General features: G+C 33.1%; 2 protein-coding genes across 11 annotated transcripts; both read right to left on the reverse strand.

Annotated features, from left to right (window-relative positions):
• Positions 1–14,237: 14,237 nt before the first annotated feature.
• LOC133703885 (ribonuclease 3-like protein 2) lies at positions 14,238–19,053 on the reverse strand. 4 transcript variants are annotated; one of them, XR_009843955.1, is made up of 6 exons: positions 18,569–19,053; positions 18,321–18,479; positions 17,844–18,223; positions 16,074–16,297; positions 15,261–15,342; positions 14,238–14,970 (listed from the first exon to the last, which is right to left on the reverse strand). XR_009843955.1 is itself a non-coding variant. In XM_062128609.1 (5 exons), the coding sequence occupies exons 1-4, from the start codon at positions 18,878–18,880 to the stop codon at positions 16,123–16,125; spliced, it is 1,026 nt and encodes a 341-aa protein (XP_061984593.1). In that variant the 5' UTR covers positions 18,881–19,053; the 3' UTR covers positions 14,238–14,970; positions 16,074–16,122. The 4 variants fall into 4 exon arrangements, 2 of the variants coding, with proteins under 2 accessions (XP_061984593.1, XP_061984592.1); XR_009843954.1 differs by having other exon boundaries at positions 15,261–15,352; XM_062128609.1 differs by lacking the exon at positions 15,261–15,342.
• Positions 19,054–23,035: 3,982 nt separating this feature from the next.
• Positions 23,036–37,072, reverse strand: LOC133703883 (uncharacterized). Of its 7 annotated transcripts, none has more exons than XM_062128605.1 (11): positions 36,772–37,069; positions 35,851–35,922; positions 35,126–35,215; positions 34,066–34,108; positions 33,764–33,870; positions 33,338–33,433; positions 32,065–32,136; positions 24,418–24,608; positions 24,211–24,280; positions 23,933–23,999; positions 23,036–23,475 (listed from the first exon to the last, which is right to left on the reverse strand). In XM_062128605.1, exons 1-10 carry the CDS (start codon positions 36,949–36,951, stop codon positions 23,958–23,960), a joined length of 963 nt encoding a protein of 320 aa, XP_061984589.1. In that variant the 5' UTR covers positions 36,952–37,069; the 3' UTR covers positions 23,036–23,475; positions 23,933–23,957. The 7 variants fall into 7 exon arrangements, 6 of the variants coding, with proteins under 6 accessions (XP_061984589.1, XP_061984588.1, XP_061984587.1 ...); XR_009843953.1 differs by having other exon boundaries at positions 23,401–23,475; positions 24,369–24,608; positions 36,772–37,072; XM_062128604.1 differs by lacking the exon at positions 23,933–23,999 and having other exon boundaries at positions 35,851–35,919; positions 36,772–37,066.
• Between the last annotated feature and the right edge of the window lie 35,017 nt (positions 37,073–72,089).

Below are 72,089 nucleotides of genomic sequence, written 5' to 3' on the forward strand. Positions count from 1 at the left end.
CTAGAAGAAATCTTGAGGAAACATTGCATGCATTTATGGAAAAGCAAGAGGCAATTAACACTCAACTTGCTCAAAGCATGACAGATTTTAAAGATACTCTTGCAAAATTGACATCTGCTCTCAGTTTCCAAGAGAAAGGTAAGTTTCCATCTCAACCACAACAAAATCCCAAAGGGCAATACAATGCGAATGCAAGTAGTTCGGGAAGCCAACACATGAATCACGTAAAATCAGTCATCACTCTTCGCAGTGGTAAGGTTATTGAAAAACCCATTCTTGAACCTTGTGAGAATGATGATAAATCAATCTCTGAGGGGTAAGGAAGGGGTTGAATCTGATCATTGCAAAGAAAAGACTGATTCTCCGCCAGCACTTCCATTTCCTCATGCCATGACCAAACAAAGGAAAGTCAATCACAACTCTGAAATCTTTGAAACTTTCAAACAGGTAAGGATCAATATACCTTTGTTGGATGCTATTAAACAGGTTCCTTCTTATGCTAAATTTTTGAAAGATCTGTGCACTGTGAAGAGAAAATTGAATGTGAAAAAGAAAGCCTTTTTAGCCGAACAAGTAAGTGCCATTCTTCAGAACAATAATGCTTTGAAATATAAAGACCCTGGTTGTCCTACAATTTCTTGCTTTATTGGAGAACATAAAATTGAAAAAGCCTTACTTGATCTTGGAGCTAGTGTGAATTTACTTCCATATTCAATTTTTCAAAGTCTCAATCTAGGTGAGTTAAAACCAACTTCTGTGACTCTTTTACTTGCCGATAGATCTGTAAAAGTGCCTAGAGAAATAGTTGAAGATGTGTTACTACAAGTCGATAAATTCATTTATCATGTGCATTTTATTGTCTTGGATACACAACCTGTTGAAACATGTAATTGATTTCCTGTTATTTTAGGGCGCCCATTTCTTGCAACTTGTAATGCATTGATTAATTGTAGGAATGGACTGATGAAGCTATCTTTTGGAAACATGACATTGGAGATGAATATTTTCAACATTTGCAAGCAACATGGGGATGATAATGATTTACAGGAAGTGGACTTTACTGAAAAATTAGTTCATGATCAATTTCAAACCACTTCCAGTGAAATTGAGATTGATGAATCTGACGATTTGCAAATGGTCTATTTTCAGGAAGAATCAAAGGCAAGTAATTGGAGACCACAAATTGAGGAATTGCCGCCATGATCAATTGAGCCAATACCTTCAAGTGTTCAACCACCAAAACCTGATTTGAAGCCGTTACCCCTCAATCTCAAATACTCATTTTTAGGAGAAAATGAAACTTTTCCGGTAATAATCTCTTCCAAACTTAATGCACAGCAAGAAGGTAAGTTATTACAAACTCTGAAAATGCACAAAAATGCATTAGGATGGACCATAGCTGACATAAAAGGAATTAGTCCTTTGATTTGCACTCACAGGATTTATTTGGAAGAAAATGTTAAACCCTCTAGAGAAATGCAACAAAGGCTTAATCCTAATATGAAAGAAGTAGTGAAAAATGAAGTCATTAAGCTTCTAGATAATGGAATCATTTATCCTATTTCTGACAGCAAATGGGTAAGTCCTACTCAAGTGGTACCTAAGAAGTCTAGAGTCACTGTGATAACAAATGAAAAAAATGAGTTAATTCCAACTAGGACTATTACTGGTGGGCGCATGTGCATTGATTATAGGAAACTTAATTCAATGACTAGAAAAGATCATTTTCCTTTACCTTTCATGGATCAAATTCTAGAAAGAGTTGCAGGTCATGAATTTTATTGTTTCCTAGATGGCTATTCAGGCTACAACCAAATTGAAATTGCATTAGAAGATCAAGAGAAAACTACTTTCACATGTCCATTTGGTACCTTTGCATATCGAAGAATGCCTTTCGGATTATGTAATGCACCAGCCACGTTTCAAAGATGCATGCTTAGTATATTCAGTGATATGGTTGAACGTTTTCTTGAGATTTTTATGGATGATTTTTCTGTTTTTGGTGATTCATTTGATGATTGTTTGACTAACTTATAAAAGGTTTTGAGCAGGTGTGAAGAGAAGAATCTTGTACTGAATTGGGAAAAATGTCACTTTATGGTAACAGACGGCATTGTACTTGGTCACATTGTTTCATCAAAAGAAATTGAGATTGACAAATCTAAAATCAAGTTAATTGCTAACTTGCCAACACCAAAATCTATTAAAGATGTTAGATCATTCTTAGGACATGCTGGTTTTTATAGAAGGTTCATTAAAGATTTTAGTGTGATATCTAAGCCCTTGAGTAGCCTTCTAACAAAGGATAATATTTTTGAATAGACTGAACATTGTGAAGAAGCCTTTGTTAAACTTAAAAACCTGCTTACTTCTGCTCCTGTCATTCAACCTCCTGATTGGTCATTACCTTTTGAAATAATGTGTGACGCTAGTGACTATGCCGTGGGTGCTGTCTTGGGACAAAGAAAAGATAAGAAACCCTATGTGATTTACTATGCAAGTAAAACTTTGAATAGTGCTCAAATGAATTACACCACCACTGAAAAAGAATTACTTGCAGTAGTATTTGCATGTGAAAAATTCAAGTCTTATCTTGTTGGCTCACCTGTTGTTGTTTTTAGTGATCATGCAGCATTGAAATATCTTCTTTCTAAGAAAGATTCTAAGGCTAGATTGGTTCGGTGGATTTTGTTACTTCAAGAATTTGATATCACAATCAAAGACAAGAAAGGCACCGAAAATGTTGTCGCCGATCATTTGTCAAGATTGACAACAAATTCAAAATCTGACATCACACCAATCGATGACTACTTTCCTGATGAATCTTTATTTTCTATCTCTGCGATGCCTTGGTTTGCTAATATTGTTAATTTTCTTGTTTCAGGACAATTGTCAGCTCATTGGAGTACCCAAGACAAAAGAAAGTTCTTAAACGAAGTAAAGAACTTTTATTGGGATGACCCTTATTTATTCAAATATTGTCCTGATCAAATATTTTGAAGATGCATTCCTGACAATGAGGTAAGTAGTGTCATTAAATTTTGTCATTCTGAGGCATGTGGGGGCCATTTCTCATCAAGAAAGACAACTGCAAAAATCTTACAATGTGAATTTTACTGGCCCACCATGTTCAAGGACTCACATGCATTCTGTAAGATTTGTGAAAATTGTCAAAAGCTGGGATCTATTTCAAAACGTCACATGATGCCTTTAAATCATATTCTTGTCATTGAGATCTTTGACTGTTGGGGTATAGATTTCATAGGTCCATTTCCTTCATCATTTTGTTTTGTGTACATATTAGTCGCAGTAGATTATGTTTCAAAATGGATAGAGGCAATTCCAAGTCGAAACAATGATCACAAAACAGTGATAAAATTCTTGAAAGAAAATATTTTGAGTCGATTTGGAATCCCTCAAGCCATGATAAATGATGATGGAACACATTTCTGCAACAAGCCATTTGAGTCTTTAATGAAGAAATATGGAATCACTCACAAAGTTGCCACCCCTTATCACCCTCAGACTAGTGGATAGGTAGAGCTTGCTAATAGGGAGATCAAACAAATCTTGGAGAAAATAGTGAACCCTAATAGGAAAGACTGGTCTTTAAGACTTAATGATGCACTTTGGGCTTATCGAACTGCTTATAAAACATCATTAGGTATGTCACCTTATAGACTAGTCTATGGAAAACCTTGTCACTTGCCTGTGGAACTTGAACATAAAGCTTATTGGGCTATTAAAGCTTTTAATTCAAACCTTGCTGATGCTGGTCAACTGCGAAAATTACAAATAAATGAGCTTGAGGAAATAAGAAATGATGCATATGAAAATTCAAGAATTCATAAAGCAAGAATCAAAGAGTTGCATGATAAGAAAATATTGAGAAAAACATTCAATGTTGGTCAAAAAGTCTTGCTTTATAATTCTCGACTCCATTTATTTCCTGGAAAACTAAGATCAAGATGGAGTGGTCCTTTCATTGTGAAACATGTGTATCCATATGGGGCCTGTGATATCGAGAATCCAAAGAATGGTAATGTTTTCAAGGTAAATGAACATCGTTTGAAAGTCTACTTTGATAATTTTTCAGTTGAAAATGACTCTATTGAATTGAGTGATCCTGTATATAAAGATTGATTCATTTTCTCACATTGTTTTGTGTTTCATTTTGCTAGTTTCTCTCACCCCGGTCAAAAGGCGGATAACGATACTCCGTGACTTAAGTCGGTTCTTTCAGTTTCCCATAATAACTGATATCTGTATATATTTGTGCAATTCTTTGCTCTTTCTCCCTTCTTTGACTCTATTCTCCAATTCTCATTTGAAAATGGACACCACTCTTGAAAAATTGAAAAAGTATTTTCCCGCTCTGCCTCAGAATGCGATTACAAAAATTTACCGTGCTAGGTGTGCAAGATTGAAGTTGTTAATGGATCATGGAATTCCTGAAGATATTCGCTGGCTGATTGAAGCAAAGGTCCGATTATTAGGTGAGTCCTCCAATTCTTTCATTTCACACATGCCTGGAACAGGTAAGCACTTTTGCAAAGAAACGTCGTGCAAAACGACTGAAAGTCTCACAAATATGCTAGATGGACTTGCAATGCAACATGTCGTTCTTTAGGAATGGTATCTATAAACCGTGAAGATAAAATACAATTCATTAAGGATGGCCTGAGTAAGGGGTCTTTAGATAATCTTTTGTTGACCCTTGAGACGCATCCTAGTGAAGATGTGCATCGTGCAATTCATGATTTATGGCTCCATTTTCATAAAGAACATGATAGACTTAGTCTTGGGAATCTGACTAAAAAAGACCCTGTTTGCCAGTTTTTAAGAAAACTGGATGGGAAGCCTATCCCCGACCCATAGAGGGCGTTTAAGCCATTCTTGGACGTAAAACCAAGGGAAGATGTGAGCCACAATCACAACTACCTGTACATACACATGCTTTTTCAAAATAAATAAATAAATAAATAAAGAGAGAGAGAGTGTGTGAGACTCCAGCTGGCCTACATATAGGTGGTATGATTGCATCTTCAATTTCTCATCTATAAAATCTTCTCTTCCTTCCCCTCATTTCTACTCATCCCTTACATTAGACAGATATAGAAGTGTGTCGCAATGGCAGGTTCCTCAAGTTATCACATAAAAAATATTTGTGTTTTCGGTGGATCCAGTCCTGGAAAGGAAATAGTTTTTTTAGAAGCAGCAAATCATCTTGGCCAGGTACTAGCTGAGAGAAAGATTCATTTAGTGTATGGGGGACGCAGCCTTGGGTTAATGGGGGGTGTGGCAATAGTTGCATTTTTAGGAGGTAGTCAAGTTTTAGGGGTCGTCCCCGAAGCTTTAACAAAAGGGGACATCATTGGAAGAACAATTGGAGAGGAACTACAAGTCTCCACAATGTTTGATCGAATGAATACAATGTTTAACCATGTTGATGCCTTCATTGCCTTACCAGGTGGTCTGGGCACATTGAAAGAGATCTTTCATATTTCCTCTTGGGCCCAACTTCACATTCACCATAAACCTATAGGTTTGCTCAATGTTAATGGTTTTTATGATACTTTGTTGTCTTTTCTTGATCAAGCTGTGGAACAGGAATTTCTAACATCTTCGGCACGACAAATCATAATCTCTGCTGCTACTGCTGAATAATTGATCGACAAACTACAATCTTTCACCCCTGTAATTGATCCTTCCATGAGTCGCATCAATTGGTCAACTACAGAAAGCCGTAAAAAGCTTAGATTGGATTTGAGCCTTCGTTTGTGAATCCTTGTGTCTTTTGGTTTTATTTCTAGCATAGTATTTTGTTTTGTTATTTCTTATATTTGTTTAAGTGTGTTTCAGGTTTGTCAGTGTTCGTTGTTTCAGGTGATGTCTTCTATACTCTATTTTTCTACCTTAGGACATTGAGGACAATGTCTTGTTTTGGTTGGGGGGAGAGGGTAGTAGTAATTAAAAAAAATAAAAAAAAACTAACCAACTAACTGTTTTTATTTTTAAAAACCATTTGGCAAAACTGTTATTACTAGGATGGCAGAGTAAGGGGGAATGACTCTTGAGACGCGTCTTAGTAAACATTTTCTAATGGTTATTTGCAATATTCATAACAAGGCCTATTAGAATACTTCTTGAAATATTCAGGTTTACAAACTCTCGCATTGTTATCACTTAATTCTGCTCATATACTCATTTAACAAGTATTCTTAAACCTTCATTTTCACACACACACTTTAACATATGATTGTGGGTTGCACATTGAATTATTACATTATTTATGTTCTTTTGTTAAAGGTAACAATTAAGGGATAGGGATAGTCTATAATTTGCAAAAAAAAAAAACAAAAAAAAAACAAAAAAAGAAAAAAAGAAAAAAAGAAAAAAGAAAATGATGATAATAAAAACGTAGATAAGTTTGTTTCGTAGCCTCCCTAACCTAAGCAATTAAGCCTGAATGGGTGTTTTAACACCTAATACCCTAAAGTCAACTGACTTGGGAGCTATTGGCCCAAAGCTTGTTACATGGGTTAAGGAGAAAAGCTTAAGGGAATCAAACATTGCACTATCTACGTATCAGTATCTGCAACCCGAGTTACTAAGCTCGTAGGGGTGTCTCAACACCTAATGCTCTAAGATCAACTGGTTTGGGAGTCATTAGCCGAAAGCTCGTTACATGGGTTAAAGATGCATTGTGTTTTAAGTTATATGTATAGATATTAAAAAAAAAAGAGTAAAATAAAATAAAATAATCCCAACCCAAGAAAGTTAACCTTAAACATTAGAACAAAATATTGTTTTCTTCTAATAAAAGCCCCATCATCTATGTTTCATACATTGAGCACATAACAAGGAAGGTTTATTAATATTTTGTTTAAGAGATATTGAGCAGATATATAAAATTTAATGAGAGTTTGTTTATCTGGATAGATTAAAGGAAGTTGAATGATGAATGCCTTGCTTTGTGGAATTTGCAAATTGTTTTTCTATTTTAACGCTTTAATTACTAGGGACTAGTAATAAGCTGGTTGGGGGGTGTGATTAGTACTTAAAAGTGCATTTTTATCAAGGTTTTCTATCATCATTTTGCACTTGAAGTATCAATAACTCCTTAACTAAAGCATGTTTTATAATAACATATCTAATTATATAAGATACCTTTAATTTATGGTAAATGTTCATCTTAAATGCAGGCTTATCACATAAATGAAAGAATTGATTGATGAGTTGAAGTACTGAAATTGAAAGGACAAAGAGATGGCCAAACTTAGAAAAGAGATGCTGGTGCAGTCCAAACTGGCACACTGTTCGGTAATTGGGTCATATCTGGAGCTGTAGATCTTGGATTTAGGTCCATTTTATATGGATGGAAAGATAAGACGTAGGTCTACAACTTTCATGTGGAGCCCAAGATTTAACAAGGCCGTTTTCAAGTCCAAATTGTAGCAACAACGAAGAAGTCCGAATCTGTCCTGCAGCCCAGACACTGTTCAGTGTTCAGCCCATATCTCAAGTTCTAGAAGTCCAAATGATCTCCAACTTTTACCCTGGAAAGATGAGACAATTTCCTAGAACTTTCATGATTTAAGTTTGTTCAAATTATGACTTCATCAATGACGTTTTTGGCAGACAAGAAGATAAGAATTGTCACCAAGTCAAGATGTGGCCACCCACTCATCAATTAGTCAACAAATCAATAGTTCCGAATTTTGGCATATAAAAGGAGGCATTTGCCATGTATTTAGGCATCTTGATTTCCAGATCAAGATCATGCTCTTGCTTTCTCTCTTTATATTTTGTAATGCTTAAGTTTTGCTTATATTAATCTCTTGCTTATGCTTTTCATTTCCTTTCCTTGTTTATTTATGTTTCTTTCTTTCATCATGTCTAGCTAAGTTAATTATGTCAAGGTGAAAAGGTTACACTAATGGTGTAAGGATAAGTATAATATAAACTCAACATGGACTTTAATGTTGGATACTAACATGCTTTATATTTGTTATCTAATTCACTTTTAATACTTTGCTTGTTAAATGGTTAATCTAGATTTATGTTGTATAACACTTGGTACAACAAATACTTGGCACTTTCATAGCCCATACTGTATGGTATAACCGACACATGAGCTATGAAAGGAACTTGATTTGTTGTTAACATAAGTTATAATCATGAATGCCTGAAAACATTTACAAGTATTAGCATTATTCGAATAAGATAGCTAATGTAATCATGTTATCAATTTATGATCTGATTGGAACCCCCTTGTGTGTGGTTTCCAATTGAATAATAAGGGTTTATACTATACTTGTTTGAAATACCATTAGTGGATCCTCTAACCTTGACATTTGTTGTTATCATTGTTTAATCCTTACGTTAATCTTTCATCTCAAAGTTCTCATCAACTTCTTCCTCTTCTTCTTCACTATTATTATTATCACTATTATTATTATTATTATTATTATTATTACTATTGTTGTATTATTATTGTTGCTTATAATTTATACAAGTAACCTCCCTATGGTTCGACCCCGGTCTTGCCGGGTTATTTATTACTTCGACACTCCTGCACTTAGGAAAAGACATCAATCTTTTGGTCGTGTCATTAATCATATTAAAATCCTTATTAACATCCTAAACTATTTTAAGATCAATTAAATAAAATTCTTTGGTTTCAAAAACTCTCTTTTATTTTAGAAAAAACCCCTTTTTAAAAATGGTAGCCAACATTGTTACTGCCTACTAACAGTGCAGGGGGCTACCCCTCGCGCTACGTAATCACCAATGCGAGGCCACTTGATACAAACCAAGTTAGGTCTGAATTTTATATTAAAATGTCTACTAGCTAGTTTTACGAGATCAGACATATCTCTCACAAAATACATCAAATTGAGATGAAATTTCTTAGAGAGTTATTATACACATGGAACTATATTTTAGTAAAATTCTAGGTCAATTGGAGTTTAGGAATATATTATTTAAATTGATCAAAGTTGCTATTACTATTTTAACAGATTCATTGATAAAGTTTTTGTTCTTGGCTATTTTCAGCTCAATCAGTCCAAACCTATAATGGGTTAATTTTGGACAGCAAATGAAGATTAAATAAGGCTTATTTAGGCCCTAATTTCCTTAGGCTACAAATGTTCATAATGTAGCTTGGATTCATTGAAGAATTAGAATCCTTTCTTTTCTAGGATATGTGTGGTGGTTAGGGGCTCTATAAATACTAAAGCATGTGCGTATAAACTCATAGGAATATGCTCACAAGTAATCATTCATTTTAAGGAAGAAAAACTAAATATAAACTCATAGAAATATCATTGTAAAGAGATTTGTTTGTATCCATAAATGAAGATTAGAAATTTAACATTGTTATTTCATAATTAAGTGCAATACGTTTAATCCTAAATTTATGCATATTATACCTACTCTATGATAACAATAGTGAAATAAGATGAGGGGACTACTCTTGACGTGAATGAGATAACCTTGAAAAATGCATCAAATCATTATGCTTAATTGAACAACTATAACTAATGACTATTATTTATCAAAGAATTTTGTATTAATGACATTCTTTTTTATACTTCTAGTTGATTCTTTATAATCAACATGTTGGGATTTTTCATCCAATAACTTTAGTTTATTGGTTCAAAATGATCATGGGGTTGAGTTTTCTATCAATTTTATTTTAGCTTTCTCAGGTTGTTTCTATCTTGTTTGTGTGTTCAAGGGTTCTTACCCTCTAGGCCCGTATCATACAACTATCACGTGATTTTTTCCACAGACACATATGATCTCTCTATATAAAATCATCATGTTAGTTAGTTCAATATACTTGTCATCTAACACGCACCTATATATTAGTTTTAGGTATCAATAATTGCTTTCTTTTACAAATGAAAGAGCATATATATATGTATTCACTCTTAACAGCACTAATTAATGTCATGTCTTACTAGAGCATTGATAAAAAATAATTATTAATAAACTTTGATGTAAAACGAGTCTCATAATTATAACTAATTTATAAAAAAAATTTGTCAAGTATTTTTTTTTCAAAAAATTTATATTTACTCTAGATTTATTAATTAAACATAAATGAATATTAAAAATAAAAAGAATTTTTATTAATAACAAATATGTTTGTATATGAACACGTGTAACCAATTAATTAATTATAGGAGGGTATATACACTAATATTTACAACTTTAACAAGACTTTGCAACTCTCTAGAATCAAATGGGAGATTCTTTTCCTTCACTTATAAAGAGCGCTTGATGTTCTATTCAAGTCCTTTGATAGATTTTTTTTATATAAATTGTCTCAATAATTTATTGTATCTTCTTTTTATATATATATATATATATATATATATATATATATATATATATATATTCCCTTTATGTAATGAATGGGTTTGTATCATTACTACCTATTTACATGGTATTTGCTTAGGTAATGGTTTTTCTTACAATTACTTTTCTATGTTCACCACTCCTTTAATAAATGATGTGGGATTAGAGCTCAAATACAACCCATAATTTTAAAAGATTTTCATTCAATTTGTTTGTTTTCCAAATAGATGGTACATATTTGTTTCAATAATTTCTCATTAATTTTCTTTAACATGGGCTTTCACAATTATACTTTGAATCAAAAAAGCATTACCAAAGTAAACTTTATGAACTTGGGATGGTCTCTTCCATATTGATGACCAATTTTCAAGTCATTTGTCTCTCACTTCTTAGAACCTCTCTAATCAAGTTTTTAAGCTAGAAATGTCTTGCTTGGACTCTTTTGTTATATGCTAGTGATATTTATTGTTTTTACATTGATATTTGAGTAAGGGATTCAACTCTACAATGATCTATATTTCTAGTTCATTCATCATGGCCTCCCAAGATTCCACTCCAATAAATTGGTTATAATAATCCATCCTTAAAGACCTTACATTAATCTTACAAGATAGCACTACATCATGACCATAAATTAGTGCATAAATGGTGGTTCAAGTTGCTCTCTTAGGTGAATTTCTCATAAAGCATCAATGAATAATAAGTTGATCCTTTTTCTATAGATTTAACTTATGATTCTTGTTTGTGCATTTTGTTTATCTATTTGCTTGGGCATAGTAAGTTGTGGAGTTCACAAGTGTAAAATATTTTTTTCTATAAATTTTAGCATTTTTCTCGGATTGAAAATGGTAGCTTGGTATGTAGTTATGGTTTTAGGGGTTTTTAACCTATTATTATATCATGTCTATGAACTCAATAGCTTGAAAATGTATAACTAGTTTTAGTGGCCTTTTTACTTTTACCCATTTGGTTAAATAATTTGATATTAACAAACATGTTGTTTGCTTGAATGAAGAAATATTTCTTCAATTATATCCCTTTTTAAACCTTCAAAGATCAAGGATTTATTACTAAGTGTAACTCTCCATGTGATACTCTAGGCAAATATTCGTATTTTTGACATGGTTTGCAACCTTTGTCTAAAACTTCTTATTATTGCCTCTTTTTTTCTTTGCCATTGAAATTCCTTTCTCCTTATTAATCCCAACATTTTGGTTGTTGCAAGGTGGGAGCATCATAAATATCCTAGTATAGACTTATATAATCGTTTTTATGGCCTCGTTAGCTACACGTCTCATCAAATATCTAGATTTATCTTTTTAGAATAATTTTCAATTCAATAATAAGGTTTTATAATTCGTTGTCTTCAATTATCTTCACCCAAAGATCTTAGCAAATTAGTCATTGGAATGTAATTTGTTTCATAAGTTGAATTCTCCAACTTACAAGCTACCTCCTTAGACGAAGTTGTTAGGTATTTATACTTTGAGGCCAATTAAGCTAATTCATTCGCAACATGATTTTCTTGTCTATAAACATGTCTCATTACTACATCATCAAACCTTTGCAGTAATAGCTCTATTAACTATACCATCTTCTTGATCTTTCATGTTTTTTCCAATCAGGATATGAAAAATAGTATTCATACATATGGTAACTTACATGTTGTTTTTTAAATTAATGAGCATCATTATCCATTAGAATTTGTCAATCACACTTGCAAACTCAAAGAAAATTTAAACTAATAAAATTTTTTATTTAAAACTTGAAAAAAAAACACTTAATGAAGAAAACAAATTCTCAATTCCAACTAACAATTTGGAAAAATTTGGAAAAATCAAGTCCCATTTAAACTCGAAATTAATATATATATATATATATATATATATATATATATATATATATATTTGGGTTTCAATTCTTTTAATATTAATTTCTTTAATTCACTTTCTGTGAATTTCTTAATTTAATAAATCTTTAGATTTTGGAGTTAAAATATGTGCATTTAATTATGTTTAACTTATGGTTGTCAAATCTTTTTTTTTTTCAGTCAGAATAATCGGTATACATCGTACTATGTTTTTTTAAAAAAAACTAGAATGAAACAAGTTTTATCTTACTCAACATCTCGAATCATTTTGGATTTCTTATTTAAATTTTAACTGAGATATCCTGGATTTATTTTATCAGTTTCGTTCTAGATAGAATTTTTGACGATTCTTCTTTTTTAAACGTGATAAGTTTGTTCATGTTTTAACTTTGGATTGACATCAACATTAAATCCAGACATTTGTTTCTATTTCTATCATGAATTTCTATATCAAACGAGGCTTGTCACTGTAAGATTTGTCAGGGATTCATCAAGTTTTAACATTCTAGTTCTCATATCTGGATCATATGATGGGAACAGATTCTTGACAAGAATCCCAAGAGTTTCTCTTTACATCGCAAGTTCCATAATAATAGTGATAACATCTTGTCCAATTCAAACCAGACAAGATCTTTCAATATCACCTGCTTGTTGGACACCTTTTTCACCATTCAGTGCCATTATAGAGATAACTTTTGTGTGACATGGTTTATATATTAAAAGATGGAAGATGTGCAAATTTCTTTTAAGCATGCTTTATCACAAAACCATGCATGATGCATGTATGGCATGCATTTTCTACCTCCTACCTAATCTCCTTTCTCATCTCGTCCATCCATAACAAAGGAATAAAATTGGTCTTCATGCAGGTTCTTGTGCAGGAATATATTATGATGGGCAGGATTTACCGACCCAACATTGTCTAAACCTTTCATAGCTACTTTGCAAAAATATTATTTTCATTAACATTGGTATTATTTTTTAAAAAATAAATTTATAACTAATATATATATATATATATGGTTTATATTCATATTATTTTCTTTCATGTTTGTGAGAATTTGAGCATTACAAAGAATGTTATAGATCCCTCTAGCCTTGATAACATTAACTTATTAAATGAGTAGATTTGCGAAGAATCAAACTTTTTTGATGGATATAAATTAAGTTGGAGGAATATTGAAACACATTTATCTACTTTTGACTTTTAATGATAAAGATATTCATTTTGATGACAAGGATAAACTTAGTGGAAATAATCATTTATTGAAAAATCCTGTTGATGAGTTTCTCTACATGCCATCACTAGATCAAAATCTTTATTTTTATGTTAATAATAGAGATAATGTTTGATTTATGCTTTTTTTTGTATTAAAACCTTTTGCTTTCTCAATATTTTAGCATTTTGATTGTGTTAGGTTACTTCAAGTTGAAATTCTTTTTAGTCATAACTCTTAACTGTTTTTAAATGTTTTAAATTTTAAAATTATGTTTAGATATTTGATAGTGTTTGTATTATATAATTTAAAATTAATTTATCTTTATATTTGAATTGGAATCATATATTTTAAATTATACACACCTTACTGAATCCTGAAATAAAATATTGAAAAGCTCCATAACTGAAATTTATTGTTTGAATAAAAAAAAACAAAACATCAACTAGAACAGAATTCACATCAGTAATTGATTTGGAAGGAGTGAACCCATTATATAATATTAAAGTTGAAATTTATGGATGCAATTGCTGAAGAGCAATATTAATAACAGCAGGCGGGGTATTTTTATAGTTAACCCTTGTTTATTTTCTAAGAACTCAAGTTTCATCCAAATGGATAGAGTTATTCCAGTGTAGACGACCCTGCAGTGATTCTCTTCGGGCGGCTTCACAATAAACCTATTCCATGAAACTAGTAAGGTTATAGTCTCTTCGTTCCTCACGTGCCAGCATTTTCAATCTCATCTGCAGTTTCTCAACTATGACTACAAGGCTCGGTGGGCTAAAAAAATACAACAGGACTCAACCACCTGCAATTTGTCATCACAAACTAAAAGATTTGGTGGATTAGCAAATACAACATGATCGATCAAATTTGTCTAGTTGACTTGACGTCCTATATCCTAAAGCTGATGGAAGTGTTCATTGTTTAATTTCTAGGGGCTGGCTGTGTAGGGCTTAGGTACAATAATGTTAATCTAGCAATTAACAAGTTCAACACAACTGATATTCCATAAGCATTTTCTTAGATGATCATATAACTCAAGACTAAAACCGTTTCAGCTACAGAAAAACCTTTGTTGATCCTTTGCAAATCAAGGTGGTCTTGAAATTGAAATGTTGTCACTGTCGCACAATAACTGGAAATTCTAGTTTTTCATCAAGACGACTCTGATTTGCAGAGTTGCTCAATTCTGGCAGTACTGTTGTCGTTGGAGCTCATCATGCACCTGGCCTTACGAATGAGATACTGGGCTAGAATGGGCATCGGCAAACAAATTCAGTGATCCAGCAAGAAAGATTGGCGTAAAACATAATTAAGAATACAAAATTGAACCAGTGAAGAGTTATCTCTTAAATCAGTATACTGCTATGCTGCCAGGCTGTGTACATTGATTGTCAGATTCTGAAGATTTATGCGAGGATGTTAAGAGAGACCCTTGTTGAAACAATGGAACTTATTCGACACTTGACTCCTTTAAATTGAAAGTAGCTTGAATGCCTATCCTCTCTGGATTAACAATTGAGACAGAAAAGAACATGGAAAGTAAATTGTATCAAGCAGCAGTAAAATGCATACTGAACAAGGGCATGCAAATTCCATGGTAGTATTTTCTTTCGAAAAAAAGGCATCATCCATTTGAAACTGGAGACTTCTTTAAAAAGGGGGGAAAATATCAGTTGGCCAAAACAGGCACTGGAACTATACACAACGGGAATAAAAATAGCAATCACACATAATGCTTTAGAAAGCTCTCATGGGCCAAAATAGTTGATTATATCATAGTTATCAAATTTGACCTAAAGGATTTGCCCGGGTCGCCCAATTCATAAGTCGATCGAGTTTTGCCGGGTTGTTGTACTTGCTGATCTTTTATTTTACCTGAATCGGTCTAGCCACCAAATCAATTTACCAGTCCGATCCAGGTTTAATAACTATGGATTATATTGTCATTGCAAAGAAAGCTAGATATTGTTTTGAATCAACACATGTCAAGTTTAAAGATCTCAACCTCAACTGTAGAATTTGGACTTCAGTACTTTGTTGCACTGTTATCCAGCATTGGACCACAACCAAAGCACCGAGTTCATTGTATTTCGAGAAGCTTCATGGATATGGGTACTATCATTCTTATAGCGTGTTTCTTAATAGTTGGAGCTACATGTGATTGGATTTTTAGGCAACCAAGGTTTGGTACTACTTACATCCATCTAGGTCAGAATAAAAAGTGAGAATTGCACTTTTTTACCAACCTTGTGGCTAATCCTTTGAGAGCAGGGATGCTGGAATTCAAATGTCACATATCTAACTAGTGTTTTTTTTTTTTTCTCCTCAGTACGTATGGGGTAGAAAATACTTTAAACTTGCTTAACAAAGATAATTTTACAATGGAACCCCACACCCAGGTCCATGCTAAATGAAAATCACCTAGAATGGTGCACCTAACATCACACACTAATCCTGCAGGGAGGTTTGTACGAAAAAGCTATATGCAAAGATCCAGGTAATTCTTGCAACACTATCGGATGATAGTTTAGAACAATACAGCCTTGAGACAAGAAAAGTTTACATGGTCCAAGCATTTGATATTAAGCTGGGGAATAGGAGCCTACCAGGCATAACATCCCATGTAGCAGATTTGAGTGAAACAAATGAACAGAATCACAGATAATCAGTGTCCTGTAAAGCACGGATCATTGATGAAGCAGCGGAATTTTCTGCATCCTTTACTCTCGTTCTTTCATCTCCCGTCACATATAGAATACCATCTACCGTTGCAATTTGAACTGAGCATACAAACTTCTTCTCATGTGGAGGACCCATATCATTCTCAATGCTACATGTTCGAGAAATAAAAATAAGCATTATTAGAAGCTGTTAGATTGGCAAGAGTAAATAGTTCGTGAGACAACAAGCAAAGCATTGAAAATTATACATCCATGGTAGATGGAAAGTGTAGGTTGATCTACCAAGAAGTAAATTCTCATTCCCTAACAAAACATAACAAGTTAAACACAGCAATCATCCCTACAAATTATCTCACTCTCTGGTCTCTGTATCCTTTGAGGTTAGAAATCTTTTTTAAAGGGTGCTTCTTATTGTTTGTTAGACTTTTATCCACCCTCATGTTTTCCTAGGATATAACAAGTAAATTTTCCAAGAAATAAGTTTCAAAGAAAAATGGAACACCTAAACAGAATTTTCATAGGTTGATATGTGGTACAAAGGGATTAATTTCTGAGCATCTCACCAAAAACATTCCCTCAAGTGCAGCTAAGCCGTATTAGTTCAAGATTAATGCTGGGTTCAGTTGTCAGTTTACACAGTATGTTAATTTAAAACCATCATCAAAGACAGTCCTTGTTAATCTAGATCAACATAAAAGATCACAGTTGTGCAAAAAATCCAGCAAACAATTCGACATGCTCCCCCTTAACAGTTCATAACAAATCATAGGACATTTTAAACAGCACCACAACCCTGCACACAAGATCGCTTAATGATCTGATAAAATGACTGATAGCTGATCTAATCAAATTAAAAAACAAGTTTTCTCATTTCCATGATCATTAAATACAACTGTTATGTCATATCAACAGAAATCATTTGGAATTAGGGCAAGTTATCAACAAGGGAAACCATGTCACTGGAATGAGAGAAAAAAATCCATAAAAGCACCAGGTACTTGTTTGCACTTTAATATTCCTTTTAACTCAGCATAATGAGGCTTTATTTTACTCCAACATGATGCATCAATCATTTCCAAAGTTATGCTGTTGTTTTCTCCGTCCACCTCAAAGCTAAGACCTACTTCTTTTTTTCCATGACCGTATACCAATATCTCATCTAACAAAAGGCACAAGGTACAGGCAATTTCTGTAGAAATTATTAAGGTGAAGAGTGCGCAAATCATGTCCCAGAATAAAATAAAGCACTCAGTATTTAATTAAACAGCTTATAAAACTTCCTCACTTGACTCTGTCTTATCAAGCCTCAAACCGCCTCTTGAATTTAGTTAAACAACAAAATTCTAATAGGTTAAACATGTTTTTACCTTGCCATTTTACTCTGCTGCATACCTTCTAAAACAAAATTGAAGTTCCTTGATAGACTGGTAGGACTAGCTTAAAGGTGGGAAAGAGAACATCAAGAAGCAATTAATAGCAAACTAATGGTCAGTCCCAGCAAAACGATAGGTAAAATGCACCCTATGAAAGGTAAGAAATTAATGATGGGAACACATATGATAAAATAGAACTGAAGAACATACACTGTGACTTGAGCATGTACTCATGTTAAGTACATATTCTCCACGGAATTCACTAGGAGGGTTGACTAAAGAAGTAAATTTTGAAACCGAACACGTAAGGTGAAAAACATACTTGTAATTTGGTTTGGGCCATTTTTTCTTGCCGCAAAGTTCATGTAACTTCTGTTTGGCTCCTTCAATCTCGAAAGAAGACCCATCAAAAATATCAAGAAGAGAAACATTATTTAGATTAGTAGGGAATGAATTTGATAGTTTGAGCAAGGCCCCCTTGGCGGCATTAAGCTTTGCAATTTCTTTTTGCTCAGACGAACTGGAAGCGATAAATTGTCCATCTACATAGACACTGGCAATACTTTTGGCCTCATTTTTCCAATGTTTAATATCAACATTCCTTCCTTGCTTTTGACACCGCTCAAACAACATAGTCACCGGTTGTGGTTGCTGCTGCAAGTCTTCGAGGGTAACTATTGGCTCCAAAATACCCCTAAATATCTTTTTTTTTTTTTTGTTAACAAGAAGAAGATTAATGAATGCAGCAATAGATTACATAAAAGAAAAGGAAAGGAAACGAAAGAGGCAAGAAAGAGACCACCCAAAATGTTTGAAGATCAAAATCGACATCAACATAAACAGCAGCAGCAACAGACTCCACAATATCAGCAAGAATCTTCGGTGCCTTTATTGACCCGCCATATACTAAAGCATCATCATCATCTTCTCCACTCACAGCATCACTAAATTCCTTAACCTGAATTTTTCAATCAAAAATTGATTACTCCTACTCCTACTCCTACTCCTACTGGCTAATTATAATTATTGGTGCTTAATTTTACCTACCTTATCATCAAGAGCAGTGGCATTGTGTCTAACAAACCTGTAAAGACCATGCTTAATGGCCACACGCGCCAGTTTCTCAGTACTAATATTAGCAGCACGCAAAAGAGACAAATGACCAGGATCCAGCTGAGGGTAAGCCAAATACACATAATTACTCAGCGCAAGACCCAGCGCCGCGTCCCCTAAGAACTCCATCCGCTGGTAAGAAGCTGAGTCTGTGTAGGAGGAGTGCGTTAATGCTTCCTCTAGAAGCCGTTTGTTTTTGAATTTGTAGTTTAGGATTTTTTCCACTGCAAATACCGATGCCTCCATCTCTCCCTTTGATTCGCTCAGTTGTTGAGCACCAAGTAATCCACGCGATCGTCGGTAACCGTTTGGGTCTCCAATTCTCTACAATGCTCCCGCTCCCGCTCCCTTCATCTTCCAACCAACTCTGGTCTCTCTCTACTGTGTCTTTCTTCTTTAAAAAAAACAAAAAAAAAAGAGTCGTTTTCTTTTCTCTACTTTAGATTAAAAAAAAAAACAATTTTTTTAAATTACAACTTAGTCCCTTCCTAATCCTACTACTATGTGCTTAATTAAGTAACAAACTAATAATCTAATAAATATAATTCTGTAAAAGAAATAGTGCGGGAGGTTTGTCTTTTACATTAACTATTAATTAACAACTATAAATTAAAATTGCGGGAGGTTTTACTACATCTCCTTTCCGCAAATACTATTTATTAAAATAATATTTTATTATTTTTATTTTTATTTTTAATAGTAAACTTGTATTTTTATTGAGTTAAGATAATCTCTACCATGGGTTTAATAAGTTAATTTAATTTAGCAAGTTTACTTGGATAATTCAAAATAGAAATTATTTTTTTTTCAATCTCATCATTTAATATTGGGTTGATTAGAAATTAAATTTCATGACTTATTTTGTTTACTTTCTATTATGTTATTTCAGTCCTATAACTCGAGAATAGTGCTTAAAAAATTAACCTGAGTAAACTCGGGTTGTTTTTTGTCTTATTTTTAATTGAGTTTTTTTTTCAATTTTATTTTTTAATGTTAGGTTAGTTGAAAATTAAGCTTCATAATCTGTTTAGATTTATTTTATATAAGGATATTTTGGTCTCATGATCAAGGTCGTTGGTTTTGACATTTTAACCACTATTAAATCAGTTTGTTTTTTATATATTTTTTCTAAGAGATCATCTCTGTCTCATGACTCGGGTCATGGATTCTTCGACATTGAATTTTCTTTTTATTGGGTCGTTCTCATCTATCTCATGATCCAAGTTGCAAGTTAGGCGGATTAACTCAATTGACTTAATTTTTATTAATTGATTTTTTTTTCCAATATGATTATTTAATATTATGCTTCATTGAAAATTAGGTTTCATGATTTATTTTGTTTTCTTTTTATTGTTTTATCTCGGTTTCATGACTTGAGAATAATGCTTAATGGGTTAACCCGGGTTATTCTAACTCATTTATTTGTATTATTTTTTTAAATAAATTTTTTACAAATTTCATCATTCAATATTAGGTCTGACAGCAGCAATTGAGAATTGAGCTTCATAATTTATTCCGATTTGCTCTTTATATGGTTATCTTAGTTTCATGACTAAAGTCATAGACTTGGTAGGTTAACCCGGGTTAAATTAAGTCATTTTTTTTATTTTATTTCTATGAGATTATATTGGTATGATAACCCAGGTTATGAGTTTGATGGATTAACTTTGTCTTTTTTATGCTCTTTTTTAATTAATTTGTTTTTCATAAGGTTATCTAGGTTTTATAAACAAGGATGCAAATTTAACTAGTTAACTTGTATTGCTTTATTATGTTCTTTTTAAATTGATTTTTTTTAATTTTATCCTTAAATAATTAATCATTTTAATCATTTTAAACCATACATTCCTTTTCTTTTTTAATAAATTACTCTTGAGCCATTCTAGAACCATCTAGAAGTTCGAAAATGTTATAAAAAAAACCCTTTTTTTACCCAAAATACAGATAAAGTTCATGGGAATGACTAAACAATATCACGAAAAATTTGAATGCAAAAGTAGAATTTTGTCTTTAGACTGTCCATGTAATTTTTTTAATTTCTCATGGAAGGTTTTATAATTTATCCATGTTTTTTTTTATCTAGATTTATATTTTTGACTTTATGTTATGAATTTTTTAGGGATGTTATCTAATGAAATTTGAAAAACACTTTATCGAATTTGAGCTTTATTGACGAAAGATATTTCTTTTTACATGCAAAAAACCCCTTTGATACCAAGACTAATTTAGGGTTTTTAAGTAGTGATTTTGTAAAGATAGTAAGCAGAGAGAGTAAGATATTTTTTTTATTTGTATAGAGAATTATCATTTTTTCATGTTAAAACTTGGCATTTTATATCTGAAAAAATATGAAAAAAAATCTAGAATGTGGCAACCTATTTCTCTGTTATTTCTCTATAAAGAGTTATAATAGGCTTGTAACTTGTAATAATAAAAAGAAATTAAGAGGAGAGGGAGGGAGGGAGGGAGGAGGGACAAAAGGGAAGGGGAGAGAGAACTTGGTTCGATCAAGGTCAATTGAGTTCACTCCATTTAATTTTTTATTTTTATCAATTGTCCTCAAAGTAAATTTTTAAACGAAGTGTTGTTAGAAAATTGTTTTATCAGAAAACCCTTTGCAGTAGGGGGAACAAATAATGATGATATACACAAGGGATAGTGTGAATTTACAAGGAAGAACAAACTTTTTTGGGCCAATATTTGTACTTTTATCCTCTGTTTTTTAATTTCTTTTTCTTTAAGAAATTCCAAGAAATTAGTCATTGGTTTAGGGAAAAAAGACACAGTTAAAAAAAAATTGAACAACAACGAACAATTTTTTATGGGTGTGAAAAGCGGCATTCTTTATATATATATATATATATATATATATATTATTTGTATAATGACGGTCTCGAGGGAATAAATTTTTTGGTTTTGTGTGGGTGCCACATAAGCCTTAATTGAATAATGGCATGTAAACTATAAAAGAAAATGCATAATTAAGTTATGAAAAGGTGTTGTCTCAATTATGCAATGGGTTTGCCTAGGGATTTTTAGATTCCAAATTATCAGTGGGCTATATAATAAGCGTTACTGATGAGTGGAAGCAAAAAAAATAATAGCGTGACTTGATGCAGGCAATCTTGCTCAGTTACACCACCAATATAACCCATTGAATCTAACTCTGTTCCACTCCCCTGGTAATAGGATACGTCGAAGCAACCCTTTCTATTTTTGGGTTAACTTTGCAAGAGCTTTCATTTGACAAGAGAAACAGAAGGTACATCAAATCAAGGTGGGCTGAAGCCACTGCATTCATGGTTCATCAAGTTCATCACTAATAGTTTTAGCTAGACAAGCTAAACAATGAGCAACTTTGCGGTTAGACCGGCGGATATAGGCAGCACAGAAGCTCTGAAACTTGGCTGAGAAGTTAAGGGTGTCATCTGGAACCAGTTCAAGGTAGTTAGTTGTCCGAACAACGTCACTGGAAGTTCCTAGATCAGGGAGAGGCAGTCTGTTTCAAGAACAATATTGTGCAAGTCCAGGGACCAGGCACTAACCCATAGAGCCCTACAAAAGCTTCACCCATTTCACTCTATTGGAGTTTATAATATGTTTACGGTTGTTCAACATAATCTGGCCCTCTAAAAATTACGGGAGACAGCTCCAAACTCCATAAATATTGGCATGAAAGCTATGTCTATGGTGATATTGTACCAATCCTCACGTGGGGGAAACCAGTGAGAGATGTCGGTGTTGTGTTGAGCGAGACGAACTAGTCAGGGCCTGCTTGTATGCTGACAAGGTGGAGTTAGCTATCTTAATAATGCTTCTAGCAGGACTTCTGGTTTTGAAAGTAAAGAGTGCTCCTGGCATACCATAGAGCCCATAGCATAGCCCTTTTTCTGCTCCATCTCCATCACAACTGAAAAAAAAATAAAAGGAAACCTGAATCACTACCTGATGTTGTTCATGTGATATTGAAAGGTCCCACTGGCGCGAAATCTTTTCTTCCAAACCTTGTTAGCAACCTGGCAATCATGCAAAATATGCATTGTAGTTTTCTCAGTATTGATTGCATGTACCACAGCAATAATCAGTATAGGTCCCAAATATGCTGACAGTTGCGGGAGTCGTGATCTCTGTTTGTGCTGGATTCTTCCGTCTTCTTTCTATCCCATGCCACATGATAAAACACCCCCAACTGTGAAAGAACCAGATTTTGTACGCTGTCTGGTGGGGCAACGACAACTTGATCAGATTGCTCAGAACCGATAAAAAAAAAAATGGAAGGGATAAAATTAAATTGGACAGGTCAAGGAATGAACTTGGTGTTCATTGAGAATGGGAAAAAACAAAGTTCCAATAAACCAAAAGCCACAAAAAAAAAAAAAAAAAGTGCAGCAAATAGCGGAATTGATGTTAAGGAGTAAAGACTAGTAAATATGTAAAAATTAATTTATGCTGTACCTTCCGAGTCCAAATGCCAACCGGCAAGTGACCCTAAACATGAACAGCTGGAGCTGTGAGTTTTCTTTTCATTATACATGAACAAATACCAGCTATATGATCGCAACTAAAATTGGCATAGCAACAAGTCAGCAACTAGAATAGCTTTTTTGTTTTCCAACGCATCCTCTTCTGGGTGTTAATTACAGCTACCAGAAATGCTCTCACATCAAAAAGGAGTATAGTAGGTCTTGAAGTGATGCAACAACTGACCGAACCAAAAGAAAATTGCGGTTTTAGTTCACCAGCATATGATCAAATCCTCCCCCAGCCTGAAGTCCTGGAACCCGATTCCCTCCGACATTGTGAAGCAACTGTTGCAGCCATCGCCTTGTTGTTGGATCTTCCTAGATAAATTACAATTTACAAAGAACATGAAATTAGGTGTCCACTGAAGAAAGAAGGGGGATGGGGGAGGGTTTGATATACTTGATTTGAAAATTATTCCAACGAAAAATATGAACCTATACATCATTTGAAACTCCAAATATTAATATTGCCGACACAATAAAATATTGTGGCATGGAAAACAAATAAATTTGATATCCTACGCAGCTATCAAATTTTTCACATAAACACGTGTTGCAGTTAGCAATGTCAGTGAACCATGTACTTGGTTAATCATTGTGTCATAATTATAATCCCCATCTCAAGCCACACTAGCTTAAGACTTAAACTAGCGATCTGCCACGTTTTCCACTAAAACAACTCATGTTATGATTAAACATAGAATATATGCCACGTTCAACTTTATCTACAGAACAATCAAACTCATGCAATTCAATCCAACAGCCCATCACTCACATAGCAAACTACAGGGGTGATATTTCTATCGATGGGTTACTATTGCCAATGCCTGCAGAAACAAAAACTGCATAATCAATGCAGAAGTAGAATCTCAATCAGTGTTGGCAATAATTAAGCAACACTACAGAAGTTTGCTTGACTGCTAGTTAGGAATTTCAAACCATATATAGGCCTTACAGTACTTGTCTCAGTCAAGATTCACTAGCTAAAAATCACCATCCTCCCAATGAGTCCTGAGGCAATAGACTATGAACAATTGCTTAAGCTTTACTTACACGAAGGCAGCTACTGAAGGTAGCATCTCTCAGCATGTCTGGCAGGCAACTTCGTAATGCATGACAAGCCCTGAATTCCAAAAGTGAAAAAAAATAAAATGAAAATATGAAGTCAACAAATGACAAATCATAAAAAATTCAATGCAAGAAGAAAGTACAAAGCCAGGTAGCTGCTTGGAGCCATTGCTTATTTGGAAGTGTAAAAACCTTGGATTATCTGAAAGGCGAAGATAACATCGGATGATATGTTTTAATAACCGTGACGAGGGTTGTTCAGCAAGTGCTGAAACCATGTTCCCCAAAACCCGGCCCACTGCAAAAAACCGTTCTGCTGTGGTGCAAATGTAATCCAGGCCCACATCATCTAATAAAATCTTTTGAACTATAAATGTGGCAACCTGCCAACAGAAAAGGAAAAATGCTTGCTGAGCAATAAATATGACTATTTATCTTATCACATGTATGGGTGACAAGCCATTGTTATTTGAGAACAGAGGAGACAACTCTATTGTATAGTAGCTAACAGTCACATGCCAAAATGATAATTACAAGTCCGTAATCTGTTTTTAAACATAGCATCTCATAGATATTTCAGGTCCATTACATTTCAACAAAAAATCATATGATTTACCCAAGTGTACACATAATTGGTTGGAAAGTTAGAGCACAGATTGAAACTTTGAAGAAGATATATATTAGCAACCTCAGAATTCTAGCAAGCAGCTGCGTAGCAACCAAAAGAATCAAGTGGAGCAACAAAAACGGTGGCAGGCAGGCATTTCTGAGCTGGCATCAAGAAATCAGAATAGATAAAACCCATTTTAACATTTTGATATGTGAAAAATAGTAAGCAAAATTTAGGTAAGGCTATCTTTCTTGAAATCTAGGTTGTTAAAAGCATATTATACAGGTATGTGATATCTTTTGCTGCCATTGGTCTTGAAAACAAGCCATTGAACCTTATCAAGACTAAGGTTGTATTTGATTAGTGTCCCAAAACACAAGGGATAAATTTAAAAGTGACATAAACATTTTGGCTGGAGAGACACAAACATGTGACAATTTTAGAGTGAATTTTTGTCATTTCAAATCAAAATAAGAAGTACAAGGGAACATGTCCTCTCTATCTCGAAATATTAATTTATTTTATTTGAGCAAGTTATCATGCGCTGCCTAAAAATTAACATTGATTTCATTATTTGAGCAAGAAAGTGCTAATAAAGAAGTTGAATTAACTCTACACTTAAATTAACTTGGAATTCTTTTTTCTACATAATAACTCTAATCTAAAACATAATATTTTTAATACATTGAACAAGGACATTTTCCAGAGTGGTGAACAAGTTGTTTTTTAAGAAAATTGAATAAATCCATTATCACCAAGTGATGCGATCCTAACTTTAACACTAACAGATCCATTTGGTCCAATCACAAGACTTAGAGCAAAGAGGTTGAAGAGGTTGAAGAAGACAGTTAATAAATTTCTTCAAAATACATGGGCTAAGGTGAATTTCAAGAGGATATTAAAAATTGAAGAACATATCTGTATTAATTTGGTTCATGTTCAAGAAGGGCTTGCAAGGGAACATCCATACATTACAGAAAGATTGGAATAAAAAAAATTCAAATCTGTTAGTTTTGACCTTTCACTACTGTTTTGGCCATAAATAAAGCTGCAAAAAGAATTTTGAACTGATTCCTAATGCATTGGAAAGTAGGCATCCACAACTTTCTAGTGATTTATGATAGACCTTTTAATTCGTTAAGACGAGGGAGAACTATTCATTTGAAGTTGAGCTTCGATTTTGCCAGCAGATTACGAAATTCGACTTTGGTCTTGTTCTAATTAGTTGGGCTATTATTTATTTATCTTTTAGTTTAGTTTATTATAGGTCTTGTGGCATTTTAAAGTTTATTTGGGTACGTTTTATTTTATTATTTTAGTTATTTTGAGCTTTTAATGTGTTAAGTTCTATTTATCATGTTTAGATCAACTAAATCAAATTAGAATTAGCTTTCTAATATATAAATCAATTGTTAACATTATTTTTGAAGTGTATGAAATTTTCTCTAAAGTTACCGCATATTGTGTGCTTTGTTTCTCTGTGTGGTTAGGAGGTTCTCATACTAAATTCTTGATTGAACTTGCAAATTCTTCAAATGATTGATCAACTTCATTGTGATTTATACTTCTCGTTCGCGACTTGTTATAGGCGTAGAGTGAGGGTGATCAATTGTATATAATTTTGGTTCTTCAAAGCAAGGTTCTTATTGGGTCAAATTACAAACTTTTCTTCAAACTTCAAATTAACAATCTAAGAGACAATTCCACATCAATTTGGTATTAGAGCATGGCTAATTTCAGGTTATATCTCTTTAATTTTCATTGTTACAGGTAATTATGGGTTTCTTTCAAATCTTGCTATATCTAGGGTTTTCTTTAAATCTTGTCATATCTAGGGTTTGCTTTCTTATTTTTCTTGGTTGTTCTTCTTTCTAAGGTTTCAGCTAATACAAAATTTTTTTTGGTTTTGATAGGAAAAGGCCTTGAAAATACAAAACAACCAATTGTGTTCATCTTTATGACTTGAGTAATCCCACACACACACACACACACATATAAAGAATAAAGGAAGAATCAAAATCACAATCTTGAAATGATTCTTGGAGAAGAAATTCAGAAATTTTGGATTTTGCATCAACTAGGATTTAGCCAAAACTTGTCTTGAAAATTCTTGGTGATCTTAATTAATTCCATGCAAATTTGGGTAGAATAGAATTATCTTGCATCAATTTCTTTAGTTTCTTGATTTCTCGCATCATTTTTTTTTTAATTTTCTTGAATTTCATAGTTTTCATTGTTTCTTAATAATAATTCTTTTGTTTTTATTTCATGTCTTCATTTTCATCATTATATTCGCACAAATTTACATTGCTACTCATATGCTTGTCCTCAAGTTTTATTTTGAAAAGTTTGAATAATTGTTGATTCTTGAGTTTTTAAATATAAATGAAATCATTGCGCATAGTTTGGTTAATTGTTTGATAAGTTGCTAAATTACTTTTAAGAAACAAAATACAAGAATAGTAGTAAAAGGTGTAGCGAGACTATTAAAGTAAAAAACCGAATAAATTGTGAAACGCGAGTGAATTTTATTGTGAGATTACACACATGAGGTTTGTGCGAGGAAACATTTTTGCTACTAACCTTTATTTCAATGTCTTTGAAGTGTTGAAAACAAAAATAAAAAGTAAACTATGGAGGAAAGACAAAATAGAATGAAAGCTATTATGGAGGGCATTAATGAGCAAATTTGATGAAATGATTAATGGACAAGGCATTCTTAGTCGTAAGGTTTAGGAAGTTGAAATGTCTACCATTACGACTATAATGAATGATGTTACAAGTGGAAGGTGTAATGAAGAAAGAAAAATAGAAACTTAGGAGGAGATGAAAACAATCATGAGGAAAATGTTTGTATCTACTCACTATTATAGAGAGATCTATAATAAAATGCAAACCTTATCACAAGTTTCTAGAAGTGTGGATGAGTACTTTTAAAGAGATGAAAGTAGTTATGACTAGAGCTAATACACTTGGCTATAAAAGTTGAAAAACAACTGAGAAAAATAGAACAAAACCTGGTGGAAATTAGAGTTACTCTTCGGGTTGGAAGTTGAATTTTAGAAGAGAGAGTAATACATAGATGAAACCAATAACTGCACCTAAAATAGCCGAGAACCTTCCTTTGTTAGGAAGCAAGTTACGACTTTGGATTAAAAAGAAAAAAATATTGCTCAATCGAAGCATAAGCAAGAGATTAGGTGTTTTCGATGTTAAGAGCTTGGACATTATACACATGAATGTCCAAATAATAGAATTATGGTTATATGAGATGATGGTGAGCTGAAATCAGCTAGTGAGGAACATTTGAAGGGGATGTCAAAGCTTGATGATTGTAGTGATGTGGAGTATGTTGTGCAAGGAGAGTCATTGGTTATAAGATCTTTGAGTGTTCAAGTTTATGAAGAGGATGTAGAGCAACATAGGTAGAATATCTTTCATACTAGGTGCTACATTGATAATAAAATATGTAGTATGATAATTAATAACGGTAGTTGTACTAATGTTGCTAGCCCAACTTTAATTAGAAAGTTGAACCTAAATACATATAAATATGCTAAGTCATATAAGCTTCAGTGGTTGAATGAATATGGAGAAGTTAGGGCGACTAAGCAGGTTTTGGCTTCATTCATAGTAGGAAAGTTTAAGAATGAGATTGTATGTGGTGTTGTTTCTATGAATGCTGCACACTTATTGTTGGGGAGACCTTGACAATTTAATAGGAAGATCATGCATGATGGATTCAGAAATAGGTATACTGTGGAGAAATATGGAAAGATTTACACACTTGCTTCATTGTCATCAAGGCAAGTGTACGTGGATCAATTAAAGTTTAAGAAAGCTTAGGAAGCTGAACAAGAATTTATAAACAATAATGGTGAGGATGTGTGAGGCCAAGTGGAAATAAGATGAGTTATAAGTGTGAAACAATTGAGGAGAGAGTTTCAGCCATTAGAAATAGGTTTGAAGATTTTGGCCACAAAAAAAGAAAACATATGGAAGGCCAAGAGTGGAGAGAAGAAAATAATGGTGAGAAAAGTGTCTAGAAAAATTAGGGAAACACCTTAATTTATATACGGAATTTGAGGATATCTTTTCTTAAGAGATCCCTAGTTGTTTGTCACCAATTCAAGGGATTGAACATCAAATTGATTTTGTGCCATCAGCATCAATTCCAAACCGGCTAGCCTATAGAAATAATCCCGATGAGACTAAGGAGCTTTAAAGTCAAGTAGAAGAGTTGATGTTGAAATGGTACATTTGAGAAAGTATGTGTTCTTGTGCAGTTCCAGTCTTACTTGTGCCTAAAAAAACAATACTTGACGTAAGTACATTGATTGTAGAGCCATTAACAACATTATTGTAAAGTATAGATATCATATCCCTTAGATTAGATAATATGCTTGATAAGTAACATGGTTCTTCTGTGTTTTTTAAAATTGATTTGAAAAATAGTTATCATCAAATTAGAATGAAAGAATGAGATGCATGGAAGACAACATTCAAAACTAAATATGGATTGTATGAAAGGATAGTGATGCCTTTTGGTTTGATTAATGCCCCTAGTACATTCGTGTACATTCATGAGGTTATTGAATCATGTGTTGAGATCTTTCATTGGAGATTTGTTGCCTATTTTGATGATATCTTGATTTATATCTTTCATTTAAGACAAGTTCTTCGAATATTTAGAACGACATGCCAGGTGGATTGAGTTCATTGAGATGTTCTCATATGTCATCAAGTATAAGCAAGGTAAGGAAAACATCGTTGCGGATTCATTGTCTTGAAGGTAAGTTGTGAAAGAATTATACATGGATGACGATGACTTTGGTCAAGTGTATGGACAATGTGAACATTCGATCTTTGATAAGTATTTTAAGCATGATGAATTTTTGTTTAAACATAAGAGATTGTGTGAGTCTAAATGTTTGCAGAAGCTTCTAAGGACGGTTTAATAGGACATTTGGGGTAGCTATAACTTTGTATATGATACATGAGCATTTTTACTAGCCTAACAAGAAAATAAAAGTTCAAAGAATGTGTGATAGATGCATAGCATGTAAACAAATCACATCTAAAGGCATTCCTCAATGTTTGTATACACCTTTACCAATACCCAATAAACCAAGGGTACATGTCAGGATTTTGTTTTAAGGTTACCTAGATCTAAAAAAGATAGAGATTCAATATTTATTGTAAATAGGTTTTATAAGATAGCAACAATTCATATCATTCCATAAAGCCGATTATACAACAAATATAGCGAATCTTTTCTTTAGAAAAAGAGTTTGGTTACATTGTGTTTCAAGCAATATTGTGTCTAATAGAGATGTTAAATTTCCAAGCTACTTTTAAAAGTTTTGTAAGGTAAGTTAAGAACTAAATTGTTATTTTTTACTATTTGTCATCCACAGACAAAAGGCCAAACAGGTAAAAACAACTTTAACTCAATTGTTGAAAACTATTATCCAAAAGAATCTTAAAAATTAAGAAAATTGTGTCATTTAATGAGTTTGCATATAATAAGAGTGCATTCTACAACAAAAAATTTTCCTTTTGAAATTGTGTATGGTTTTAATCATTTAACTCCATTCGATTTATTGTCTTAAACTGTTGATGAAAAAGTTAGTTTTGATGAGAATAGAAAAGCACAGGTTGTCAAAGATTTGCATACAAAGGTACAACAACATATTGAAAAATTAAATGACAATATGCATTAAAAGCCAATAAGAGAAGGAAAAAAGGTGATTTGAGTGCATATGAGAAAAAATAGATTTCTTGCTTAAAAGAGATTTAAGTTGATGCCGAGAGGAGACGAGACCATTCCAAATCATTGAGAAGATCAATGATAACACCTACAAAGTGAAATTATTAGGTGAATGAAGGTATTAGTGCTATATTTAATGTTTCTGACCTTTCTTTATTTGATGTAGATGTTGATTTGAGAGCAAATCCTCACTTCAACACTAAGGGATTCCATGGGGTCCACTCACAAGACTTGGAGCAAAGAAGTTCAAGAAGGCAATTAATAAACTTCTTCAAGATACATGGTCTAAAATGGACTTCGAGAGGATATCAAAGAATGAAGAATAAGTCTTGAATAATTTGATTCACGTTCAAGAAGGGCTTATAAAGGATCATCCAGATATTACAAAAAGATTGAAATAAAAAAAAAATTAAATTTGTCAGTTTTGACCTTTCGCTACTGTTTTGACCATAAAAGGAGCTACAGAAAGAATTTTGATGCGATTCCAGATGCATTGGAAAGTAAACAACCACAACTTTCAATGATATATGGTTGAGTTTTTAATTGGTCAAGACAAAGGAGGATCATTTGTTTGAATTTGGGCTTCGATTCTGCTAGTAAATCCAACAAATTACAAATGAATGTTCAAAGAATATATGATAAATGCATAGCATGTAAACAAACCAAGTTTAAAGTCATTCCTCAATGTTTGTATACATCTTTACCAGTATATAAGAAACCTTGGATTGATATATAAAGGATTTTGTTTTATGGCAGAGATTCAATATTTGTTGTTGTGGATAGTTTTTCTAAGATAGCACATTTCATATTATTTCATAAAATTGATGATGCTATAACGAATCTTTTCTTTAAAAATATTTTGGTTATATTGTGTTTCAAGGAGTATTGTGTCTGATAAAGATGTTAAATTTCTAAGCTACTTTTGAAAAGTTCTGTGGGGTAAGTTAGAAACTATATTGTTATTTTTTACTACTTATCATCCATAAATAGAAGGCCAAACATAGATGCTAAATACAACTTTAACTCAATTGTTAAAAACTATTATCCAAAAAAATCTTAAAAATTAAGAACATTGTTTGTCATTTAATGAGTTTGCATATAATAGGAGTGCTTTCTACAATAAAGTTTTCTCCTTCTAAGATTGTGTATGATTTTAATCATTTAACTCCATTGGATTTATTGTCTTAAACTGTTAATGAAAAAGTTAATTTTGATGAGAATAGAAAAGGCACAAGTTGTCAAATATTTGCATACCAAAGTACAACATATTGAAAAGACAAGAACAAAATGCATTTAAAGCCAATAAGAAAACAAAAAAAAGATGGTATTTAAACCAGGAAATTGATGTCGGGAGGAGACAGACAGACTATTCCAAATCATTGAGAAGATCAATGATAATGTTGAAAAAATAAAATTACCAGGTGAATATGGTGTTAGTGTTACATTTAATGTATCTGACCTTTTTTGTTTGATGTAGGTAATGATTCAAGGGAGAATCCTTTCGAGGAGAGAGGAAATGATGCGATCCTAACTTCAACACCAAGAAATCCATTAGAGATTCCATTGGGTTCAGTCACAAGCCTTAAAGCAAAGAAGATCAAGGAGGCAATTAATAAACTTCTTCAAGATACATGAGCTATGATGGACTTCAAAAGGATATCAAAGGTTGAAGAACAAATCTTGATTATTTTGATTCACGTTCAAGAAGGGTTTGTAGGGGAGCATCCAGACATTATAGAAAGATTGAAATAAAAAAATTCAAATCTATTAGTTTTTTGACCTTTCACTACTAATTTGACCATAAATGAAAAAAGAATTTTGATACGATTCTAGATGCATTGGTAAGCAGACTTCCACAACTTTCTAGTGATATATTTATTTGTTTAAAGTTGAGCTTTGATTCTATTAGCACATTACAAAATTTATCTTTGATTTTGTTTTAATTAGTTTCAATATTATTTATTTATCTTTTAGTTTATTTTAGAGCCTGTGGAATTTAAAAGTTTATTTTGGTCAAGTTTTATATTATTATTTTAGTTATTTTGGGTTTTTAAAGTGTCAAGTTCTATTTATCATGTTTGGATCCATTAAGTCAAATTAGAGTTAGTTTTCTACTATATAAACCAATTATTAGCATTATTTTTCAGTTTATGAAATTTTCTCTAAAGTAACCGCATATTGTATGTTTCTTTTCTCTGTGTGGTTGATGGATTCTCAAACTAACTTCTTCATTGAACTTGCAAACTCTTCAAAGAATTGATCATCTTCATTGTGATTTATACTTCTTATTTGCGTCTTTTTAAAGGTTCTGTAAAGTTCTAAGATGTGATGGTGATTAATTGCATATAACTTTGGTTCTCTAAGACAAGGTTCTGTAAAGTTACAAACTTTTCTTTCAAATCTCAATTTAGCAATCTAAAGGACAATTCTGCATCTCTATGCATTTAGACAATCAACATCATTGTGATTTATACTTCTTGTTTGCGTCTTTTTAAAGGCGTAAGGTGATGGTGATTAATTGCATATGACTTTGGTTCTCTAAGACAAGGTTCTTGTAGGGTAAAGTTACAAACTTTTCTTCAAATCTCAATTTAGATTTAAAGGACAATTCTGCATCACCATGCATTTAGACAAAAAAAAATAACCAAACAAGGCATAAATAGTGAAAATAAACATAATCAACATAAGTTTATTTGAAAAAAGTGGAAGGATGTACAATAACAACACTCAACTGTTTTTGATAATTCACTTCCCATCTCCATAGTACGCAGACATAGCGGAATAATCTCAGTAGAAAGAAGGAAACTAATAACTTCTGTGTCATCAACCTGGTAACCAATAAAAAAAATTAAGATCAAAATTTCAAACTAATTGAGAACAAAAGCAACAAAAATATAAGCTACAAATGTAGAGATCAACATAATCTAATACTCTTTTGTTTATATAAATATTGATATGCTTGTGCCAAGTAATAAGGCAATGAGGATAAATGTAAAGATCAACACATTCATATATCATTATCTTTATGAGAAACAAGTATATTGTTCTATGAAGCTATGATGGTTAAGTACAAAAAGGTTTAGACATTGCACTATTAAATGATAAAGAATATAAAGATCATGAAGTTGAGGAATAGAATATCAGAAAGGTTGAAGTACCTTCACTAGGGCACCAATGACACCTAAACTAGTGAGCCTTAGGTACTCGAAAGGCCTTGATTTGCTAGTTGTATTTAGGAAAGGGTAGAGATATAAAGGTATATGAGCTGCAAAGGGCAAAAAAGAAATGGTCAAGTAGAAGAATACATACAACAAGTTAATCAACTTGTATCATATCCACAAGGATAGCAAAAAAATTATTCTTCCCATGAAACAAAATTCAAGCCATATGATCCAACCAACAATAATAAAGTTTCCTCTCAAGTGCTACTCAAGTGAGCAAACAAGAACGAGAACATTACCATTGAGAAACAACATCCTTGTGTCAGGATGTGAAGCTACACACTGTAAGAAAATAAAAAAAAAGATTATGAACATCATAAATAACTTCAAGCCTGAAACAAAATAAAAAGAACTGTAAAAGTACAGAGACAGAGAATATCTATGCTCACTCTTCAACATTGCATAAGTTAGGCAAGCAAAATGAAACAAGCAACATGTTGTGAAATTAGACATAAAAAGAAAAAACGAATTATCAAATTGTCTTTTCATTACACTAGCACTTCTTTTCTTATTTGTTTTTTTTTCTTTTGAATTTTCTTTTTCCTCATATACTATCAGTAAATGCTTTAGTTCTTTTGGAAAGCACTACATTAAATAAAACTCCAAAATAATTTAAGTATTTAACCTATTATAGAAACGTGTTGAAAAATAATTTCCTTTCTACCTTATAATAGATGCATTGAAATATAAATGCCTACAGAAAAAAGTGGGCGCTGCTGAGTTCTTAATAATCATAATACTTTATTCGTATAAATGACAAAATGAATTCTATTTTATGAATTACATTCTTCTGATATTTTAAATATTTCAAAAAATTCCATTACACTTTTTTTCTAGGTGGTGCTTGTAAAAAAGTAACTTCATTGATTGATTCAGAATATTTTTTCCTCGATAGTAACTTCATCTCCCCTGTGCTCAAAGAAGTCAGCAAGTAGGCAATAAACCCACCATAATCACCATCATAGATAGCCACATGGGAAATTGATTTTTAACTCTTGAATTATGCATCAACAATGTTTCCCTAACTAATAAAGGTAAGATTTGTACAAGAACCCAGAATATGAAGCCTTTGATCATTGATCCATTGAACTTTTGAGCATGTAATGCTTCACTCGAGTACCTAGAAGTGTTTCAGCATCTTAAATCATAATTTCTCTAAATGGAAAATATATGACAATCCATGCATAATAAATTTCCAATGAAGGGAAAGAAGCAAAGTTGAAATTATTAATGAAAAAATTAAAGTAGAAAATAAACATAACAATAACCAGAGGAACAACAAAAACAAAATATTTTGACCTGAAGAAGTGCTAGAGCATTGCAAACTCGATTTGATTGTGCAGGACTCAAGTTAGGTGGTGATAAAACTGGGTATATTGAAACGATCTCCTGCAAATAAGGAAAACTCAAAAATCAAGGAAACAACATACATCTACTTTGAGAGTTGAAAATTTTCACACTTATCTACAATCTCTGGAAAGCTAAAAGGCATGTAGAGGACATGAGAACTACACAACACCAGTGGTGTTTATTTTGCTTATTAAGCTCCAACCAAAATCATGAAAAAATCATGCAAAGCAGTCACATATGTTCGGTTGACAAGTTGGAATAAAAAGGGCTCCAAAATAAACACACAATAAATATTAACTCAAACATGAACGGTATGAAAGAAACATCATCAATTCAGCCCAGTTTAAAAAGATCATAGAGAAGTAACAGGCATATCCCTTTTGTCCTTAGAGTACAAAACATTTTAATTCCCTCACTCATGTCCTCAATATGATCTATGTTTATTTCTTTTTATGTTAGCATAATGCATTAGGATCAAGGGAAACTAGTACAAGCTTTTCTATATATATATATATATATATAGAGAGAGAGAGAGAGAGAGAGAGGTTATAAAGGAAATTCTACAAGATAAAATATATCACAACACAACATGGATGACTTCATGCTAACATGAGCAAGAGGGGGGATAATTTAACAAGGAACTGATATTAAAGTATCAACTTCAAATGGCATACCTGTAACAATGCAGCAATTGTACCAAAAGAATTCCACAACAATGGTGCCAAATCTTGAAATAATTCTCTCTTCTAAAAATAAAAACAAAAACAAGTTTATTAGGCATACCTGAATGAGTGCAGCAATAGTACCAAAAGAATTCCACACGAAAGGAGCCAAATCTTGAAATAAATCCTTGTTCTAAAAAATGAAAGCAAAGGTAGACACTGGTTTATGATGGCAGAAAATGAATGTTCAACAGCTAAATGGCACAACCACTTAAAAGGAAAAACATTGGCAAGGTCCACATATAACAAGTTGATTACATGCAGCTATTGCACATGAAACCATGTCCAGCTGTGCATGCGTGCATGTATCTCTTCTTGTTTAAGCATATACAGAGAACTGATTTACAATGAAAATGAAATGGTTTCTCCCCCTCACATGTATGCAGCCAGACAAGGTAAAGATTCCTTTGCATGCAAAATCGAAGAAGCGTTTTGACAACCAATTTAAAACTTTAATGGCCTCCGATTTAAAACGAAAAATACATCGTGTTTAAGTATACAATGTTTTATTGCAAGAAAAGTTTGAATATGCCTTGAATTCTAAGTTTCACTAGTTCAGGGCAGCCTTTTTCTTCCTCAACTGCACAAAATGGAGCAGAACCCACAAATCATGGGTGGTGCCCAGCAGGTGGTGGATCTGTTTTAAGCCAATAATCATACATTTCCTTCCCATTCAACTGTCTATCGTAATTTATTAAAGCTGTCTTACAAAACAATAATTCTCACGAAATTATCTATTCTTTTTCTTGTAAACAACAAATAAAATAAAATATAGCGAGAGACCGCTCATTATTATTAGGGTTTCAACCAAAACCCCTAATTTCTCAATTCTCAATTTCTTTTATAAAAAGTAATTGATAATTTTTTCGTTACCTTAGAGAGCTCAAGAAGGGCGTTTTCACGAAGATCAGGATTGCTTAGGTCAAGAACCAGGTGCTCTGCTGATGCCATCTTCCGGTCTTTGTTGGCGGGAGCTCCAGCGGCGGCGGGATTAGACGCGCTTGGTCCTCCGAAAGGTGTGTTCATCGACAGAGATTGAGGAAGGTTTGCCATTAAATTGTTTATCAAATTAAAATTTTCATGTGTATTTCTTTCTTGATTTTATAATTTGCAGGAGGTGATTTCAGTATTTTAGAGACTGTTAGCGAACACGTGCTTCGCATGCGCGTGGGAGTTTCTATTACCTATATTTATATTTCCATTTCCATTTCACTTCACCCTAGGTCCAGTGGGTTTGTGGCGGTGTGAGCTCCCTCGGCAATTTGGAATTTTGAAAAGTTTATTAGATCAAATCTAAAATTTAAGTGACCTTTTGTAACAAAATAATATTCTAATTTTTTGAAGTAAAAAATGAGATTTTCTGCTTAAATATAATTTTTTTCTCTGTAAAACAAGAAAATATTTTTTTAATGGTTTGGAAAACACTTCATATTGTTTTAATACAAGTTTTTTTTATTGTTCTTTAAATGAATAAAAAAAACATGAACAATACAATTTTTTATATATATACAATTACTTTTAGCAATATTTTGAAGTTTTCTCATTTCACCCCTAAATTAAATTAAAAAGTTTTTTAAAACCCTTCTAAGATTTAAATCTTTATTTTTTTTCTATTTGAAAATAGATAACATAATGCAAACTGATGAAGATTTTTTCTATTTAAATCCTGACCATTAAAATTTAGCAAGTGCTTTCGGTTACAAAGAATTAGAGGTGTCTTCTTGTATTCAAGAACGATGTGTTGAGTTGAAACACAATTGTTCCAACCTTTATGCATCCCCAGTCAACTTACCATGTAGAATTAGGATGAGAGTAACTAAGAATCTCTTCTTAGTTTCTCAAATATTCCTTCAGAGCATTTAGATTCAGTAAATAGTATCACCAAGCCAATTTTGAAAATTTTTGGTTCCTTAGATAGTACAAGGCAGAACGACTCATGCAAATTTTTTGGTTCCATATATTTTTGTGCATGTGTATCATAAGAGATGACTAAAAATCATTTCATTCATATTGGTTTCCTTAGCTAAAAAAATAAATAAACCAAAATCAAAAATTAAAATTTTATAACTTTTAAACCAAATTATATTATCCACAACAAAACAAGCAAGTAAACCTATAATATCTTAATCAGGATTTGAGCAAGAAGTCTAAAATATCTAAAATTCTAAGTAAGATGATAATATTTATTCTATTTTATTTTATTTTTTAAAAATATATAGGGTATATTAGTCATTCCAACCGAAACAGAATGGAATTAACAATTTTATTTTTATGTCCCTAAAATCTTATACCTTTAACCAAAGTCTTTAAGAAATTGTATATTATTGATATAACAATAGAAATAAGATAATATAAAAGAGGTTGTATACCAAATTTATTTTGGATACCAAATTTATTTTTACTTGTCTCTATTTAATGTAAGGAGACAAGATAAAATAAGTGCACAAAGAGGTTTTTTCTTGTATATATTTGTGTTTATGTTTGCGTGCATGTTATTTTCAGTATGTGTTTTAAACACTTATTATAATTATATTTTATTTTAGAAAAAGTAAATAGTTATGTTTCTTCCATTTAATAGAAAAAAAATATAATTTAAAATAAGTAATTAATAAGGAAACATTATATATGAATAAATTTGTTTATATATAAAAAATTAATAAAAAAAAATTAGGCTTAAAGTTGAGAACAAACACGTTTGAGCTTTTTTCAAAGTTTAATTATTTTAAAAACAAATACATAGATGACTTGTCATCTTTGCTAATGACATATTGTTTGACCTCATCTTCAACCTTAAATAACCAAAACTAGGTGATTGTGTCAGATTTTAGAAAAGCTTGTTGATAACTTAAAAAATCCTCACCATTTTTTTCCACTATTTATTTGTCTAAACACAAATCTAACATCAAAAACCATTTTCAAATAGTAGATTCACACAACAATCAATTTGGAAGTTTTTTAATCCAAAGATTCAAATCCAAATATTGTTTAAATTTCAATAGTAAATGATGAAATTTTAGTTTTAATGAATTCATAATGATGAGGGGATTTATTAGAAGAAAATGGTCGGATTACATTGTTAAAAAATTTCTATTTGTTTTATATTTTTTCTTTCTTTTTTTTTCTATTTTCTTATTTTATTTGTAATTTTTATATTTATATTTTTTTTGTTTAATCAAATCTGATTGGAAAAAATAATTCATCCAAAATCACTCATTAAGAATTGAAAGTGTAAAGCATGACTTGGAGTTTTAAAAAGTTTACAAGGAGAAATTTGGAATAAAATTCATAATCTTTCTGTTTCTATCCTTATCTCACATCTCCTAAAAAAATAACTCATTTTTCTTCTTAAAAACAAAGAAAAACATCAATTTTATTTCCATCTCTACTTGTTTTATATCCTATACTTATCATTTTGGGTTTGGGAAAAGTATTGTTCATCCATATCTATGTTACTATAGATTACAATACTAATTCATAATTCTTTTTTCATTTTGATCCCTCAACTTAATTGTTTTCCTATTTGTTCCTTTGAAATTGCATTTATTTAGAATTTAACTTAATTATTTGTTTTGAATTCCTAGATTATGGGATCCCAGGATGTCAGGAAAAAAAATGCTAGGTTGATACTCGGTTTAGACCAATTAAATAAAAACTTACTAATTTGAAACAATTGGAGTTATGGGAACTGATTTTGAACAAATATGCAAACATTCAACCCCTTTTTCTTTAAATAGTCAAGGATTGAATTGCACGATCAAGTAGAAGATCAACCGTTATTTTTGTAGCCCTTTTAAATTTGGTTTATTTTGAATGCTACTTAATAGTGTTTTTATGTTGCTTAAAAGTGGAGATCTTGTAGTGTCGAGGAAAAATTTTTGATGTGTGGTTGATGCTCGATTTTTCAAAATAACATTAGATTGTATTAGTCTAAAACAACTTAGGCTTAAGAGACCAAATTTAAAAATCAAAAAACAAAACAAGGACTAGGGTAGATTGTCAAATATAAAGACTTACACGTGCCAACATATGGATAAAGCAATTGTGTTCTAGTGATGCATGCAGCTTCCTCCAGTGTCTTTTCACTACCTTCCTTAGTGTCTCTTAATATGTCTCAGCGAGCTCATCTCGATGATATGGTGCGTATTGGTGTTAAAAGCATATGGCAACATTTTTTTTCTTTTTTTTTTCTCCCCTCTCTTTTCTCTTTTATCTTTGGTTTCCACACTATTCTCTCCAAAAGAGAAAGAGATCCTATAATTTTATTTGCATATCAAATTTAGTCTATATCAAATTGATTAGGTTTTTGGTATCCGATAACTAAGAACTTTTTATTATTAAACATGAAAATAAAAAAAGAAAAGCATATATTTCTAGTTTGTGTTTATATATGCATGTGTGCGGGTAGGTAAAAACCATGATAAGATACTTAATCTCTCCTTATATAATAAGATACTTCTCTAATCCATCATTATATATCTAATTGAATCAATTTTATATTTAGATATATGTTGAGTTTTTTATTTGTTATTCTGATGAGATTTTTATGCTAGCTGACCATAATTAATCACATGATTTGCACGTGACTTAGAAACTTAATTTATATTCAAGTATAAACTTATTATCATGTAAAAATCACATGATTGGTTTCGGTGAATTAACATGAAAATCTCACTTGAAGAGTATATTAGAAATTTACCTATAAAATTAGTTCAATTAAGGATATAAAGGTTGATTAGGAAAATACCCTGCTATTTAAGGAGAAATTGAGCTATTAACCCTAAAAAAAATATAAATATTTTACATATACAAGTTTATGTATTAATATATAGTTGGGATTTTGTGTTTGAAATGAGTTTTTGGTCAAATTTGACAATGTAACGCCCCACACTTTCATATGTGATTATAATTACTTTTCCTATAATTTGGTACGTAAAAGTACGAGTAATTGTTTTTTCCAGTTCTCATATACAAGTCAACCGAAATTTCCACTGAAATTTCGACAAAGTCTCCCCTATACCGGAAGGTCCCAAGTTATCGACATATGGGTTACACTTCTAATATCATACATCTCATAACTCAATCACGACCCAATAAGGTCTCAATCCCACAAACATCATCATCAATATCACAACCACAACATATATAACATACATTGAACAACAAAAATCATTATAGGGGAATAAATGAGATAAACACGCATCCATGAAACATGATTATATGGATTTTAAAATTAATTTCATCTATTCAAGTTTAAACATCAATTATACAAATTAAGTTCTATAAAAGTTGTAATATTACAAAATACAAGAGTATACTCCCTATAACCTAGACTACAAAAAGTGAACATAAGCTAGGATCTACTCTTTTGTGCATGTGATGGTCCTGAAACAAAAATACATATTATTAAAACATGAAAATCATAATAATATAGCAACAAATATTCAACAATTTAAAAAGAGAATCATGCATTCATATTTTATTTAATGTCCGACCTGTCCTCAGATTTTTAACTATATATAGAGTTATAGAACTCTGTTTCAAGTGAGATTGGTCTCGTTAAAAAGCTAAGACATGAGGTTACAAGTTCTCTAAAGGAAGGAGAACTCTGTTTGCCTCTAAGATAGTCAAAATTGCTCATCAATAAACATTAGACTGTTACTATCCAACTGTTACTATCTTGATATTGAACTATTAATGTCCGACCTCTTCTCAGATTTTTAACTATATCTAAAGTTATGGAACTCCCTTTCAAACGAGATTGGTCTCGTTGGAAAGTTAAAACATGAGGCTACAAGTTCTCTGAAGGAAGGAGAACTCAATTCTGCCTCTAAGACAGTCAAAATTGCTCATCAACAAACATTGGACTGTTACTGTCCAACTATTACTATTTTGATATTGAATTGTTACTGTCCGACCTTTTCTCAGATTTAAAACTATATCTAGAGTTATAGAACTTCATTTCAAGCGAGATTGGTCTCGTTGGAAAGCTAAGACACGAGGCTACAAGTTCTCTGAAAGAAAGAGAACCCAATTCCGCCTCTAAGACAATCAAAATTGTTCATCAACAAACATTGGATTGTTATTGTCGAACTGTTACTGTCTTGATATTGAATTGTTACTGTCTGATATCTCCTCAAATGTTTAACTATATCTAGTAGTTAATCACATCAATCAATCCTTTGAATTGTGAGATATACCTGCATTCAAAATAAGCATTTACCATAAATTAAAGATATATTATATTATCAGACTTGTTATTATAAAATATGCTTTAGTTAGGGAATTTAATGATACTTTAGGTACAATATGATGATATAAAGCTTTAATGAGAATGCACTTTTAAGTACTAATCATTAGGCCAGAAGGGGTCGCGTCACCATAAACAAAATCGTAAGGGCGGTAAGGCCCAAAACGAACAATACATGGTGGGTTGGGTCAGGCTGTTACATTTGGTATTAGAACCGACCTCACTAGCTATCCGATTGTGCCGACGGGGTCATCGGGCTCCTTAAGAGGGGTGGATTGTAATATCTCACATCGGCAGGTGAGGGAATGGTAGTTGGTCTTATTAAGAGTGCTGGTTGCTGACTTGTCGTACGCGTTTTGGGGCGTCAGGCTCAGAAGTGGGCTCGCGTCACTAGGAACAAAACCGTGAGGACGATAAAGCCCAAAGCGGACAATATATGGCAAGTTGGGTCAGGCTGTTACAGACAACATGTATACCCTATCTATTATTCGATGAGTAAAAACTTTGGATATTTATACCCAACTCGAAACTATCCAAAAAAAAAAATATTTGCTTTTATTTGTTTGGGATGCATATGTATTGGGTTTTAATATATTTCCATATCCATAAACATAATAGTGGGATGCATTTATAGCTATGGTAGATTCATATTTTTATGTTAATGGAGGAGAATTATCATGTTAGGTAAGGGTGCTAAAAAGTCATGTAAGCCCGAGAATGAAATGTAACCATGTAAATTGCATTTAAAAGGTAGGTTAATAAAATTCTTAATATATTTAGAATATAAAGCTATAAGTTTATATGACTATATACAATATTATGTTATTTCATCTTATAAAGTTTTTGTAATTATATATTAAGGTGTTAACATAAAAGATATCTTTGATTCTTAGACTAACTTTTGTGCATGAAAGCTCATTTTTTTTTCTTGTTTAAGTCTCAAACAAGCTATCTATATCTAAGTTATGCATTCATGAATGTTTTTTTTATGTCTTCTACTGTGATTCAAAATACACTTACATAGTAAGTATTATGAAGGCCAAACATTAAAAAAAAGAGTTCATAACTATTTATATAAAGAATAGTTATTTAAAATAAAAGTTAGGATTGGACCTTTCCACACCCCGGTCAAAAAATTGTTTATTTAGGATTTTTCTAGTTTTTTACCTTTTACCATAAACACATTAGTTTAGGCAACCATAACATAAAGCACAACCCCAACCCTTATTGTTAAAAAATAAACATAAAGCCAACATTATTCCTATTTGTGCTACTTTGGCAGTTGTGATTCCAAAGTCTATCTTGGTGTCTGCTAGATTTGATGAAGCTCTTATCTGCTCCCATTTGTGCTACTATCTTTGGGTCTCCTATTGATACTTAATACTGTTATGCTTATTGATTTTAGCTGCTAGGTTATCCATGCTTTTGCTACTGGCTGTGCTGAATGGTTGTGCATGTCCAGCCTTATGCGGGTTTTTGTTGATGGTTGGTGCTGCTGGTTGCCTAGCTGTCTAGGCATTGTGTTCTTGTTAATTTTTGGGGAAATTTACTGCTATCTGCAACGCCATCTATGTAGCCGCTGTTTAGGCTATGTTTGTATTTGTAATGTATTGTTTTGTTTTAGGGAGCCTATTCCCCTAGCCTTTAAATGTACATGCCTGTATATTCTGACTTGCTGATCTACAACTTAGTTTCGTTTTGATCTATAAATTTTTTTACATTTGATAAAAAAAATAAAATAAACATAAAGCAACTTACCTTAGATAGGATGTCTTAGGGTGATTTTTATACTTTATTTAGCAAAATCAACCCATTATAATAGAATTTTTTAAAGATAATTAGAGGTTTTCTAGTTGAAAGACTTAAAAAGCTTAATGAGGGGTGAATTAAGGCTATATCTAAAATTCTAGTACTTTAAGAAACAATTTTCAATTACTTCAAGAATGTAAAAAGTCACAAACAATGTTCAAGAACAATTTTATCTCTTTAAATTTGGCAACAACAAGTAAAATGAGATATAGAGAGATAAACGTAGATTTTTATAGTGATTCGGATAACTGTTTACTCCACTTTTTCAACATTCGTTCAAGAATTCACTATCACACACGGTCTTCTTAAAGAGTGAGACCTTACCGATTACACAATTTTTTTTAGGTTCAAGATTCAAACCTAATCCATTTATGGGCTAAGGATCAAACCTAACTCAACAATCTTTTCAAGGAAAAGATTAGAACCTCTCCTTGGCTCACAACCAAATAATTACCCAAGTGGTTTCAAGTGCCATTTACACTTTCATAAATAATTTTTCTTACACAAGATAATAATCACACCTTACATAAGAGAAGATTACAAAGATTAAGCTCAAGTCTTTATGGGAATATAATCTAACTCATGAACGTGAAATAAGAATTTTGATGCAATTAAGATTCAAAGCTTTTTTCAAGAAAATAAGAGAATGATTAAAGCTTTTTAGAATAAGATAAATTGAAAGCATCAAGATGTAAGATTATAAGATATTGAAGAGTTGAAGAGTTGTAAAAGGTGTCTTACATGAAATCAATTGAATATTTATAGGAAAAACTCATTTCTTGTTGTTACCAATAAGAGAAAAAGAGAGGAGATTTTCGCTCTTCTAATTGTTTTTTCCAAGTATGAGAAACAACTATAAGGTATTTTTAGAAAGGAAAAGAGTTGTTGCAAGAGCATGTAAAAAGCGAGTTAGCATCTTAGGTAAAATAACTCTTGAGTGTTTAGTACATTTCTTAAAAAATTACAACATTTCCACTTAGCGAAAAATGAATATAAAAATTTTAGTGTGATAAAAAAGTGCAAGGAAATAGTTGACCAAATATATATTATCCATTTAAAAGCATTTTAATAATAGATACCAAAACAAATCATAAAATATTTTTTCTTATGGTATTTTTCACTATATATTAATTTTGACAATGAAAATATTTTTGGATGAGAATTCAACAATAAAATATTTTATGACGAAATATTTTTTTTATGATGCCAAATTAAATTCCATAAATACTTGATTAGATATAAATTAAGCTTATGCACTTTCAAGTCCATATAGCATCTAAGTAGTTCTTCTTGCATCCAAATGATGTGTAGAAATTTCTATAATATTAATTCTTGGACAAGCATATTAAATCCATTAATTGTTGTTATCATCAAAATAAATAAGTTATAGGTGATTAAAGACATTTAAGCTAACAATCTTTTTTTTTTTTATGATGATAAACAATAATATGCAATAAGAAGATAAAGATATCAAATAAAATTATGTTCCCTCTATCACTAGCAATATGTGTTAATAATATGTATCATAAATATATGAAGCTTCTCATATTATCATGATATTAAACATGTTACAATCATATGCAGGTTTAAACAAACCTAAAAGGTCATAAGAAAACTAGAAAAGACCGAAATGCATAAAGTGGCTAAAAAGTTCTAGCAACTAAATAAGTTGGTTTGTCTTAAAGAAACGACTTGTCGTTTCTAAGAATTTGCTGACCGTTATACAAAATGATTTGACAATTTTCTAGAAAATTTCCAACAACATTCAAATTGCAAACATATCATGCATATATCACACAATCAACATTAAAAATATATGCATGCCTCATATTTCAATCAACATAATTAACATGTTCTTAACAACATTAACGAATGTCTCATATTTCAACCAATATAATCATTATGTTCATAACAATATTAACAACATACATTAACATATCATGCATCTTCTTCCTCTTTATACATAATAAACCATGCACATATAATAACAAATATTAATATAATCACAAAAGCATAAAAGAGTATTAAAGCACATAAGATTGACACATTATAAAATCAATTTATCCAAGTTCAAATATAAACAAATAAAAGTAATAACAAGCTAGAAAAATATAAAATGCATGAGAGCTAGCATCAGTTGATGAATTTAAGCTTAATCCAAAAGATTAGTAGGGTCCTTCCAAGTTGACTCAGTAACACCCTCTTCCTCATTGTCTTCCTCTTTCCTTGCCGTTAACTCATAATGTATCTAAAATACTTTGGTTTGAATATCCAATTATTTTTCTTTATTAGCTCCATATAGTGGAAAGGAGATCACTCATCATTTGGTTAAGAGATGAGAGAGTCGGTCTAGAAATGGATAAAGGATTGTGCTAGTAAACATATTGATTTAAGGCATGATCTCATTTGGACAAGGTTCTTAGAAAGTTATCTTTGATCAAGAAAAAAAAGGAAGTAATGTGTGACCATTGACTAAGAATATGTTTGATACCAAGAATCTAGTTAAGATGTGGCCATACACAAGAGGGGCATTCGATGATTGGGAAATAATAAACATATTTTTAAAAATATAGGTTAGAAGATTGATTTCTCTATAAGTTTAAGACAAGTCATAAACCAAATGATGTCCCAATCAAGTTCATCATCTATACTACTGTGAGGAGCAATAACATAGTACACAACCTTAGAGAGTACTTGGTTTGAGATGGTAAGAAGTTATGTTGATCGACACTGTAAGGCCCGACCCACTCTCTCTTACAGAATATTGTCCGCTATGGCTCAGCTTAACCTGGCTTCCACGCCTCATGATTTTGTTACTAGCAACCCACAGGCCCCAAAACGTGTCCCGTAATGTTAGGTACCAACTGCCTTAATATGCCCCGGCTCTGGACACTCTTCTTTTGATGTGGGATGTTACAATCCCCCCACCTTAAGAACGAGCCGTCCTTGGCTCTGATACCATATGTAAGGCCCGACCCACTCCCCCTTGTAAAATATTGTCCGCTATGGCTCAACTCAATCCGGCTTCCACGCCTCACGGTTTTGTTCCTAGCAGCCCACAGGCCCTAAAACATGTCCCGCAAGGTTAGGTACCAACTGCCTTAATATGCCCTAACTCTGGACACTCTTCTTTTGATGTGGGATGTTAAAGATACCCCATGACTTGAGCTTTTTTACTATGACCAAATAGAATTTGATATTGTTTAGTTAGAGAAAACAAAGCATACATATCCATGAGACCATCTTTCATAGACATCATAACCCTTAGTTATTAAGAGTAAATAGATTTCCAACTCTTTAAATGTGATTGTAAGATGTCCTTTGTCTACCATACTTGTAATCTTAACTCTTTTTCTATTTGTCAATGAAATTACACCAAGATTTGCATAAAATTAACATACAATGTCAATATATTCTTTATGAACATCTCATTCCACAAAGGATGACCATTAATCATTAACTAAAAGTTTAAAGACATTTAGAACTCTTGCAATTCATATAGTTTGTATTGTATCCTCTAAAGAAAAGTTTCTCATAAACATTTTGGGTATAATACCTCTTTAGTAAGATTTGTATTTAACAAAGTATTCTCTTAGGCAATGAGAACTATCTTCAAGAGATGATGTGTAATGGAAGAATTGAAATAATAAGAGGCTTGTCTAAATGACAATTTTGTTTGTAAAAAAATGAGTACAAGTCTACTCCATAGTTGGAAGCAGTAAAATAAACTCTTCTTCTAGGAGGCATGTCTTTGGTTGTGGAAGATGATGAGTATTTTAAAAAAGGAAGAAAATGAAAGTAACGAGGATAAGAGTTTTGTAAAAGAAAAGAGAGAAGAGCCTATGAAGATATGAAATGACCAAATATTTCTCTTATGAAATGGTGCAAGAAATTTATCCATAAAACGTAATTTTACATATTGGAAGAACAAGGGAGTTTTCTTGTGACAGGACAAATGAGTGAGAGCTTGCTTATTGGAATAGAAAATGTAAAAGAAAGTAAATATTCGTGTATATGAAAAAAGGGGATTAACAAGACCATACAAAGCATCCCGAAGCCTTTAAATGTAAGTATAAGTCTTACACAAGTCTTATTATCCTTAAATGCAAGATCACTAAAGCACTATCCAATATTGACTAAAAGATTATATCCTAAGAAGCCTTTTTCATGTTTGGTTAAGATAAAAATTACATGGCCAAGATTTTCTTATACAAATCCAACTAAATTATTTTTATTTGCTCAAAGCTTAAGGATCTAAATATTTGTCTCTTTTCCAGGATCAAAATGAATGTTTCCTTCTAACTAAGCTCATTTCATCAACTTGTGCATGCATACACAAGTCATTTGCACTTCATGCAAGTATGCAAACATGATTATGTAATTATACTAAATATGTGAACAACTTGTATTTTAAGCACAAATGTTTACAACATGATAACATAAGCATGAGATAGGGATATTGATGCGGAATAATAAATAATAAAATTAAAGCAAGAATAGAAAGAAGCTTTAGAAAAGAAAGAAGCTGAAGAAGAGAAGAAAGGGGATTGGAGATATGCAAAGTCTACAAAATTTTCATTAATCATCAAAACTGTCTCTCAAAATGACAGAAGAACATATAAATAGTAAACCCTAAAACATCCTGCTATTGGGCTCGACCCATCAAATCAAACTGTTTAACATAAATAATAAAATAATAATGAGCAGGCCCAAATAGGCTAAATAAATAAAATAACAATGAAATGGGCCCAAATGGGCTTAGTCTCCCAACCAAAGCGTGACAAGTTGGGCCATCCTACGTCATCTCCGTCCATATACTCGTGTAGTTTGTGGTGTGGGTCTGGTGTCCCCACCAACTCTCCCGGGGTTAGAGAAACTCAACCCCGTCGAGTGTAGTACTAGTCGACTCTGATAGTACTCCCAAAGATTTGGGTCATGCTGCTGCAAAGTATCTCTAGTAATCCAAGTGCAATCTGAGTTAGGTCGACCCACCCAACGAACTAGAAACCATTGAACCTCACCATTCCTGTTAAAAACAACTTGTTCATCCAGAATAGCATCAATATTATCCTTTTGTGTTGATGTCAAGGTGAAAGGGATATAGGTTTCAATAGGATCATCAGAAGGGGAGTTAAGTGGTATCTCAAATGGATCATCTGGAATAGGAAGTGGTTTGTGGTATGCAACTAGATCCTCAATAGTAAATGTAGAGTTAATGCCAAAATCATGTGGTAAATCAAGAACATAAGCATTTGAACCAACTCGTTGTAGCACTTTGAAAGGCCCGGCACTATGTGCATGTAATTTTTTATTAGCTCCCGAAGGAAACCGCTCAGGTGTAATCCGTATCATAACATAGTCTCCCACATTAAACTCATTATGTCGTCTATGTAAATCAGCTTGAAGTTTATATTGCGCATTACTTGCTTGAATATGTTTAGTGATCTCAATATGCAAATCCTGAATTCTACGTGCAAAAGACTTGGCTGACTCAGACACTCTAGCATGAAGGGATATGGGAAGAAGGTCTAAAGGTTTCCTAGGCTTGTAACCATGTACAACTTCAAAGGGACTCATGCCTATTGACCTATTGATAGAGCTATTATAGGCAAATTAGGCCGTAGGAAGAATAAGATCCCAATTCCGATTATGATCACTCACTAGACACCTTAAAAGGTTGCCCAAACTCCTGTTAACCACCTCAGTTTGACCATCAGTTTGGGGGTGGTAAGCAGTAGAAAACTTCAATTTGGTTCCCACCATATGCCAAAGGGTTTTCCAGAAATAACTTGTGAATCTAACATCCCTATCCGAAACTATGGTTTGGGGAAGACCATATAACTTGACAATCTCATCAAAATAGAGTTTTGCAACTTTGGAAGCATCTGTGGTCTTAGTACAAGGAATAAAATGGGTTATCTTAGAGAAGCGGTCGACAACCACAAAAATAGAATCATGTTTCTTTGCAGTACGTGGAAGCCCAAGCACAAAATCCATGCTCACATCTTGCCAAGGGCAAGTAGGAACAGGCAATGGGATGTAAAAACCAGTATTTTGTTTTCTATGCTTAGCTAGTTGGCAAGTTCGATATTGACCTACCAATTTAGGGACATCTCTTTTCAAACTAGACCAAAAAAACTGGCATTCCACTTCTTTGATGGTTTTATTCCTTCCAAAATGTCCTGAGAGACCTCCAGCATGAATCTCCCATATCAAAAAAATCACGCACGAATGTTTTCGTGATACAAAGCTTATTATCCTGAAATAAGTATCCATCTTGGAGGTGATAACCATTTATAACACAGTGATTCTCATCCTTCAATGTCAAGTATATTTCTCCAAATTCTGAGCAAGATTCATACTCCTCTTTAAGTCTCTCAAATCCTGTGACTTCAACACTCATTACAGATAATAGCGTTACCCGACGACTCAAAGCATCTGCAGCCTTATTCTCTATTCCAGATTTATGTTTCAAAACAAATAAGTATGCTTGCAAATATTCAACCCAATGACCATGCCTATGATTAAGCTTTTTTTGGGAGTTAAGATAGCGAAGGGCTTTATGGTCGGAGTAAAGAACAAACTCCTGTGGTAACAAGTAATGGCACCAATAACGCAAGGCCTAAACCACCACATAAAACTCCTTATCATAAGTTGAGTACTTTTGTTTGCCTCATTAAGTTTCTCACTAAAGTAGGCTATAGGGTGACGTTCCTAACTAAGTACTCCACCTATACCGACTCCCGAAGCATCACATTCTACTTCAAACACTTTAGTAAAATCAGGTAGCCGCATTACTGGGGCCTCCGTCATTTTCTTCTTAACCTCCTCAAATGCCCTATTAGCTCCTTTACTCCACTTAAACTCACCTTGTTTTAAACAATCTGTAATAGGTGACATAATGGTGCTAAATCCTTTAATAAAACGATGATAGAAAGTTGCAAGCCCATGAAAACTACAAACCTCATAAATAGTCTTAGGTTCAGGCCAATCTACTATCGCTTGGACTTTCTGGGGGTCAGCAGAGACTCATTTCCATGACACTATAAACCCTAAAAAGACCACTTGATCTGTAAAGAAGGAACACTTTTTGATATTTGCAAACAAACTTACCTTTCTTAGGGTGGTATAAACTTGAATAAGATGATCGAAATGCTCTTCCTTGGTTTTGCTATAAATAAGAATATCATCAAAGTATACCACCAAGAACTTTCCCATAAATGGCCGAAGCATTTGTGTCATTACTCTCATAAAAGTGCTTGGTGCATTGGACATGCCAAAAGGCATGACTAGCCATTCATATAAACCATCCTTAGTCTTAAATGCTATTTTCCACTCATCTCCCGGACGGATCCTAATATGATGATATCCACTCTTCAAGTCAATCTTAGAGAAGATCTAGGCTCCTGTCATCATATCTAGCATGTCATCCAATTGAGGAATTGGAAAACGATACTTGATTGTAATTCTATTAATGGCTCGACTGTCGACACACATTCTTCATGATCCATCTTTCTTGGGTGTTAACAGTGCAGGTACTGCACAAGGGCTCAAACTCTCTCGTATAAATCCTTTTTGTAACAACTCACATACTTGCCTTTGCAATTCAGCATGTTCACTCGAGTTCATCCTATAGTGAGGCAAGTTTGGTAATGTAGCCCCAGGGACAAAATCTATGGCGTGTTGAACATCACGAATAGGGGGTAAAACATCAGGCAGTTCAGAAGGAAAAACATCTAGAAATTCTCTCAACACTTCTCTTACCTCTTCAGGAGGCTCCTCTAAAAAGTCTTCTACAATCTCCTTAGCCACTACAGCAAACACAACAGACTCCTCACAAATCTCCTTATCAAACTCCCTAGGACTTATTATGTTAAGCCCTCTATCTTTCACTTTACTCTTCTTCTGACTATTATCATTAGACCTTGGGGGTAATCCAACACCTTGAAAAGTGAATGAACAAGAATTTGATCGTCCAAAGATTATAACGACCAAATCATATAACCAGGGCCTACCCAAAATGACGTGCCCTACATCCATGGGAATGACATCACACCAAATTTCATCATGTTAATCAAAAATCTTAATGGAAAAAAGACATCTCTCTTTGACCGCTATAGATATATCATTAACACAAGACACATTATAGGGTTTAGGGTGTGGAACAGACTTTAAGCCTAAGCGGGATATACTACCTGAGGAAACTGCATTGATACAACTACCACTGTCTATGATGATCTTACACCCTTTATCTCCACATTTAATGTAACTGTAAAAAATAACAGTCCTTCTCCAATCCTCAGTTCCTTTAGGTTATGTTAAAGCACATCTAACCACACCTAACCTGGTTGTCTTGATTTGAGTGGATATAGACCTAACACATCCTAGCAAGTTAGACTCATCATCCTCATCATTTAGATCTTGAAAATCATCGGGATGGGGTTCATCTACCTTATCATCACAATTATTTTCTTCATCTATATTCTCTTGCCCCTTGATGAACAAAGCCTTATTAGGGCAGCTAGAGGAGATATGACCAAAACCCTGACACTTAAAACACTGAATTCTTGAAGTTTTATGTGCTTCATAAAAAATACCCTTACCCTTGTCTTCTCTAGGTATCTGGGAAATCAAAGGATTGGGTTTACAAGGTGGGGCACCTAATATGGAGTTATTACTACCAGGTTGACATCTAGAAGGGGTATTACAAGTGTCCTGACGTCTTGTCCACATGCTTTTTGTGACCAAGTCATAATTTTGTACTAGGGTATAAGCTTCATCAAGGGTGGAAACACCCTTAAGCACAACCTCTCTTCTAAGGTCATCATTTAAGCTTTTTCAAAATCTACTTAGGGTCATCACTTCATCCTCCCTAACTACACACCTCATCCTATACTCATCAAATTGTGCCACATATTCATTAGCAGACTTGCCTCTTTGCCTCAAATTATTCCACTGATCCAAAAGATTTCCTCTATAAGAACGAGGTAAGTACTTTTCTTCTAACTTAGTCTTCATTTCAACCCAGTCAGTAATAGGGGGTTGACCTTTTCTAATCAAAGACTCTTCTACACTTTCCCAATAGAGCTGAGTGGTTCCACTAAGTTTCATCTTTGCAAATCTTACCCTTCTATTCTCAGATAGATTATATCAGCCAAAGAATTGATCCATGTCACGGATCCATCTATCAAAAATCCACGGGTCAAGTTGACTCTTAAAAGTTGGGGCTTCTACCTTGATATGCCTCATGACTCGCTCGTCAGGATCATCATAGTCGTGATGGCCCTGATTGCGGTTGTATTGACGGTTCCTAGGATGCACTGGTCTTTGACGGTGATCATTGGAACGCTAACTATCATGAGGGTCATCAAAGTCATTGTGACCCTGGTGTTGGTTATGGTGGTGGTTCCTATGAGGAACTGGTCTTTGAGGATTCCTATGGTTGTCACTAGAATGCTCACTCTCACTAAACTGTCTTATTTGCAAAGTTTCTATGGACTCCATCCCCCCAGAAAGGTTGTTCATTTGATTGGACATGTTGCTCATTTCCGTTCGCATAAGTTGTAATTGTTCTTGAATATCTCTAAGAACATTACTAGAGTTCGGGTCCATGGTAGCTATGACTTCTAGATTGTGTACTAGACGACCACTACGTAAATGCATGCAAAAACTAATCTTGAGACTGAGATCACAAAATAACACTTGCAAGTAAAAACGCAAAATAAAATTATAGCTAATAAAAAAATAAAATAAAAATAAAGAAAAATAATTTTTTTTAATTATCTTGGAGACTAAGTAATGACAGATTAAACTAGGAAAATGCGCAAGCAAGCAATGTAAGTCCTCTAAATGCACACAAGTAATCCAAACACAATGTTTCAGTTTTCCCACTAATTTAACCAAGCTCCACAATTAATTAAGAGGACCAGATCTTCAATGCTAAACAAGTTCAAAATTAAGGTAATTCAATGTAAAGGCGAGCTATGTAATTTAGTTATAGGCAAGCATAAAAAAAATAATATTAATGCTAAATATTGGTTAACAAGTGTAAAAACATACCAGGAATGATGATTTTCAATGGATAAAAATTCTGATCGTATGATGTGGCAGTGAACGTGGCAGCTGACATGGCAGGATATGCTGATGAGTTAGATGATGTGGCAGGGGTGCTGATGTGGCAGAACTAATGACGTGGCAAGAACTGATGACGTGGCAGATGACGTGGATGCTCTGGTGTGGTGCTGGCGTGGCTAAGTTAATTATATTTGTAGCTTCTATTTTCTTGCTTCCCTAGCTTCTGTAAACTGTCGCCGCTGTTGTTGGCGACGGCGCACGAAGCAGGGCTTTGTGACTCTGCTTGAGCCCGACGGTGCGAGGGAAAAGGCGGTGGTGTCTGTGGTGTCGCTGCTGGATGGGGGCCTGCTGATCCATTGTCGCTGCTGAAGGTGAGGGCACTATGGATGGTGGCGTTGCGGCTAATGCTGCTGCTGGGGTGCGGTTGAGGGCGCTGATGGTTAGCAAATTTGGAACCGAAGATAAAGAGCTGTTGGGTTTTACAGTGTCGCTGCCTATTCAAAAATCAGTAGAAAAACTATGTCACTGCCGATTCAGAACTCGGTAGCCAAACTCTGTGCTGCCGATTCAGAAACCGGCAGCGCTGGTGAAGTCATTTTTTGCTTTACTTTTTTTTAGGTGTTTACACCTTTGATCATTGAGAATTTTCTGTCATGCCCCCTAGTGTTGTTTGGGCACTTTCAATCGTCAAGGTTTTTTTTTTCGCACTTGCCCCTAGTTTGGGGTGTGATCCTAGCCAATGTTATTTCCAAAAATGTTACCAGGCTCAAAAGGGGACTGCAAAGGATATATTTTAGCCTCGTTAAAGGATTATCAAAGAAAGCCTTTCCTAATTTCAAAGGCATGCATTTATGATTGGTAAGTCATGCTTTCATACGAGTATGCAAAGTGATTTCTCATTATTCATTCAAATAAAACTCAACTTTAAAGTCACCTCATGGTGATTTGTTTTTGCTTTTTTTTTTCTCAAGTTTTCTAAGTGTATGGTTACCTTTTTAAGGAATCATTTTAATTTTCAGAACTCGTTTGTTTGGATAAAACACCAATATGATTTCTGTTTTTGTACTAAACTTTCAATTCCCAAAAATCCTTGTGAACATGTGAGATCATGTATAGTTTTGGGAGAAAAGGGAAACAACCAAAAGATTATTAGCGCAATGGTTTCATGCTTAAAGGTTATGCTTAATGTGTTATATGCATGAAACAACAACAAAAATGAAGGCATGTCATGAACACAAGAAAACACATGATCTTATTAATAAGAAAAGCTCATTTGACTGAAAAAAGTCTTGTGGCATTATGAGCTTACCAACAAGACCGAAACAGGTTGAAATAAAAAATCAAGAAGCTTTGAAGGCATAATCAAACAGAGGTAGTTATTTTTTGACAGAACAAGAACAAGCTCCATTCTGCAACTGTGGTGCAATTCCCTTTCGATCAGCCTTCCTACAAAAGCTTTTGTAGAAATGTTGGTGTTGAGGCTCTAGACCATATTTGCCCTTAATTTCTTTGGGCTGAGTCATTGTTGGGGTTTGAACAAAGATGATAGTCGATTGGAAGGAACTTCCCTAGAGTTATTTTTCAGTATTTGCTCGAGTGAGCTAGAGGTGAGTCATGCTTGTCTTAAGAGACTCCAACTCTTCTTGAAAATGAACGTTATGACGAGCACACTCTTCATCTTCCATGTTTCTCGCTCAAAATTATGTGTTGTAGACTCATAGAGGACCTACGTTTCATCTCGGTGTATGCATGACAAATGTATGAACATGTAATCTATATGATGAATTCGTCCTTCTAGGGGTGACATATGGTCATAACTCTTGTATGATGAAAGAAGAATCTTGATTTTTGCTCAAACTCTACAAAGAAGATTTCCTAAGTAACGATCATTATATCACCCATAAGTCTTGAGTTCAAAATGCTTCAAGAAGGGCTTGTCTTAATGCAACTAAAAGTAACACATACAACCTAAGGACAAGTTCTATTCATTATGTGAACATGGGTAGGTTTTCTACCTTGGTCTCAGAAGGGTCTCATATCTGCCTAATGATGATCTTTGTAAAGACAGTATAAAGGCGTTGCGAGAAATGGTTAAGGCACGTATACCCACAATTACCAAGCAGATACTCAGATATGAGTTGGGTGTTTCACGCATCTGAACCCTGACTAATAGTCATAGGGCAGATCGCTAGTTCCCTACTTAACCTAGAAGCTTGTGTCTGCTTTTAAAAATAAAGACATGTGATGTATGAGACAATTTTATACAATGCATGGAAAAATACATTAACAAAATAAGACAAAACGCAAAAACTTAGACACATCAAATACACAAAGCTTACTCCAATATTGTCAGAAAACAATACCTTCCCCAGTGTAGTTACCATTCTGTCGCACGTGCCCGCGCGACGACGTTTGATGGTGATTTTTGTTTGTTTGATTGATGATTAGGAGTCGCCACCTAGTATTTGATTTGAAGGCTACTAGGAAACCTGGATGTACTGGTCTTTGTCAGAGATTCATGGGTAAGTGACTGGTTGTGGCTAAGGAAGGTATTAGCATCCCAAGCGCACCGTATCTAAGGTAATTTGCTTCATAATTTGATGTGTTAAAGAAGTTTTCAAGGTTTTGTCTTTTCATTGGAAATCAAAAATACATCTTACATATAAGTTCATAATCCTTAACCATGAGCAAATCAAAATATTAAATTCTTCTTTTGTCTTTTTAATTTTTTCTTTTCATTTTATCATAAAAAAATAAATAAAGAAAAGGTACAAACACCCACACACCACTTTTCACTATTTTTTAGTTGCCAACACACACAATTACATGTTACAAAATATCAAAAGTACAAAATAACAGTAATCTAAATATACATAGCAAAGTCTAAAAATTACAAAAAAGCCTAGGGTACAGTGCTAGAGAATTCTATGTAGCTTCTGTGATTGAGGAATAGTGGCGGCGCGTCTGCTCCACGCACCACGCCATTGGTGGCGTTTGGGTTCATGTGCCGCCGCCAGAAAATCCAAACAAATAGGGGGGTCTGTAACGACCTCCTCCCCTGTTCCCTTCCTTGTTGACGGTGAGAAACAACATCACCTGCAAATCCAAGAAAACACCACAAACAATCAATTTTATTTTGTTTTTCTTTTCTTCCCCTTTTAGATCTGTTTTCTGCTGTCTTCTTTCCCTTCAAATTACTGTTCTTTCTTTCTTCTTCAGGTGGCAGATTTGGAGGTGGAAGGTCATGGTGGATGCGGACGGGGCTGGCTTTGGGGTGTTGTTTTGGTCGTTGTTGTTGAGGAGATGGGAGTGGTTGTTCAGTCGGCGGGTTTGGTTGGAAGTGGATCTGGGTCTGTGGGTCCAGCCGTGTGCGGGGAAGGGGAAGCTTGAGGTGAGCTAGCCAGGAAAGAAAGGTGTCGAGGTCGGTCTCTGTTGGGTGAAGCTGGAAATGATGATGGGGAAAATGATCGGGGGAAGAGAGGCAAATCCATTCTGGGGTTATGGTTGGTTGGCTGAGGGAAGAACAACTGAGAAGGGAAGATTTATGGAAATGGGGACTGTGAGAGGAGAAGGGAGTATGTGGTGGCTGTCTTGTGGCTGAGAGGGAGAGCAGTGACTAGAGGGAAGATCAGGTAAGGGGGAGCTGGTTTGTGGTTGTTGTTGGGGTCCTCTGGTTTTTTTTTTTTTTGCTAAAGGGAGGGGGCGGCGGCTTGAAAGAGATGGGTTTAGGTTTAGGTTTTTTTTTTTGTGTTCCTCTCTTTTCAACCCCAAAATTGCCCCCCTCTCCTTGTGAATTTCATCTCCCCCCCCCAATAGTATATGTTGGTTTAGTGGTATTTATAGGAGAAGTGTGGTTGGGTCCCCAAACTTGGTTCCTTAACTTTTCTCTTTTTTTTTGCAAATTTTGATTTTTCTTATTTTTTTGTATTTTTTTTTAAAACGAGCATATCAATGTCGACTCAACAAGAAAAATCAATGATTTTAAAAATGACGCGAAAAGTCGAACGCGTTCGAAAGACCTTTGAAAATTTAAATTCTTTTGAGACGATGCTGAAAATGCTAAAAATGATGTAAATATATCAAAATGCAGTTTTTGGGGTTTTCGTTGCTTATTTTGCTATTTTTTTTTCCAGAAAATTTATCAAAAAATGGGTCAAAACTTGAGTAGCAACAAAAATTAATTTGTTTAATTAATATTTAGGGTATGAATTTTACAACGTAATGCATACTTTTAGTATTAAATTAAATGAATTGAAAAAATTAAAATGTTATTAATTAATTGTATACTTTAATATTTGTAGGATAAAATCACACTGTAAAGGATGTCCCTAGGTATTATAGATACAAAATAGAAATAAATACACTGTTAAATTTAAACTTTAGAGCAGTTAGGTTTTAACATGATAAGATAGAGATCTTTTTATTAAGGAGGACCTTTCTTGAACCTTAGATGAACCAACAAATAGAAACAATACTTAGAGAGAAACAATTAATCAACAATACAACTTACCATAGGTAGGGTGCATTGAAGATGATGTGTCTTTCTCATGCACAACTAATCCCCTTACCTAGACTCTTACATACTATTAGATTTTCTAGTGATCATAATAATAGGTGGCAACTCCTGAACCTCTCAAATCATAATTTTATAATTTATCTCAACACATTCAAAACCCCCTTGTTCCTGGAGGAAAACCTGCCATTCAAAATCATGCATGCCATGAGAGTTATATTTTTTCCTGAAAGATGGGAACCACTATGTTGTTGATTCCAAGTGAATGGAATCCACTGTGATGTTTTTTTTTCCTGAAAGATGAAAACCATTGTGTTGTTATTTCTGAATAGATAAAAATTTCAGTGCCACTATTCCTAAATAAATGGGAACCATTGTGTTGTTATTTCTAAATGGGCATTGCTATCTCAAATTATACCCGTAGTATTTTATACGGTTTAAGGTTCTATAAGAATTGGATTGCAGTAAATTGTAATATGAAGTAACGATATGCATTTTCTTTATAACTGAATTAGAAATTTATTAATTATATACACAAGGCCATCTCATGTTGCAGGATAAACATGAGAAGCTTATTTTAGTCTAGCTATAGGAAACCTTGTAGTTATGTATTTCATTTTGTAATATAAACCTATAGTTCCATTTTGTAATTAATGTCTTTCAAGCAATCTATTTGGATAGTTAAGAATTAAGTGTTAATCAACTGAATTTTAACATTTCACTTAATCTCATGTTACATTATTCTCTAACATACATCTATAAATTTACTTATGGGAAGTGTCACTACCAGAAATTCGCTAATTAGCAATGGATTTACCGACGGAATATTTATGTCGGTAATTTGAGGTCGAAATTACCGACGGACACTATTCCATTTGTAATTCAGTCAGTAACTACCAACGACAAATTTCCATCAGTAGTTACCGACTGAATTACAGATGGAAAAGTTTCCGTCGTAAAAAAAAACGGGTCGCTAACATGGAGGTTTTGGCGGGTTATTTTTTCCGACGGAATCATCGACAAATTAAAAAAGATAGCCCGTACAGCGACATGACCAGTTCGCCGTTTATATTGCTGACGGAATCACCGAGGGATTTCAAATGGCAGATTCATACGGGGACGTGTCGATTGTTCCGTCAGAATCATTGACAGTTTCACTGACAAAGTGTCCGTCGGTGAAACCATCGGGGAAAGTTAATAAATGTCCGCTCTGCCGACCCTCTCCTCCCCTATTTCTCCTTCTTCTTCCTAATCCTAACTCTCCCCATCTGCAAACAACCAGCCCCCTCTCCCCCCTAAATAAAAATCTCCCTCATATCAGCACAACAAGTTATATTTATTGAAGTATTGTGGTCACAACATCCGTGTTCTGATTTACCGACGGATTTTATCAATTTTTGTAAGTAATTCTATCTTTTTAAATTTTAACATTTAATTAAATGTCAATTTTATTGTTTTTTTGGTATATGTATTTTGTTAGTAGATGTACATGTTTTATTGTTATTTCTCACACAAACTTGTAGTATATGAATGTATAATTCTATACCTGTTATGGTTTGTTTTAGATTTTGTAAGATTGTATTTGTTTGTAAATTGTTAAAACTTTATGGAACTACTGAAGTACATCTGTTGTTTTGAAATAATTAATAGCTTGCTTAATGGGTCCGTTTAAAGTTTTATCAATGGTATTGTAGAGTGGTAATTTCCGTAAATTTATATATTTTAATTTGTATGGACGTTGATAAATGATAATGAATATTTAATATTTATGAGAAGTTGTGATTGGTTTGTTGGATAATCTCGAGGTAAAGTAATATTTTTGCAAGTTTATTTATCTAACTTAGTTAATTAATACATGATGTCATCATAATTTTATAGAGGTTCGATATAAATCATGGATGATCATTCATGGATGTATCGAGATTCACCCTAAGGATTGCGGAGGATGGATTATTGTAACGGGATTCAGGGTTTTATTAATTTCGCAAATCTATTCCCAGAAATTTTACTGGAGGTGGTATTAGGTGTCCATGCAGGAAGTGTCAAAATAAAAAGTATCTGCATCCAGATGTTGTAATGATGCATCTTCTACACAAAGGGTTTATGAAGAATTACCAGTGTTGGTATGCACATGGAGAAGTATTTGTTAGTGAGAGGAGAATGGAAGAAACGGCGGTTGGGTCTACTTCCAGTGCTAGCAACGTGCATGAAGCGGCAAATGACAACACTAATCCTTACAGAAATATGGTTATGGATGCAATGAGAATGAATCAAGGTAATGTCAATCAATGTCCAATCGTAGAAGAAGAACCTAATGCAGATGCAGCTAGGTTTTTTGATTTGTTGAAAGATTCTGACGAACCATTATAGGATGGTTGCACGAACCACAGTAAATTATCGGTCGTAGCACAGTGTTCACCATCAAGTCAGATCACGGGTTGAGTGAGGCTGGGTATGACAATATTATTGAATGAGCAAGAAGCATTTTACCTGAAGAGAACAGGCTGAAAGAGAGCTTCTTTGCTGCGAAGTCCATAATGAAACCCTTTGGTTTAGGATACCAGAAAATTGACATGTGCCATAACTTCTGCATGTTATACTATCTTGAAAATGCTGAGGTGACCGAGTGCATGACATGCAGGCATTCCCATTACAAACTTAGAACTGGTAGGGGAAAGACTCTAGTGGCATATAAAAAACTTAGATACTTCCCGATCACACCTAGACTGTAGAGGTTATTCATGTAACTAAGGACTGCTGGGCACATGACATGGCACCAAGCACACCATGCAGTAGATGGAGTGATGGTTCATCATTTTGACGGCGAAGCGTGGAAACGCTTTAACAGTGTTCATCCTCACTTTTCAACTGAATCAAGGAATGTGCGTCTTGGGTTGTGTACAGACGGATTCAACCCATTTGGGTCATTTGCTGCTTTTTATTCTTGTTGGCCGGTCGTACTCACAGTTTATAACTTGCCACCGTGAATGTGTATGAGGCTGGAGTTCATGTTTTTATCTACTGTCATACCCGGTCCAAGCAGCCCGGGGCAGAATATAGATGTTTGTCTTCGACCGTTGATTGATAAGTTGGCGCAGTTGTGGTCCTCCAGAGCTCTGACTTATGATATATCGAGGAAACAAAATTTCCTTATGAGGGCGGCTTTGATATGGACTATCAATGATTTTCCAGCTTATGAAATGCTTTCTGGTTGGAGCACGCATGTCCATACTGCATGGAAAACAACAAGGCATTCATGCTAGCAAACGGAGGTAAAGCTTCTTTTTTTGACTGTCACTATCGCTTCTTGCCACTTTATCACAAGTACAGAAAGAACAGAAAAGATTTCTTTGTTGCCAGAGTTGAAAAAGATGTTGCATCCCCGCGTCTTTCTGGTGAAGAATTGCATGATGTTGTCTCAGAGTACGGTGACATTGTGTTTGGCCTTCAATAAGGTAAGCAAAAGTTTCCTAGTTTTGGTTTGACCTATAATTGGGTAAAGAGAAGTATCTTTTGGAAGCTTCCTTATTGGAAGACCAATCTGCTCCGCCATAACCTTGACGTCATGCACATAAAAAAGAACATGTTTGAGAACATTTTCAACACCGTTATGGATGTGAAGGGGAAAACAAAGGACAACATCAAGGCTAGATTGGATATAGCTTTATACTGTTACCGTAAAAATATAGAGTTGTTTTATGATGAGTCACGGGTCACAAAACCAAGAGCAAGCTTCGTGTTAGAGAAAAACACACAACTGCTAGTCTACAAATGTCTTAAGAGTTTGCGTCTACAAATGATATTTAGTCTACAAAATATCAAGGCTGGTTAATATAGAGGACTGCAGATTGTATGAAATGAAGAGTCATGACTGCCACGTGTTTATGCAAACACTCATCCCATTAGCTTTTCGTGATTTGTTGCCAAAGGGAATATGGGATGCACTCACGAAGATCAGTCATTTCTTCAAAGATATATGCTCTACCAAGTTGAATGTTGATCACATTGAGAGGCTTCAAACGAATATCGTCGAGACACTATGCATACTTGAGATGATATTCCCTCTATTATTTTTTGACTCAATGAAGCATCTCCCTATACATCTACCGTTCGAGGCAAAAGCTGGAGGACCGGTCCAATATAGATTGATGTACCCATTTGAACGGTTAGATATTACAGTTGCAATGTAATTCATATATAAATGTGTTTTATATGTTTTTCTTAATTGAAAATACTTGATTAATATTTCAATGCAGGTACTTGTTTAATCTCAAGAAAAAGGTTAAGAACAAGGCGCATGTTGAGGCTTCGATATGTGAGGCCTATACTGTTGAGGAGATCTCAACATTTATCTTGTACTATTTCAAACCTCATCTGAGAACGAGAATCAATCGCGTTCCATGGCATGATGATGGCGGTGAAGTGCCTTCTAGTGGGAACTTGTCAATATTCTCCACTACTGGACGACCCACAACTAAAAATGCCGTAAGAGGAAGATATTTGTCGGAAATAGAGTTCAAACAAGCACACAACTATGTTCTATTTAACTATGATGAGCTAAGACCTTTTATGCAGTAAGTTTATACTAATTAAACTTTGTTAGTAATATACTGTTAATTATATATTGTAATATCATACACTCATCATCACTTGTAGGCAACATTGACAATATTTGCTCTCCAATAACTCACAGCTGATCGAATCCCAGATCTTTCAATTACAAGATGAATAGTTTGCCACGTGGTTCAGAACACATGTAAGCACTATCACAAACTCATTCTAACTTGCAAAATTACTGTACGTATGCATGTCATTACGAGATTCTCGTTCATTTATTGTTTATTGATGTACATTACATACAAGGTTTATCAAATGAGAAGGAGTGCGCCTAAGTCATTGTCTTCACTAAGCTTGGGGCCTGAAAGAAAATGTAAGTGCTACGACGGGTATTTTGTCAATGGATATGTTTTCCATACTGAAGAATACGGGCAAGGAAGAAAGACATACAACAACGGTGTTTGTGTTAAGGGATCCACTAGTAGTGAGTTAGAAGTTAGATTAGAAGAGGTCGTTGAACTGGAATATCATAACGAGCAGAATAAAGTGTTTTATTCAAATGCTATTAGTATGACACGACTGACAGAGGAATCAGAGTTGATCCGCACTATAGTCTAGTCGAAATCAACTCAAAAGCTAGACTCTGCAACATAAACGATGTCTTTGTTTTCGCAAAGCAATGTCAACAAGTTTATTACACATACATCCTTTCATTTAGAAAAGATCGATCAAGAGTGCATTGGTTGTCCGTTTTAAAAACGAAACCCCGGGGTCGTGTTGAGGTTGTTCAGGATGAGAACGAAGACACAAGTGTGCGAGATGAAGTCTTTTAAGTTAGTGATTGGTTGAACCATATCGAGTTGCGCCTTCAATTGAATTGGAAGAAAATTCAAATTTTGGTGTTTTCAATGATAGTCTTGTTGATGTTGACGCATAGGAGTTGAATTTTGTTTTGAGCTCTAGCGGACAAGCAAATATCGATGAAGAAGATGATATCCATATTGAAGATTGCGATGAAGGTGATGACAATTCAATTAATGACAAAGAAGAAGAAAATTCTGACTAACTACCAAAATGAAGCCCTGTGTAAAACCCTTTTTTTCATGTAATTTAGATTATGGATGATATATCTTGTAACACGAAATATTTATTACTTGAAATGCCACAATCATGAAATAATTACTTGAAATAATTATAGATCATGGATGATATATTTTGTAACACGAAATAATTACTTGAAATTCCACAATCATCGACGTGCATTTCACAGAGTCCCTACCGACGAATATAGATCCATCGGCATTTCACAGAGAGTTCAAAAATAATTACTTGAAATGCCACATTCACCGACATATATATCCGTCGGTAATGTGTCGGCGGGTCAATTTTATTGACTAAATTACCGACGAACCGCTCGAATTCCAAAGGGTTGTGCATTAAATGCATATCTGATCGCGTCATAGTGCCGACGAAATTACCGACGGACCACGAAAAATATGGAGGGTCATTAAAAATTTTGGTGCAAAATTCAAAAAATACCGATGGATTTTTGACACTTTACCGACGGAATAAATTAAAATAATAATTAACTTTATATCCGTCGGTGAATCCGTCGGTAAAACTGCCATATAAGTTCCAGCGACCGCCTCTTCAGTTCATTTTTTCTTCCTCCTGAGTTTTTCACCTTAAACTTCGATTCTTTTCCTCTCTGTTCTTCAAAGTTTTCACCTGCATTCTCTAGCATGTTTTCTTGTGAATCTTCATCAGTTTAAAAGGTATGTGTTTCTTCTATTTCATTTTACTTTAAGAGTTACTTTTTGCTATTTTTTTTGTTATGTTTTCCGTTTTGGTGTAGTTTTTTGTAATGTAGATAAAGTATTAAATTCAACACATTATTAAAGTAAGCATATTTCATTGCTAAAAAGTCTATAGTTTTTTTTTGAATTTATTGAATATTTTTATTGTTGTATTGGCATAATTATTATTAGTTAATTTGTTGAATATTTATTGTTAATGTTGAATTTACCATAGAATTAGTAATTGAATATGTTGGAATAATTATTAATTTTACTCTATTATTGCATGATTTGTGTTTAATTTTTTGTATTTATTTTGATTGTTATTCTAGACTTTTTTTTTAATTTATTATTTTGTTGCATTGGCATAATTATTGAATTGTAATTGTTAATGTTGAATTTACCTTAGTATTAGTAATTGAATATTTTGGAATAATTGTTAATTTTACTCTATTATTGCATGATTTATGTTTAATTTTTTCCATTAATTTTAATTGTTAGTCTACAGTTTTTTTTATTTATTGAATATATTTTATTGTTGTATTGGCATAATTATTGAATAATTTGTTGAATTGTAATTCTTAATATTGAATTTACCTTATGATTAGTAATTGAATATGTAGGAATAATTAGTATAGATTGGGTCAATTGGTTGTGGCTTTTGTTAATATGTGCAAGTTTGTGGATTTGGGTAATATCCAGTATAGGGAAGGTGCTGTCGAATTTTTTTTTAACATTTAAATTTAATTATATAATTATTTGTATAAAATTGTGTAGATGCATAGAATGAAAAGCAGAGCTTGTCACTCACGTACGGTCGCAGCTAGTTCGTCTAGCAGCAATGATGATATTTCCTTAGGTGCCTCTTAAGAGGCACCTACACCACTTGCGCCGTCAACCGATGATGCCTCTTCCAGCGCTACTTCACAATGTAAAGGCGGGATGCCTTCACAGCGGAATCAATTTACCCGCAAGTACGAGGCACAGTGGAAGGACAAGCTTTCAATGTAAGTTTGTTAAGGTTTAATTTTTTATTAAAAAAAAGTTACAACATAATTTATGAAGTAATCACTATTTAATTTATTTCATTTATTTCGAGGTTCACAAACATTGAGGTCGCCCAAGTAATATCATCGACGTTTAAATCGTCGATGGAGATTTCATTGTTTCAATGGAGTCAGATATCCAAGCATCCTGAATGGATGCCTTAAATCAATGCATGGTTTGGCAGATTTCAGGTTGATGTTAATTTATAATTTTCAGCTTATTTTTAATAAATTATTAATATAATTGTAAATAAATTATTACTTTTATTTAAACTTGTTTATTTATACACAGCACAAATTCTGCTATGACAGTGAGCATAACACCGTTGTGAGGAGGGAGTGGGAAAATCACGCGGCAACTAGGTAAGATCGAAACGCGACAACTAGGTAAGATCGAAAATTTATGTTTTGAAATGTAATTTTTAGTTGCGTGAAGTAGGTTGCGTGATTTTTGGTATGAAGCATAAAAAGAGCAAAAAAAACCGTGAGGGATAGGGGTTTCCAAGGCTGGAACAATGTTGCGGTTTGGAGGGATTTCAAACCAATATACATCCCGGAAGATATATGGCCGCACTATCTTGAGCACGTGACGTCTAAGCGGTTCACACGATGCTCACAGTTTGGTGTTGGCAACCGGAATCGGCCAATTCATGGCTCGGTGACAACGCACACTGGCGGCTCCGTTCCATTTGCTGCATATGCGAAACGGATGGTAAGATTAACTTAAATGAAATATATCGTTAAATTAAGTTGTTGTTAATATATATATTTTCATTATAGGCTGCGTCTCTTGGACGTAAGCCGAGCCCGATGGAGCTGTTTATAGAGATGCACGTGCGGAGTCAAGACCGCCAAAAGGGGGCGCAATAGTTCATTGATAACTGTGCTCAACATTTCATGGTATGTTTGTTCGACCATTTTATTTTGTAAGTTCTTATGTTTATTGAATTGAATATGATGATTACTTTTTATTTTTATTTTCAGGAGACCTATAATAATCGGTTGAGGGAGAGATACGGGGACGATATTTTGACCAATCCGGAATTCAATCCGGATTTATGGATGAAGGTTGGATCATCAGGTGGACCCGATAAAAATCAGGTTTACGGGCTCTCCAACACTACGGCCGACAACTTGCAGTCGACCCGTAGTGTTTCAACCGTTGGGAGCTCCCAATCTAAGGAATTTGTGGCCTTGCAGTAACACACGACTCAGCTCACCAACAAATACGACCACCTATTAGCGGAGTACGCACAACTCAAAGCGTGTCATGCACAACAAAGAGTGGAGTCTGAGCAAATCAAAGCGTCTCAAGCACAACAAAAAGCGGAGTATGAACAACAAAAAGCAGCTTATGAACAACAAAAAGCGGCTTATGAACAGCTTCGTGAAATGGTCATGAACATGGCAAAATAGTGAAACATGTGCGAAAATCCTTTTTGGCCGTATAACCACCAGCCTCCTCCTCCAGGATCTCCTCCTCCTTCTCTAGCTCCACCTTTATATTAATTTGTAATAAATATTATTTACCTTTAAAACTTTATTTAACATTTTTTTTGAAACATATTCAGTTTGTAATGAATATTATTTAACTTTGGTTTTTTTTTTATGTTTAATATAAATTTTATTTGCATAATTGGTTTGTATTACAATTAATTTATACAATTTTATATTATATATTCTAAATAATTTTTTAAAAACAAATTTAGAAAAAAATATTACCAAGGGTTTCACCGACGGATTCATTCGGTCGGTATTTTAAACACTCACCGACAGACTTACCGACGGAATTAATCCGTCGGCATTTAATAGTAGCTGCCACACTTACCAACAAATTTACAGATGGTTATATTCAGTCGGTATTTCATATATTCACCGAAAGATTTACCGACGCTGAGTAGCCGTCGGTGAATTACGATATCACTGACGGACTAAAAATTCGTCGGTATATTTCAAGCGGGAATCTTTTTTTGTTTGGCACGCAAATTCTGTCTGTAAAACCATCGGCAAATGGTTTTTTTGTTTTGCCGACCGATATAGCGACGGAATGGGGAATCACCGACGAAAGAAAAGCCGACGGATGTAATCCGTTGGTGATTACGTCGGTAAAAAAATCACCGACGAACTGCTAATCACACACCAATGAAATTTTTCCGTCAGTAAAACTGTAAAATCTTGTAGTGTGTCATGCCTACTAATGTTATGGATTGAGTTATGAAATGTGAGGAGAATGAAGGGAAATTGAATTATGTTGATGTGTGGCTCTAAAGGACATGATAAATGTTTTGCCGATAACTTACTACCGATTTGTTTATGGGGGAAATTTCAGTAGAAAAAATTGTCTTTTTTCCAATAGTTAAACATGATAATGCATGAATTATGGAAAAATATTGAATAGGAGGATGGGTCAAAATGCTTTAAAAAGAAGAAGCCTTTTTAGCATAGTTTAATAATTCAGATATTGATTTCACATGTTACTCGTTACTTTATTCTTGTACATATATCTATTTACACGTAAATAAACTCATTTAAAAACAATAATAATAAAATTTATTCAATCCATTGACATTAAAAACCAATATTATTTTTATGTTTACTCCCAATATCATCTCTTTTCTACTCAATGTAACTCATAACCTATCAATAAATGTTTCAAAATAATTCATCTTTCCTATAATTTTCTTAACAACCTCCTTCTTTAATTAATTTCACATAACATTTACAAGGATTTTTAAAATTAAAGCCCACACCATTTAAAATCCATGTCCTTAGCTAAACCCACATCATAATTAAAATATAGCATATATATATATCCCCTTCTTTTTCTCTGTTTTTTTCTAATATATAAATCACAAGCAATGTACATATATATTTCCCCTATCTTATCATAAGAATCCTATTTAACATATACTTAAATTCCAAAAACAAAAATATAACTAACAAATTCTTTTCCGGTCATCACGACACTAACAATTCACATTTATTACTTTTATTTTATAAACAATTTATAAAATAAATATAATTAACCAACTCTTTTTCTGACATCACAACACTAACAATTCACATTTATTACTTCCATTTTATAATGAATTTATTCAATTTTCAACCAATTCTTAATATTATAAAATTGGTTGGCCTTTAGGTTTATTGAGCCACTATGATTCTTTCTTAAATTGTTCATGAATTTAGATTAAAAATAAGCTAGTTTAACTCAATTCATCAATTATAAATCAATGACATAATTTCTCCAATTATTCATATATACTCTAATTTACAATATACTAATAAAAATCAATTAAAATTTGGTAAAGTAATTTAATTCATTTTCAATCATTATTTTTCATAACAACACATATATTTAATACAGTTCCTAACATTTAGCACAAAAGAAACAACTTCCAATTGACAGTAATCTTGGCCGACCCTAGTTCTTCTTTACCATAATGATTCCTTCTTTATTTTTCTATGAATTTATATCTATCATAACTTATTCCAACTCAATTGCTTTAATTTTAATCAATTTTGCAATTCCCTCAAAATTCAACAATAAACCTTAAATCAAATATTTGAGATTTTGGTCAAAATCATTTAAACTTCACTTAAACTTTGGATAGATGAGTTTAAAACACTTTACTTGTTGATTATTTCAACTTCAAATGCCTTCTTGGTTAGTTTCCACCAATCATTCTCATCCTTCCTCTTAAAACTCTTACTTTCTCACACTAAGTTAATTTTTCTCTCACTTAATTCTCCCTCCAAATAAGGTGTTTATGTGTTTAAAATCTAATAACCCACTTATATTATACAAAAAAACTAGTTTTCTCAAAAAAAAATTTAGGTGGGGGAACAAAAGAAGAAGAAGAAAGCTTTTCTTCTCTTCTCATAGCTGACGGCCTCCCTAATAAAGGAAGAGTTGGTTCTTTTCCTTTTATTATTGTTCTACCACTAGTTATGTTTAATGAGTGTTTTTCAAATAAATCTCTCAGCTCCCGATGTAACTTGATATCAAATTTAATCCATAATTATCCATATTCTTTTACTAGCCTGCATAACACTTTATTTTCAATTTTATATTATTTTTTGTATTATATTATATTTTCTTTTCTCGATCCTCACCATTCAAGATAAATTTCATACACCTTTATATTGTAGCATTTATAATTTTTATGTCCATTTAATATTTATTTTGGCTCATATTTTGATTGTCGTTTAGTTATTTTCTATTTATTTATTTTTTTTTAAACTTTCATGAAATTTCAAATTTCATGAGATTTACAAAATTGGAAGAATTTTGTAATGCGGCAAGGGTATCAATCAGTTTATGATGTTTTTGGAATTGATTTTTTATGGCATAAGAATGTTTTTTAATTTTATAGGATTTGTGTTGAGGAAATATATGAAATTGGAGTCGATTTTGTATTGCAGACAAAGTGTTTGATGAAATACCAAATTTTAGTCTTTTCTAATTTTTAGAAAATTTGTAATATTAATTTGATGAAAATATTGTAGTCATTAAATTGAATATAATGCTAAACGTGTAAATAAAACAATATTTTTTATTTATTTTTATTTTTAGCATCAAAGTGTTATAAAATTATTAAGTTTTTAAGACGTGAAATATAATTTTTCAAAACATGAAAGTAAAGTGAGAAAACAATCAAACTATAAATAGTTAAATGTAATTTTTCCAAAAAAGTTAAAAAGCATTATGAAATTATAAAAAAGTACCGTCTTTAAGTTTTAAAAACTACAAAAAAAAAAACAAAAGCAGTTAAAAATTATTTTAGTTTTAATATATTTTATAATATTGGGCTTATCAAAGAACAAAAACCAACCATTCTAAATTTTTAGTTTTAATATATTTTATAATATTGGGCTTATCAAAGAACAAAAACCAACCATTCTAATATAAGATATATTTAGAATATGTTTAGAAATATGGTAGAAGTTAATTTTCAAAGTACTTTTCATTCAGAAATGTATTAAAATAATTTTTTTTATTTTTTAATATTTATTTTTAATATCAGTGCTTCAAAATTATTCAAAAACATAAAAAAATTAATTTCAAGCAAAAAACATTTAAAAATTTTCAGAAAAATGGTTCAATTGTATTTCTAAAAACACGCATAAACAAGTAAAGCCATCAATGATCAACTTGTAAACCCATTACAAGCATCTTACATTAAATGGACTCGTGGAAAATTAAATTTGTGTTTGGTATGACTTTTTTTTTAATCAACACTTAATTTAGTTTGTTAAAAAAAGGTACTAAGTATGTTGAATAAAAAAATAACTTTTTATTTATATTATCTTCTCTATGCATTAATGTATTTTTATTCAACTTTTACTAAACATATTTCTAACGTAACTATTTTTGTTATTAATCATTTATGAAGAAATAATTTTTATGAATTAGGAGTCTCATTCGGAATTTAGTTTTCACGTCACTTTTATAGATATTCCCAGCAAAGAGCACAAAAATATATAGCACATGTGAAACAGATTGAAGTTAAGCATGCATATGAGTTTTCACCCAAAAAAAAGGCATGCATATGAGTTATGTCAGCAGCGAGCTAGAAGAAACTAAAATATATATGTGTAGAAAGTCCAACAAATTACAGTAAAGAACCATGAAAGAAATATTTGTATGGCTCCCTAAGTACTGTCAAACCATAATAATTCCCCAAAAACCCTTGATTCTATACTGATAATCATATGGCAAATGGCCTGGCTAGCTAGCTAGAAGCAGAATACTATATATATATATATATATATAGAGAGAGAGAGAGATATATAGATAGATAGAATATGATCATCAATTCGATGCTACTGCTCTTAGAAAGCTTTGTGATAAAACCCATGAATCCTCTTCCAAGACTCCTCCCTTTGCATCTTCAGCTGCTTGTAGAAGTTGCCAATGAATGTCTCGGCTTTTGTGAATAACTCTTGCCCACTAATTCCACCAACTTCTCCTTCTGCTTCTTCTTCATGCTCTTCAGTCACATCTTCCACTGCTTTAGTACCGTGATCGCCACCTCCTATAAAGAAAAGGCTTGGCAAGGAGGGACATTTTTTTACTTTATGATCCACTTTTACAAAAGTGCTAACAATATTCTCGGATGAAGATTTTTCAAGAACCTTGGCCTTAG

The sequence above is a fragment of the Populus nigra genome, chromosome 9 (assembly GCF_951802175.1).
Source record: "Populus nigra chromosome 9, ddPopNigr1.1, whole genome shotgun sequence".
Taxonomy (NCBI): Eukaryota; Viridiplantae; Streptophyta; class Magnoliopsida; order Malpighiales; family Salicaceae; genus Populus; species Populus nigra.

Bases quoted from the DNA above. Each gene is read 5' to 3' on its own strand.
- LOC133703883 (XM_062128603.1), bottom strand. From the start codon at position 36,951: ATGGCAAACCTTCCTCAATCTCTGTCGATGAACACACCTTTCGGAGGA. The intron at 24,281-24,417 runs GTTTTTACACTT...TTTGGAATTCAG, and splicing joins CGCCTTTCAGATAATCCAAG to GGCTTGTCATGCATTACGAA. The intron at 23,476-24,210 runs GTAAGTAAAGCT...TAATTTATCTAG, and splicing joins CCTTCAGTAGCTGCCTTCGT to GAAGATCCAACAACAAGGCG.
- LOC133703885 (XM_062128609.1), bottom strand. From the start codon at position 18,880: ATGGAGGCATCGGTATTTGCAGTGGAAAAAATCCTAAACTACAAATTC. The intron at 18,480-18,568 runs GTAGGTAAAATT...TGAAAAATTCAG, and splicing joins CCACTGCTCTTGATGATAAG to GTTAAGGAATTTAGTGATGC. The intron at 16,298-17,843 runs GTATGTTTTTCA...TCGAACATGTAG, and splicing joins TGGCCCAAACCAAATTACAA to CATTGAGAATGATATGGGTC.